At 43.0% G+C, this 72,089-nt stretch overlaps 2 protein-coding genes across 2 annotated transcripts in view; both read left to right on the top strand.

The window, feature by feature from the left end:
• The first annotated feature begins 8,128 nt into the window (after positions 1 to 8,128).
• On the top strand, positions 8,129 to 32,300 carry LOC306891722 (NLR family CARD domain-containing protein 3-like). The gene is made up of 7 exons (XM_079452211.1): positions 8,129 to 9,868; positions 10,184 to 10,357; positions 17,913 to 18,086; positions 18,474 to 18,647; positions 23,628 to 23,801; positions 24,226 to 24,399; positions 29,180 to 32,300. Exons 1-7 carry the CDS (start codon positions 8,160 to 8,162, stop codon positions 29,196 to 29,198), a joined length of 2,598 nt encoding a protein of 865 aa, XP_079308337.1. The 5' UTR covers positions 8,129 to 8,159; the 3' UTR covers positions 29,199 to 32,300.
• A 19,291-nt stretch (positions 32,301 to 51,591) lies between these two features.
• Positions 51,592 to 72,089, top strand: part of LOC306891702 (NLR family CARD domain-containing protein 3-like) — a 21,291-nt gene continuing 793 nt past the window's right edge. Inside the window, exons 1-12 of the mRNA XM_079452176.1 lie at positions 51,592 to 51,693; positions 51,968 to 52,035; positions 52,374 to 52,484; positions 52,663 to 52,714; positions 53,469 to 53,673; positions 53,925 to 55,692; positions 56,009 to 56,182; positions 66,361 to 66,534; positions 68,129 to 68,302; positions 69,045 to 69,218; positions 71,080 to 71,253; positions 71,861 to 72,034. Of these exons, the coding sequence (XP_079308302.1) occupies positions 52,010 to 52,035; positions 52,374 to 52,484; positions 52,663 to 52,714; positions 53,469 to 53,673; positions 53,925 to 55,692; positions 56,009 to 56,182; positions 66,361 to 66,534; positions 68,129 to 68,302; positions 69,045 to 69,218; positions 71,080 to 71,253; positions 71,861 to 72,034 (3,206 nt within the window). The 5' untranslated portion in view covers positions 51,592 to 51,693; positions 51,968 to 52,009. The remainder of the gene's footprint in view (positions 51,694 to 51,967; positions 52,036 to 52,373; positions 52,485 to 52,662; positions 52,715 to 53,468; positions 53,674 to 53,924; positions 55,693 to 56,008; positions 56,183 to 66,360; positions 66,535 to 68,128; positions 68,303 to 69,044; positions 69,219 to 71,079; positions 71,254 to 71,860; positions 72,035 to 72,089) is intronic.

The following is a 72,089-nucleotide window of genomic DNA, read 5'->3' on the forward strand; positions in this document are numbered from 1 at the left end:
GCCTGTTTGGGAACTTCTCAACCTCCAACAACACTGTATTCAGCTTATCACTGTCATCAATGTAATGTCAGGTTATTGCAAGATATGCATCCATATTGATAGAAGTCCACATATCCAATGTTAGAGACACAGCAGTTGCTTTTTCCATGCTAGCCTTGGCCTTCCTCTTTGCTTCTACATCTTTTGAAGCCACCATTTTCTTTAAAGCCTTTATGAGTATAGTAAATTTAGATGATTATAGACACAGATATATTATATAGACTGTACATCAAAATCGACCTCTGCCATACGCACCTGTCTGGTTGGGATTATATAGGAAGGATCAAGGGCATGGAGGAGGCCCTTGAAACCCTCATCCTCAACCACTGTAAATGGCTGCGAGTCTTTTATGATCATGTTGACCAATGCCTCATCAACCATTTGCTTGCGAGATGCTATAGTGAAAGAAGTTATATATACATATATTAATTTAAATCATGATAATGCATTCACAATTATGAATAAAAATCATCAAACGCAACAGTCCTACTTTGTGTGCTTGTAGGATTTTTCTGGGGCTGTGCAGTCTCATGTAAGGCTCTGAAATGCCTTAGTGTCGTGATCGAGATGGAAGAACCCAATTGCAGGCAGACACAGACGATGAAGGGGTTAACAAGACTTTAATAAATACAAAGAACAAAAACACCCTCGATGGGGGGAAACACTAACAAAACTAAGATACAAAACTGAAAACAAAGACTTTCCACAAGGGGGGCAAAAAGAAACAACTAGGACTAACAAACAAGGAACTCTGAAACCATACATGAACTTGGAACACTACATACATGGCAGGAAACGTGGAAACAAGGCAGGATACATGTACGGGAAACAGGTACAATCAACCAGCCCAAGACAATGGACAAGAGGGTATTATATAGGGAGACCAACAAAGGAGATAACGATGGGCAGGAGTGGGTAATACGACACAGGAGGAAAGCTATACTAGGAACGAGAGGGGCGGGGCCAAATGACGAGACAGGAGAGAACGCATGTTATGTCCTGATTGACAATAATATGTTTCTCTCCACATAAAACACGTGGGTCTGTCATGATTCTGCCCCTAGACCAGAAAATCAAGACAAGAGCAGGCAGAATCATGACAGACCCCCCCCTTAATGAACGCCCCCTGGCGTTCACCAAGGGAGCAGAATAACGAGACAAGACCGACTGGGAAACAGACAACATCCAACAAAACATAGTAAAAAATAACAAGGGCAGACAGGCAAGAATAATTAATGGGTTGGGGTGACATAATAAAAATAACAAACAAGGGAGGGGGGGAGGGGGAACAACAAAGTTCATGGGGGAAACAAATGAGTCCATGGGTGGAAGTCCAAAGGTGTTGGGACAAGGGGGAACTGTCTTTGTCCCTGGCGCTCGGAAGCGCGGAGTCCCATGGGACTTAGGGGACACCCTGGGGGGCGGCGCTCGAGAGCGCGGAGTCCCAGAGGCTCTGGGAGAGGCCGGCTGAGTAACAGGACTTGACGCCGGCTGGAAGGCCGGCTGAGGAACAGGACTTGACGCCGGCTGGAAGGCCGGCTGAGGAACAGGACTTGACGCCGGCTGGAAGGCCGGCTGAGGAACAGGACTTGACGCCGGCTGGAAGGCCGGCTGAGGAACAGGACTTGACGCCGGCTGGAAGGCCGGCTGAGGAACAGGACTTGACGCCGGCTGGAAGGCCGGCTGAGGAACAGGACTTGACGCCGGCTGGAAGGCCGGCTGAGGAACAGGACTTGACGCCGGCTGGAAGGCCGGCTGAGGAACAGGACTTGACACCAGCTGGAAGGCCGGCTGAGGAACGGGACTTGACGCCGGACTGGGGACAGGAGGGACCACCGGACTTGGGACCACCGGACTTGGGAACACCGGACTTGGGACCACCGGACTTGGGACCACCGGACTTGACGGGACCACCGGACTTGGGACCACCGGACTTGACGGGACCACCGGACTTGGGACCGCCCTCCGTTGCCTCTTCTTCTTCAGCCGAGCCACCCGTCTGGTGGTCGGCTGGAGGAAGGAGGTGAAGGGCGTGGCTGTCTCCGGGTTGGAGGCCTCTGACGAGGACCCCCAGGACTCTCGCCTACCCCTCTTGCCACCAAGGCTGACTGCGGGTGGAGAGACTGTAGGAGGTGGTGCGGTGGACGAGGTGGAGGTTGCAGAGGGTGAGGAGAGGCCCACAACCCCGATTTGCAGGGTACGGCCCTCGGGGATGGCGGCCAGCGGGGGAGAAAGACTGGGTTGAGCTGAGACACTGGGCTCCGGCCGATTCATGGCATACCTGATCAGGTCAATGAAGCCCAGCGGTCTCAGCATTTGGATCTCCCACCCCGCTAGAGGTTGGTTGGTTATATTGAACCGGACCATCTGTTCCTGCTCACTGTGGACCATCTCCCCTGCCACCTCAAAAAAGCGGTCCGCAAACTCCAACACATCTGAGTGGCCCTGGCGTAGACGGAGTAGGCGATGAGCCTGGGTCCCTCGCCTTGCCTCCATCTTGCCTGCTGGGTTCTGTAGTGGCTGGTTGATTCTGTCGTGATCGAGGTGGAAGAACCCAATTGCAGGCAGACACAGACGATGAAGGGGTTAACAAGACTTTAATAAATACAAAGAACAAAAACACCCTCGATGGGGGGAAACACTAACAAAACTAAGATACAAAAATTGAAAACAAAGACTTCCCACAAGGGGGGCAAAAAGAAACAACTAGGACTAACAAAAAAAGGAACTCTGAAACCATACATGAACTTGGAACACTACATACATGGCAGGAAACGTGGAAACAAGGCAGGATACATGTACGGAAAACAGGTACAATCAACCAGCCCAAGACAATGGACAAGAGGGTATTATATAGGGAGACTAACAAAGGAGATAACGATGGGCAGGAGTGGGTAATGCGACACAGGAGGAAAGCTATACTAGGAACGAGAGGGGCGGGGCCAAATGACGAGACAGGAGAGAACGCATATTATGTCCTGATTGACAATAATATGTTTCTCTCCACATAAAACACGTGGGTCTGTCATGATTCTGCCCCTAGAACAGAAAATCAAGACAAGAGCAGGCAGAATCATGACACCTTACCATGGATGATTTGGTATTTCCATACACAAGCTCCTTGTCACACACCAGACATCTCACTTCTGAGGTAATATGAAAGAAAGAAATTACATACAACAATTAAATAAGTAAAATATTAAATAATAAATTATTATATACATACATTTTATATAGTATATATATATATATATATATATATATATAAATATTTTCAAATTATAATCTTTTTTTAAAATGCATACATACATTGGAAGCTGTAAACTCAAAATATTCCCAGATTGAGGAAGTCTTTCTTTTTTTGGCTGCTGCCATTGCTGCCTTACAAACCCTTCACCAAATACCAACCCCATATTCCCCTCTCACCTAATCCCACCCTAACCCCAAATACCAACCCCCTATTCCCCTCTCACCTAATCCCACCCTTACCCCAAATACCAACACCCTATTCCCCTCTCCCCTAATCCCACCCTAACCCCAAATACCAACACCCTATTCCCCTCTCACCTAATCCTACCCTAACCCCAAATACCAACACCCTATTCGCCTCTCACCTATTCCCACTCTAACCCCAAATACCAACACCCTATTCCCCTATCCCCTAATCCCACCCTAACCCCAAATACCAACACCCTATTCGCCTCTCACCTATTCCCACCCTAACCCCAAATACCAACACCCTATTCCCCTCTCCCCTAATCCCACCCTAACCCCAAATACCAACACCCTATTCCCCTCTCCCCTAATCCCACTTTAACCCCAAATACCAACACCCTATTCCCCTCTCCCCTAATCCCACCCTAACCCCAAGTACCAACAGCCTATTCCCCTCTCACCTTATCCCACCCTAACCCCAAATACCAACACCCTATTCCCCTCTCACCTAATCCCACCCTAACCCCAAATACCAACACCCTATTCCCCTCTCCCCTAATCCCACCCTAACCCCAAATACCAACACCCTATTCCTCTCTCCCCTAATCCCACCCTAACCCCAAATACCAACACCCTATTCCCCTCTCACCCAATCCCACCCTAACCCCAAATACCAACACCCTATTCCTAACCCCAAATACCAACACCCTATTCCCCTCTCCCCTAATCCCACCCTAACCCCAAATACCAACACCCTATTCCCCTCTCCCCTAATCCCACCCTAACCCCAAATACCAACACCCTATTCCCCTCTCCCCTAATCCCACCCTAACCCCAAATACCAACACCCTATTCCCCTCTCCCCTAATCCCACTTTAACCCCAAATACCAACACCCTATTCCCCTCTCCCCTAATCCCACCCTAACCCCAAGTACCAACAGCCTATTCCCCTCTCACCTAATCCCACCCTAACCCCAAATACCAACACCCTATTCCCCTCTCCCCTAATCCCACCCTAACCCCAAATACCAACACCCTATTCCCCTCTCCCCTAATCCCACTTTAACCACAAATACCAACACCCTATTACCCTCTCCCCTAATCCCACCCTAACCCCAAATACCAACACCCTATTCCCCTCTCCCCTAATCCCACCCTAACCCCAAGTACCAACAGCCTATTCCCCTCTTCCCTAATCCCACCCTAACCCCAAATACCAACACCCTATTCCCCTCTCCCCTAATCCCACCCTAACCCCAAATACCAACACCCTATTCCCCTCTCCCCTAATCCCACCCTAACCCCAAATACCAACACCCTATTCCCCCCTCACCCAATCCCACCCTAACCCCAAATACCAACACCCTATTCCTAACCCCAAATACCAACACCCTATTCCCCTCTCCCCTAATCCCACCCTAACCCCAAATACCAACACCAAATTACCTAAACAACACCAAAAGTGCAACGATTTTACAAAAACAAAAAGACACAACAACAACAAAAAAAAAATAAGTAGAGAAAATACAATTTTGGTTATTTAAATGTAATGTATTGATTAACTTTCAAAGTATAGCACTCTCCTCACAAACCCTTCAACCAGACTGAGTCAACAAGTACTTGTTATGTTATTATAATTGCTTCCAATATTTCCTCATCTGTAAATCGCTTTTGATACAAAAAGTGTCTGCTAAATGACTAAATGTTAAAGTCAATGTCGTTAATCCGGGGTTCGAACCTTCTGACACGCAAAGCGAAACGCACACGTGATTGTACAGAAAGTGAGGCTTCATTTGTCATAATCACGTTACTCTGGGAAACCAATACACACCCCCAATACGGGGCTTCACTAGAAATTGTGACGCATTTGCGATACGCACCTCGAAGCTTCAGTGTCATACGTAACATCACTAGGAAGTGGTCCTTTTCTTCCACACTGATGCGTGTGTTTGTTTTTAGTATTGAGCTGAAGGACCCGTTCTAGTTGTTGCTTATTTTTGTGAAGGTGCCAGGTCGGGTGGTCTGCGGTGGAGCAGCAGATATGGCATTATTGTTGATGGACCCACGTGAAGTGCAGGGTAGCAGCGCATCAACAACACGTGATCTATTTGAAGTCCTGCTGACAGGGGAACTTTTATTAATTTTATGTCATTTTAAAATTAACTTATAGAAATAATAAAATACAATTTTTATATATTTCTTGTGTTGTTCTTGCTGTGTTGGTGTGGCCGGGAATCCAAATCTAGATTTATATTTAACAGACTTCAGGTCCGTAGCCAGCCAGTTGAAAGGGGAGGTTCTTTTTTTCAAATACTGGACCTTTTTGCAGTTTTTCTCCTCCTTTTGTATTTAATTATGAGGTTCAAATACTTATGCACTAATTTCTGATGGATTAGCTTGCTTCCTCATGTAACACTTTTTTCAGTTCATAGTTCATAAGTTTAAAGACCACACTAACAACAGAATAGATTTAATGAACTTTACTGAAATATTAATAATAATTCTTCTCATCATAATTTCTTGACTCTCTGTCAATGCCTCTTTGCTATGTTTTGTTATTATAATTACGCTACGTTTATATAGCTATTATATTGTAGACCAGGGGTCCCCAAACCGGGTCGGTTTGTAACAGAAAATTACATGGGCCGGAGGTACTAGAGATTTAATTTAGTGCTACTCAAATTCAAAACATTTTCTTATGCATATTAATTAACCTTTCTCTTTCCCAACCGCTTGGCCATTTTGTCGTCTGTTTGAAATTTTCAGATGGTTCACGTGTCAGTTCTATCGCAATGCTACATTATGAATTTAACAAATTATTAGGCTATGTGAGTAACTTAGAGAAATTTGGGTCTGAAAGCCAATATTCTGACGCTCTACTAGAGCACGCTCCTGATTGGTTAACGCTGCGCGACTTTTCACCAAAGTTCAGATTTTTCAATTCACGTCATTCGCGTGAATCGCGCCACAAGTAGGTCATCGCATCTTTGCATTGACTCAACATGTAAATCACTCGCGCTTAACGCTTCATTCGCGTTTGGTGTGAACACACTATAAGGCATTGTTCAGAGGGCCGGTCCAAATCTGTGGGCGGGCCACATTCATATATATATATATAACCCCTCCCCCCGCATAATTCAGAGGCGATGCTTCTTCACGTTGCTTTGAAAAGTGTATTTCGAGAACTCTCTCTGTCTGCACGTGCGCACACACACACGCGTCCTGCAATAACAATCATATTAATTTGAAACAGCAACCCAGAAATTTGTCACAAGCATTGATTAAAACAATGATGACAATAACAACATGAAAAAAAACGACTTAAATTCTGGACTTTTGGCAGTGAGGGGGGGGTTCGTTCGAACCAGCCGAACCCCCCTCTGCCTACAGGCTTGGACTTCTAATCTGTTACATTCACAATGTGTAATTGACCTACTTAAACGCCACATACCTCATCCTTTTGCTGCAGACTCCGCTTGACCACGCCTCCTTCTCCATACAAGCGTTAATATATAAATATTAATTAGGGATATTTTACAATATTTTGCTTTGATTAACAAGACTTTATTTTACATTCATTTTATTTACATAAAATTTGTTCATTCACAGTTTATTCAGAAATGTAGATGCTCTTCTTCAAATGAGGCTTTAAACTGATTTTACCCCAAAATATGTTTCTAAGTCCAAAATCAAAGCTGTATGTTTAAGGGGCATTTCATGAGATTCTTTTACTGTCAGTCGTACTGCAGCTTTACACAGATTACTGTTATTATTACTGATGATTCTGAAACATGTTTAGATGTTTAGTTTCGAACTGATTCATTGTAGTAAGAAGTCACTATCATATTGATTTGAAATAGATCTCAGTGTGTTATCAATGCCGATGTGTATTTGATGCTTTGTGAATCATTTGAAGGCAAAATATGAATTAAAGAAAATATGATTTTGTTTCTGTAGTTTTGATGTGTGTTTATAGTGTTTAAATGTGTTATAGGTTTCATGAAATGGGGTTCAGGCAAAATCATGTGTGTTTGAACAATGTTTTCAGGAGCTGGAGCACAAACTCATCTCTCTGATGAAGAAAGAGCTGAAGATCTTCAAGAGTCTACTGAGTCCAGATTACCCATCATGCTCTGAGAGAGAAGAGGAGGATGATGAAGATCAGATCAGAGTCAGAGAGATGTTTCTGAAGATCACACTGAACGTCCTGAGGAAGATGAAGCAGACAGACCTCGCTGACGAACTACAGACCAGTAAGAGCTCTCAGTCATGTGACTATGACATCACTTTACCTTCAGACGAACAGACACAGTGTTTGTATTTACTGATGATTATTAGTGAAAATACATTTACAGTTAATAAATCAACAGAATAGAACCATGAAGCTTTTTGTGTTCATCTAATGTCATGATCATCAAAATCTTAAAACACTCTTAAGGTCAAATATAAGAACAAATTAGGCAAAAACATTCATTTGGTTTAATAAGCATAGAGAGCTTTACTATATTAAAATGATATTAAATAAGAAAAAAAAATGTGTTTGTTTTTACATTGTACATACTGTAGAATTAAGGATTTTCCTAATTGTGTACATGTCTTTTATTAACATTGTCTTTGTTTATCAGAATTTGCCCGAGTTTACATGAAGAAACACAAATCCAGACTAAAAGAGAAATTCCAGAGAATGAATGAAGGAATCTCAAGTCAAGGAAACTCAACACTTGTGAATGAGATCTACACAGAGCTGTACATCACAGAGGGAGGGAGTGAAGACATCAATAATGAACATGAGGTGAGACAGATTGAGACGGCATCCAGAAGATCAGAGACACAAGAAACACAAATCAAATGTAATGACATCTTTAAAGTCTCACCTGAACTAAACAAACCCATCAGAAGTGTGCTGACTAAAGGAGTCGCTGGAATTGGAAAAACAGTCTCTGTGCAGAAGTTCATTCTGGATTGGGCTGAAGAAAAAACAAATCAAGATCTTCACTTCATATTTCCACTTCCTTTCAGAGAACTGAATCTGATCAAACAGACAAATATCAGTCTGATGGATCTTCTTCATCAGTTCTTCACAGATACAAAAGAACTGAGATCGCCAGACTTTGATGATTATAAAGTTGTGTTTATCTTTGATGGTCTGGATGAGTGTCGTCTTCCTCTAGATTTCTCAAAGAATCGGAGTTTGTTTGATGTCAGAGAATCAGCGTCAGTGGATGTGCTGCTGACAAACCTCATCAAGGGGAATCTGCTTCCTTCTGCTCTGATCTGGATCACCTCTCGACCAGCAGCAGCCAATCAGATTCCTCCTGAGTGTGTTGATCTGATCACAGATGTACGAGGATTCAATGACCCTCAGAAGGACGAGTATTTCAGGAAGAGAATCAATGATGAGAGTCTGGCCAACAGAATCATCACACACATGAAATCATCCAGAAGTCTGTACATCATGTGTCACATCCCAGTCTTCTGCTGGATTTCAGCCACTGTTCTCCAGAGAATGTTGAGTGAAGCAGAGAGTCCAGCACAGATCCCCAAGACTCTCACTCAAATGTTCACACACTTCCTGATGTTTCAGATCAAACTGAAGAGTCAGAAGTATGATGGGAAATGTGAGGTAGATCTTCAGCAGGCTAGAAAGAGTCTTGAGTCTCTGGGAAAACTGGCTTTTCAACAGCTGGAGAAAGGGAACCTGATCTTCTATGAGGAAGATCTGAGAGAGTGTGACATTGATGTCAGAGAAGCGTCAGTGTACTCAGGAGTTTGTACTCAGATCTTCAGAGAGGAGTTTGGACTGAACCTGGGGAAGGTGTTCAGCTTTGTGCATCTGAGCGTTCAGGAGTTTCTCGCTGCTTTATTCAAGTTTCTGTCATTTCTTCAGCAGACATCAAGACCCTTCAGCAGATTGAGATCAAACATGAGTGATTTACTGAAGAGTGAAGTGGACAAGGCCTTACAGGGTGAGAACGGACACCTGGATCTTTATCTCAGATTTCTTCTGGGTCTCTCGCTGGAGTCCAGTCAGACAATCTTACGAGATCTGATGACACAGACAGGAAGAAGCTCTGACAGTAAACAGGAAATAGTCGAGTACATTAAGATGAAGATCAGAGAGAATCTCTCTCCAGAGAAATCCATCAATCTGTTTCACTGTCTGAATGAACTCAATGATCATTCTCTAGTGCAGGAAGTACAAACATATGTGAACAGAGGAGATGAGTCTAGTCTTACTGGAGTCCGTCTCTCTCCTGCTCAGTGGTCGGCTCTGGTGTTTGTGTTACTGAACTCAGAAGAGAAGCTGGATGAGTTTAATCTGAGGAAATATGATCGATCAGATGAATGTCTTCTGAGGCTTCTGCCAGTGATCAAAGCATCCAGAACAGCTGAGTGAGTCATTTACCTGCAGTTTCACCTGAACATCTAACAGTCCACATTACTGTAGTTAATGTCCTACAGAGACACAATAAAACATGATGGAATTGTTCACTGCATCTATAGAGTGAGAGCTGCTCTCTTGTGGCTTTTTCTGATTTTGATTCATTTGTTTTTTATTTATAAATGTCTGTCAGGGTTCAGTTCTTGCAGTGATTCTCAATCAGGTGCAGATGTTGCTTCAGCTCTTGTGCAGATGATTCTAATTGTTCAAACATTATCTCTTGATGTGTTTAAATCTTCACTGTTATCCTGTTATTTCTCTTTCAGTCTGAGTCGCTGTAATCTGACAGAGAAAAGTTGTTCATCACTGGTGTCAGTTCTCAGATCAAACTCCTCAAGTCTGACAGAACTGAACCTGAATCACAATAAACTGAAGGATTCAGGATTGAAGCTGCTCTCTGATGGACTGAAGAATACAAACTGTAAACTGAAGACATTACAGTAAGAAAATCCTTAAAGCAATAAATGTAAACATGTGTATATATTATGTAAATGGAGGTCTTCATAAGTTAAACCTGGTTATTCTCGTCTGTCTCGTCCGGCGCGAGAGCCGTGACAGAATAACCGACCGCAAATATGGATTACATCAACATCTCTCCAGTGGACGAGCTCGTGGGTCTTCTTCAAGACGGACGGCCACTGGAGAGGTACGTGGAGAAATTCTTTGGGGTGTGTTACCGGGTGGGTTGGGACGATCCTACTTGCCTAATCGTGTGTTTTTGACCGGTCTGGACGACGACATGCTCGCCGCCGTTCTGTTCTCGTACGCGGACGACCTTCCCCTGGAGGAGTTGATTAATCAGGTTCTCCCGGGGGAGGAATCAGTGGACCGCGTTGGGGAGCTGGACGGTGGCTTGAGCGGTTCGCGTCCGGTTCCGGTCATCCGCGTGGGGGTCGGTCTGACTCACTCTGGGACCGCGCCCCACTCCTCCACGAAGTCCCGTCGGCGCCATCCACATCGGCGGGCATTACAGCGTAGACAGCGCGAGCACGCATCCGGGATTCCGCCGCAGCGCAATATGGAAGGCCAAGAGGGAAAAAATCTCCGGCCTTCCCGGGCACAGCTACCGGTTCTGTTCACACCAGAATCACTCCGGGAGTTTGATCCCCTCTGGTGTCCCGTGCCAGCGCCCCGAAGCACTCCCGTGCCTGTGCCCCGAAGCACTCCCGAGCCTGCACCACGAAGCACTCCCGTGCCTGCGCCCCGAAGCACTCCCGTGCCTGCGCCCCGATGCACTCCCGTGCCAGCGCCCCGATGCACTCCCGTGCCAGCGCCCCGATGCACTCCCGTGTCAGCGCCCCGAGGCACACCCGTGCCAGCGCCCTGATGCACTCCCGTGTCAGCGCCCCGAAGCACTCCCGTGCCTGCGCCCCGATGCACTCCCGTGCCTCCCCAGAACCCTTTACCTGATCCCGAGCCTCAACAGGCATCTGTACCGGATCCCGAGCCTCACCAGGCCTCCGTACCGGTCCCAGAGCTCTCTCCAGCGCCTCCAGAGCCCAAGGAACCCCAGGGGCCAACTCAAATGTTTTTTGGGGGGGTGCACATTGCCAGATCCAGAGCCCGAACCCAAGTCAAAGCCTCCGGACCCTCAGCCCGAACCCAAGCCTCCGGACCCACAGCCCGAGCCCAAGCCAGGGGAAGCCAGCTGAGAGACTCCCTGTCCCGTCCTAGCTTGTATGTCCCGCACGAGTCTCTCAGGTTGTCGGACAACCCTGTTCCTGTTGACCATTTCCCTGTCGTGTGTTTGGATTTATTATTTAGATCATCCTGGAACTAGTTTGTTTTGCCCCCTCGAGGGAAGTTCTATGTTTAAGTCTTTATTTTCAACTGCTGCCTGTGTTTGGGTTCTGCTTTCCGCAAATACTGACACTGTTGATTTAGATTCATACATATTAATTCATGCTATTATTGTAGCTATTTAAAATAATTTAATTTATTACTTGTATCTTGTAAAAAGGGACATCATTTGATACATTGCTGAATAATAATTGATTAATGTATGAAATAATTCTTCTCTCTTCAGTCTGTGTGACTGCAGTATTGGATCTGAAGGTTGTGTTGCTCTGACTTCAGCTCTGAGATCAAACCCCTCACATCTGACACAACTGGATCTGAGCAGAAATAAACCAGAAGATTCAGGAGTGAAGCTGCTATCTGATCTACTGAAGGATCCACACTGTCAACTACAGAAACTACTGTGAGTTATTGATCAAATGATCATTTAGTTTGTAAACTCACTTTTGTAAATAATCCCAAGTGACTGTCGAGAATTTTTTTGTTTATGTTTTGCTGTTTCACTCTTGTTCGTGTGTAAATTTGATGTAGTTGACAGTGGCGGCGTTTCAACAAAATCATGGTTATGGCAAAATTTCCTCCGGCCAAACAACAGCGATATTTTAAAGTAACGTCACCATAAATGATACCACATCATATCTAAACAAATCGTTCACAAGAAACCAAAACACTGAATGAATGCATGAACATGCACAGAGACTTACAGATAACAAACACAAACCCTCATATCCATTAAAATGTGTTTTTAAAGCTCTAACTCTGCAGCAAAAGGGCGACTCCAACAAATATCTACTAAACTATCTGTCATTTATACTGTGTGACAATCACTTCAAACCCACAGCCACATTTGGCAGACGCTTTTATCCAAAGAGACTTACATTTCATTATACTATAATTTTTTTTTTCCAAGTATGTTCAATCCCCTGGGATCAAACCCACAGCCTTGGCATTATTGCCATGCTCTAACCACTGAATTTTTTTAATAGTTTCTTCCTTTTTGTTGAAAATAAATGTCTGCATGATTTAATATGTGATGTGAAAATCTAGACAAGTCAAAGGTGGATTGGAACCTGCGTCAGTAAACTGTTAAAATGATCAATCACATGTCTTAGTCTCCACACCATTGAAGCTGACGGTCAATGAATGTTGTTTTACATTGTAATATACACACGCTTCTGACGGCCATACAAGAAATATACAGCAGTCTAAAATATGAAGATGATCTTTAATGAGCATCATTATACACACTTTGTTTCACTGTTTTGTCTGAATGCTGTAGGGCAAGGGTCTTGCATTCAAGTTGCTAGAGGTCCGGTCTTTATATTTTCTTCAAACAATAATCCAGACAATGTTTTCTGAAAATTATAAATATTTAATAAATTAAGCCCCCTTGTGTGTATATATATGATCTTTTATCAGGCCATTTATTTAATATTTTGATTTCCACAGTATGTATCTATGTATTGTAGGTTCTATGGCGAGGGGAATGTCCTCTTAATAGAAGTCTGATAGTTGATATCTGTCAATATAAAACTACTTACAACATTCAAACACAAATGTAATGTAACTATTAAAATGCTCTCATCATAAACAGAAAACTAATTGACTTACTAAATAAGCCTTTCAATGCCCTTCATACCAGAACTACTTCTGTCTTTAAATCATTCACAATTAGATTGTCATGATTCTGCCTTCTCTTGTCTTGATTTTCTAGTTTAGTGGCAGAATAATGACAGACCCAAGGGGTTTATGTGGAAAGAGACGTTTTATTGTCAATCAGAACTTAATATGCGTTCTCTCCAGTCTCGTCATTGGCCCCGCCCCTCTTGTTCCTAGTATAGCTTTCCTCCTTTTTCTCATTACCCACACCTGCCCATCGTTATTTCCTTTGTTAGTCTCCCTATTTAATGCCCTCTTGTCTATTGTCTTGTGCTCGTTTGTTGTACTTGTTTCCTGCTCCAAGTTCCCTTGTTCATATGTCCAGTTTTCCGGTTTGTAGTATCTGTTGCCTCGCTCGTGTTCTAGTACCTTGTTAGATGTTCATCCTTCCTTTGTTTAAGATGTTGTGTCATGTCAGTACTTAGTTTGTTTTTGCCCCCCTTGTGGGAAGTGTTTGTTTTCAGTTTTGTATCCTAGTTCATAGTCATACTTTAGATTTAATTTTGTCTTACGGTATAAACGTGGTCGATGTTAAAATCCTTCAGCAGAGCGAAGACATCTCAGATCATTATCTGGTATCATGCTTGCTTCAATACCCAATGGTGGCAAATCAAACTCCAAGTTACAAATATTGTAGAACAATAACTTCGACTACAAAAGGTGCGTTTCTTGATAATTTGCCTGAATTGTCTCAAATCTCTAGCATGAGTAATAACGTTGAAGATCTTGACTTTACTATTGAAAATATTAATGCCACCTTCTCGGAAACGCTAGACATAGTTGCTCCCTTGCGCTTAAAGAAGATTAAAAATGACAGACCGACACCGTGGAAAAATGAACACACTCAGGCTCTAAAGAAAGCGGCACGAAAAATGGAGCGCAACTTTAAAAAGACTAAATTAGAGGTATTTCGTACTGCCTGGAAGGATAGTACAAAAAAAATACAGGAAAGCCCTAAAAACGTCTCGATCCGCCTACATTTCATCATTAATAGAAGAAAACCAAAATAACCCTAGGTTTTTATTTGATACAGTGGCTAAATTAACCAAAAATAAATCGTCTGCGACTTCTGATGCTGTATACCAGCATAGCAGTGATGAATTTATGAACTATTTCACAAATAAAATCCAAGATATTCGAGAGAAAATTATAACTATGCAACCAGATGCGAAACCCGCTGAACAAACGACTTACTACAGCACCCCTAAGGAGAAACTATGTTTATTTTCTACTATAGATCACGATGAACTATCGAAAATCATTAGATCATCTAAATCGACTACATGCATGCTAGACCCTATACCTACAAATCTTCTGAAAGAGATGCTCCCAGAAATTATAGATCCTCTACTTAGCATTATTAACTCATCTCTGACATTAGGACATGTGCCTAAAGCATATAAAGTGGCTGTTATAAGGCCCCTTGTCAAAAAACCCCATCTGGACCCTGGAGAACTAGTTAACTATAGACCTATTTCGAATCTACCTTTCTTATCTAAGGTTCTGGAAAAAGTAGTCTCAACTCAAATATGTTCCTTCCTCCAAAGGAATGAGATTAATGAAGATTTCCAGTCTGGATTTAGAGCACATCACAGTACAGAGACTGCTCTGATTAGAGTTACAAATGATCTGTTTATGGCGTCCGACCGAGGTTGTATCTCCTTATTGGTGCTGCTAGATCTTAGTGCTGCATTCGACACCATTGACCACAGCATGCTCCTACATAGACTTGAAAATGATGTCGGTATTAAGGAAATAGCTTTGAAATGGCTTAGATCTTATTTATGCGACCGTTTCCAATATGTAAAAATAAACAATGAGGTATCACGCAAATCGCAAGTCCAGTACGGTGTACCACAGGGCTCAGTACTAGGGCCTATGCTCTTCGCATTATACATGTTACCCCTAGGAGATATAATAAAGCGACACGGAATAAGCTTTCACTGCTATGCTGATGATACGCAACTTTATATTTCCTCGAAGCCTCACGAAACACAGCAATTCCATCGAATAGTGGAATGCATTGTCGATATAAAAAAGTGGATGAGTAGCAATTTTTTATTACTGAACTCGGACAAAACTGAAGTGTTACTTATCGGACCGAAAACCGCCCTACGTAACAACCAAGAATACTGCTTAACTATTGATGGATGTTCCATAAAACCCTCATCTTCAGCTAAGAATCTTGGCTTTATATTCGATAGTACTCTGTCATTTGAGAACCAGGTCGCCAACACCTGTAAGATTGCGTTTTTCCATCTTAAAAATATATCAAAATTACGTCATATGCTGTCATCATCAGATGCGGAGAAGCTTATACATGCCTTTATGACATCAAGACTAGATTACTGTAATGCACTATTAGGTGGTTGCCCTGCAGGCCTATTACAAAAACTCCAACTGGTCCAAAATGCGGCAGCTCGAGTTCTTACACGTACAAAAAAGTATGAGCATATTAGCCCGATTCTGTCAACCTTGCACTGGTTACCTATAAAGCATCGCATAAATTTTAAAATCTTGCTTATTACCTATAAAGCCTTGCATGGTTTAGCTCCTCACTACTTGAGAGAACTTCTTACGTATTATAGTCCATCACGTGCACTACGCTCTCAGGCGTCAGGTCAGTTGGTAATACCTAGAATTTCAAAATCAAGTACAGGCGGCAGATCCTTTTCTTATCTAGCGCCTAAACTTTGGAACAGTCTTCCCTGCAATGTCCGGGAGGCGGACACACTCTGTCAGTTTAAATCTAGACTAAAGACGCATCTTTTTAATCTTGCATACACTAGATTATCATAATACATGTATTTCAAAGATCTAGGCTGCACTAGTTAGATCAACCGGAACCAGGGACACTTCCAATAACAACTGATGCATTTGTTGCATCAAAGAGTGCAGAACAGTACTCTACTCTCAGCCAGTCTTGTCTCATTGTTCCAAGGTTACAAGAGCGGAGCGGGCAGGGCGCAATCCATTCCTAGACCTGACAAATGCTGGACGAAGGAAGTGACGTCCCTACAAAACTTCAGCCACTATTAGATTATTAATGATAATTTTAAATCTAATTTTTTTTTATTTTCGCCTTGTTGTGCAAGCACTGTTGAGCTTGTGCAGAGGCTGCAGTTTTTGCCAGAGGGGAACTGGAATCCCCTGGTTAGGCCTGGTTTCCCTCCGAGGTTTTTTTTCTCCTCCAATGGAGTTTTGGGTTCCTCGCCACCGTTTGCATACTGTTTTGCACTGTTTTGCCTGGCCGGGGGGGCTGCTAGAATTTGGTTGTCTTATTTAATTAACACTGCATATAGGAATTTATTGTGTGTCTGATATTTGACCTGTGTTTTGAATTCCATAACCGTTTATGTTTTACTTATAGTCATTTTTTTCTTGTACAGCTGCTTTGTAACAATGAAAATTGTAAAAAGCGCTATATAAATAAAGCTGACTTGACTTGACTTGACTAGTTCTGTTAGTGTTTTCCCCCATCATGGGTGTTTGTTTTGTTGCTGTTTATATATTAAATATTTGTTAACCCCTTCACTGCTGCCTGCACTTGGGTTCTTACACCACGGTCACCCCTTGTTCACGACAGAACGAACGAGCCTGCTCCGAACCCAGCAGGCAAAATGGAGGCAAGGCGAGTGACCCCAGGCTCATCGCCTCTTCTGTTTACGACAGGGTCACTCTGACTTATCGGCGCAGATCACTTCTTTGAGACGGCAGGGGAGATGGTCCACAATGAGCAGGAACAGATGGTCCTGTTCAATGGCGGCCTCAACCAACCACTAGCACGGTGAAAGATGCAGATGCTGAGACAGCTGGGCTTCACGGACCTGATCAGGTATGCCATGAATCGGCCGGAGCCCAGGGTCTCAGTCCAGCCCAGTTTCCCCCCCCCGCTGGCCACCATCCCTGAGGGCCGTACTCTGCAAATCAGGGTTATGGGCATCGCCACGGCCTCCACTCCATCACCTTCAGCCTCCCCACCCTCAATTAGCCTTAATGGCAAGCGGGGAAGGTGAGAATCCTGGGGGTCCTCGTCAGAGGCCTTCAACCCGGGGACAGCCATGCCCTTCACCTCCTTCCTCCAGCCGACCACCGGATGGGTGACTCAGCTGAAGAAGAGGAGGCAACGGAGAGGGGTGCAGGGTCAAGCCCAGCCAGTGCTGCAGCCTATGTCCAGTCCAGTGCAGCAGCTGGCAATTGCCATGTCCATTGCCGTGTCCATTGCCGTGTCCATTGCCGTGACCAGTCCCATGTGCAGTCCGGTGCAGCAACCGGCGTCCAGTACTGCCCAGGTGCCGGCGTCCTGCCCAGGTGCCGGCGTCCTGCCCAGGTGCAGGTGTCCTGCCCAGGTGCCGGCGTCCTGCCCTGCCCAGCCGCAGGCGTCCAGTCAAGTGTCCAGCCCTGCCCAGCAACAAAACAAACACACACGATGGGCGAAAACACTTACAGAACTAGGATAGAAAACTGAAAACAAACACTTCCCACAAGGGGGTCTTACTAACATTGTGACTCACTGTTATCTTGTAATTTCTCTTTCAGTCTGAGTCGCTGTAATCTGACAGAGAAAAGTTGTTCATCACTGGCGTCAGTTCTCAGATCAAACTCCTCTAGTCTGACAGAACTGAACCTGAGTGACAATAATCTGAAGGATTCAGGAGTGAAGCTGCTCTCTGATGGACTGAAGAATACAAACTGTAAACTGAAGACATTACAGTAAGAAAATCCTTAAAGCAATAAAGTAAAACATGTGTATGTATTATGTAAATGGAGGTCTTTATAAGTTTATCAGAATCATTTTTATATGTAAGAGACTCAACAGTGACTGTCAGTCATTGACTCTCTGTTGATTCAGATTCATATTATCACCAAACTGAGATCATTTTAATAACTAACTTCAATATATTAAACTATTCATGATATTATTGCATAATGACAGTGATTTACAATCATTTAATTTATTACTTGTATCATGCAAAAAGGGACATAATTTGATACATGGATGAATAATAATTAATATTTTTTTATTATTTTTATTTAACTTTATTAAATAATTGTCTAAATGTTATTGTCATTATTTCATTTATTTTCTTATCTCTTCAGTCTGTCGTTCTGCAGTATTGGATCTGAAGGTTGTGTTGCTCTGACTTCAGCTCTGAGATCAAACCCCTCACATCTGACACAACTGGATCTGAGCTTTAATAAACCAGGAGATTCAGGAGTGAAGCTGCTCTCTGATCTACTGAAGGATCCACACTGTCAACTACAGACACTACTGTGAGTTACTGATCAAATTATCATTTAGTAATAAACGATTTAGTTTAATAATCTCAAGTGACTGTCGAGTATTTTTGCTGTTTATGTTTTGCTGTTTCACTCTTGTTCTTGTCTACATTTGATGTAGTCGACAGTGGAGGCGTTTCACCAAAGCCTCGTCTCACCTCGACACAGTGCAGTTTATTGTTATTAAGCAGCGGCGAGGTTGAAGCTAAATCTCTGACATCCAGATAATCCAAAAAGATGCGCAGATATTTAGTGCAATGAACTGCGACTGCGCAACACTGGCACATTGAGTACAGTTTTAATTATTCACAGTTAACGTGACAAATATTATTTATCTTTCAATATTTATACATCTGACTTGTGCAGATGAGATTGTTATGTGACTGTTAAAATAAAAAAGAATTGCCAATTTATTGCCATTTGTCGACATTAAAGACCTCACTACTACCCCTTACACAGTAGGCTATGTATCTATGTATTGTAGGTTCTGTGGCGAGGGGAATGTCCTCTTAATAGAAGTCTGATAGTTGATATCTGTCAATATAAAACTACTGACAACATTCAAACAACAAATGTAATGTAATTTTAAAATGCTCTCATCATAAACAGAAAACTAATTTACTTACTAGATAAGCCTTTCAATTCCCTTCATACCAGAACTGTTTTCTACATAAAATCATCCTACAGAATATTCTGTGAAAATATAACAATATCTTCAATATTGACTGAATAATGTCATTTTAAAGATTGAAATCTCAGTGAAATTAATATTTGATGCTTGTTATAATAAGTTAGATTTTGAGACTTTAGTTTGGGTTTTCACAGGGTCACGAATGTTTACATGCTGATCAATAATGCTAATGCTCAATATAGATAAAAAGGTTGTGGTTCATAAAATATCACAAATCTGGTGGAAAGGTTGGAGACTTTTAGCAAACAGTAAACAGACTGACAGATACAAATCCTTTAAAGTTGCTGTATTTAGTTTATTGTTGTGAGTCTATTGACCTGCTCTGCGTGTCTGCACTACTGTTGTTAACATGAACACGTGTCTGCTGCTCTTCATGCGGCGTTAGGGTGGCCATACGTCCGGATTTTAAGCCCCCTGTCCTGCGTCCGGCACAGCCTCAATCCGGACACTCATTTGTCCTCCTTTTCGAAGTTAAAAAACGCGCTCTAAATGTCAGTATTCTGGATTCCTCACTCAGTGTTCCCTTACATTTGAGCTACAGCCATCATCCTTCCCTTCAGACAGAGCCAGGATTGCATATGTCATCACTCTTCTTTCGGGTAAGGCCCTCGCCTGGGGAACGGCTGTCTGGAAAGCCAAGAGCCCCTTCTGCTCAACTTATTCTGCATTTGAAGAGGAATTCAAACGGGTCTTTGATCATCCCATCAGTGGCCGTGAGGCGTCTAAACGATTGCTGTCCCTCCAGCAAGGTAGTCGTACTGCTGCAGAATATGCCATCCATTTTCGCACTATTGCATCCGGGAGTGGTTGGAATGATGAGTCTCTCATGGTGTGCTTCCAGAATGGTCTTTCTGAGACGGTCAAGGATGACCTTGCAACACGAGAGCGTACCCGTGTTCTCAAGATCCTCATTGACATGGCAATCTGACTGGATAATCGTCTGAGGGAGAGGAATTTGAGTCACCAGTTTGTTTTCACACCCCATATCAGTTTAGACCCCACCAAGAATTCACCTCCGTCCCAAGGATTTCCTGAACCGATGCTATTGGGTGGTACTCGGGTCTCCCCATTCAGAACGTGACCGCCGCATGAGGGAGCGCTGTTGCCTATACTGTGGACTGCCTGGACATTTCCGTTCTTCCTGCCCAGAGCTCTCAGGAAACGCTCGTTCCCGTACAGACAAGGAAGGACTGTGACGGGAAGTACTCTCACCGCCCCACCTTCCAATTCAGGATTAATCAGAAACATCAACTTAAAGCCTTGGTGGATTCAGGTGCAGCCGGGAACTTTATGGATTTGTCTCTTGCAAGGAATCTCCAGATCCCAACTGACTCACTCGAATCTCTAACAATTACCGCACTGGATGGGAGACCTCTGGGCCCCGGGAAGGTAACCCTTCAAACCGTTCCTCTTCACCTCTCTATTTGTCAACACCAGGAAGAGCTGTATTTTCATCTGATACAATCCCCAGTGTTTCCTGTGATTCTCGGCCACCCCTGGCTTCTTCACCAAAACCCCCATCTTGACTGGTCCACTGGCGCTATCCTCAGTTGGGGTCCCACTTGTCCTGTCACCTGTTTGAACCCAAGTTCCCCTGACCCTACTCTCGAGACTCAAGAATCCCTAGACCTATCTCAGATCCCCACACAGTACCACAACCTCAAGGCAGTTTTCAGTAAAAAGAAAGCCACCTCTTTACCACCACACTGTCTTTATGACTGTGCCATTGAGCTGCTTCCATGTACCTGTCCCCCCAGAGGCCGCATCTTCTCCTTATCGTCTCCCGAGCGTGCATTGAGTGCAAATACATTGAGGAAGCCCTCCCTGCATGTGACCCAAGTACAATTTCTGGGATTCATCATAAACCCCGGCCATATTCAAATGGATCCCCAGAAGGTTCAAGCAGTCACAGATTGGCCCACTCCTGTGTCTGTGAAGGAGGTGCAGCGATTTCTTGGCTTTGCCAACTTTTACCGCAAATTTATTTTGAAATTCAGCTCTGTGGTGGCTCCCCTTTCTGCTCTCACTAAAGGGAATAATGCTGGGTTTTGCTGGAGTCCTGAAGCAGAGCTGGCTTTTAATCAACTCAAACACCGCTTTACTTTAGCTCCCATACTCACTCTCCCAGACCCAGATAAACTCTTTGTTGTGGAGGTGGACGCTTCGGATGTGGGTGTTGGAGCAGTGCTTTCCCAGAGGGGGGAGGATAATAGACTTCGTCCGTGTGCATTCCTTTCACACCGTCTTAAACCAACAGAAAGGAATTACCAGTGGGAGACCGTGAGTTACTGGCTGTTAAACTAGCGCTCGAAGAATGGAGACATTGGCTTGAGGGGGCCAAACACCCATTCCAAGTACTCACTGACCACAAAAATCTAGAGTACATTCAGCAGGCCAAACGACTCAACCCTCGTCAGGCACGCTGGTCTCTATTCTTCAACCAGTTTCAATTCATTTTATCCTACCACCCTTCTAAAACCTGTGTTGTCTTCTCCTTTTGCTCCAGTAGGTAAACCTCCCCCTCCTCCTCGCATCATTGGAGGCCAACCAGCTTACACAGTCCACAGAGTACCAGATTCCTGCCGGGTGCGAGGATCACTTCAGTATCTTGTGGACTGGGAAGGCTATGGCCCAGAGGAGCGCTCCAGGGTTCCTGCCAGAGATATCTTGGACCCCAAGTTAGTTTGGGACTTCCATGCTCATAAACCCGATCGTCCTGGAAGGAACGTCAGGAGCTGTTCCTAGAGGAGGGGGTCCTGTTAGTGTTTTGCATGATTTGGCCTCTAGTGGTCCTCATGGTGCAATTACGTCATGCTTATTCGAATTGTAATTGGTGTTATCGGTTTCACATGTGTCTTGTTCTAATGTGTGTATTTAGGTCTCTCTGTCTCTTGGCCTCTTTGCTTGGTGTTTGGTAGTTCTCAGCCGGTTACTCAAGCAAGTCATCTCTAACTCAGAGATATTTAATTTCCTGTAGCCTTTGGATTATTCCTGTTTTATTTTTGTGGACTATTCCTGTTTTATTTTTGTGGACTTTCCTCCTCTGGAGTTTGTGCTTAATGTTTTTGGAAACCTTTTGAAATTTTCGTGAAAAGCTCTGTTGGACTGGTTGTGTTCCTGAGGATTACTTTTTGATAATTTTTTGCTCCAGCTGTGAATTGAGTTGCTTGTACTTTTATTAAACCTAGTCCTGCATCTCATCTGCCTCTGAGTGCGTCTTACTGTTGGGTTCACCATCTTCAGTGGCTCAAGTATTGAGAGTCTGACTTTCATGCCAGAGACCCGAGTTCTAGTCCTGGCCTTGATCTCCGGTCAAACAAATGATTGGCTGAAAAGGTGTCAAATAAATAACTGATATATAATTGGTTAAAAACGTAAACAAGCCTCCACGACTTGGAGTTGGAGTCCACGTGCTGGCTACGTCACATCATAACATTAACATCCCGAAACGTCAGACATCATTTAATCCGGAATGGACAAAAGACCACGAATTCATATAAAAAAGCAGTAGAGATGCTTTCCATGGATTTAGTACACTATGTCGATGTGAAGTAGACGTTAGTATTAAAGGGAAAGCCGCCATTGACTGACATGCCAGCACTGAAAAACATAAAGGTGACCGACAAGCTGCTGGTACGTCTCCCCTTAGGTCTTATTTTCGAGAGGCAACATCACCTCAGGATGACTAAAGTAAAGTTTATCATGCAGTCAAGCATCACCAGTCATACAGGAGTGTCTTGAAAAAATACAACTACTGTGAACAAACACACATAGGTCTACATCAAGATATGTCGTAGGCAATGAATAGAGTAGGCTATTTCAGAATCACTGTATCTTGATACCATCGATATGATTGACAAAATTGTATTGTATTTGCGTGTACACCAGATGCAGTTATTCTTGCCTCACTAAATGCCGGAAAGTGTCCTCCTTTTTGGTGTTATGGAAATGGCCACCCTATGCGGCATGTCTTTGGCGGAGAGAAGCTGCACACACGGATCAGAAAGGGTTCACCTCTGACCCCGCTGTCTGCACTTGGGATCTCTGTCCTTGTTCCCTCAACACGCTCCTGACATCTTGATGCTTCATACGATATCCTGAAAAATAGAAATGAGATTAGAAGTGATCATTAAAGATCCATCTGTTAATGCTTTGCCTGTTATTCATCTCTGTGGCAAGTGCAGCGTTATTCAAATCAGAAAGATCCATCATGCAGTCAGAAAACAGTCATAAGTGTCTTACTAACATTGTGACTCACTGTTATCTTGTTATTTCTCTTTCAGTCTGAGTGACTGTAATCTGACAGAGAAAAGTTGTTCATCACTGGCGTCAGTTCTCAGATCAAACTCCTCAAGTCTGACAGAACTGAACCTGAGTCTCAATAATCTGCAGGATTCAGGAGTGAAGCTGCTCTCTGATGGACTGAAGAATACAAACTGTAAACTGAAGACATTAAAGTAAGAAAATCCTTAAAGCAATAAAGTTAAACATGTGTATGTATTATGTAAATGGAGGTCTTCATAAGTTTATCAGAATCATCTTTATATGTAAGAGACTCAACAGTGACTGTCAGTCAATGACTCTCTGTTGATTCAGATTCATACAGAATTATCACCAAACTGAGATCATTTTATTAACTAACTTGAATATATTAAACTATTCATGATATTATTGTAAACTGACAGTGATTTACAATCATTTAATGTATTACTTTTATCTTTTAAAAAGGGACATAATTTGAAACATTGATGAATAATAATTGAATAATATATGAATAATAAAAATATATTAAAGTATAATTAACTATATAAAATAATTGTGATATTAATGATTGTCTAAATGTTATTGTCATTATTTCATTTATTTTTCTTCTCTCTTCAGTCTGTCTGACTGCAGTATTGGATCTGAAGGTTGTGTTGCTCTGACTTCAGCTCTGAGATCAAACCCCTCACATCTGACACAACTGGATCTGAGCAGAAATAATCCAGACGATTCAGGAGTGAAGCTGCTCTCTGATTTACTGAAGGATCCACACTGTCAACTAGAGACACTACTGTGAGTTATTTATTAATTTTAAACCATTATATTTCTATAAACTATTAACACGCTATATAATATTAAACGCAATAAACTGTAGGACAACCTTTTCAGTTTGCTCAACTTTGGGGTTTGCATATCTCAGTTGTGAAGTCACATGTATTTCAACACACAAACATAAACACAGTGTTTAATGAATCCAACTTTCAAATGAATCTGAGTAGCCTACATGTCTGAGTTACTCAACTAAGAAGATAAAGTCCACCCAACCTTACTTTCTTCTGCAAAACGTCTCCGATTACTTTCAAAACCTCTGTTCCCTGAGAAGCTTTTTCACTTTTCCTGAAGTCTTATAGGATAACGCCAGTAAAAAAACTGGCCAACTGTCGCAAGACATGCAACAGTATGCAAATACTGACGAATCTAGACAGTATAAATACAGTGCATGTGACGACAATTCCTCAGAATCTACGAGAGAACGGCCGCACGTTGATGAGTGGCGAACACGGCGATCTACGCAATGTCTCGTTCCCGCTTCTCAGGGAACCGAGGTTTCGAGAGCAGTCACTTCGACATTCCGGAGAACCGCATATGGAACAGTAGTACAATCCCGCCGTGAGAGCTAGCAAAAACAGCCAGACAACTGGGTTAAACACACAGAGTATGGGGAGCATACAATTCAACCATTCGCGAGGTCGCCCCAAGCGTTAACAGCTGATTGGCTGAAACCGGCCTATTAACTGCTAGATCACTGAACACTGCAATGAAATGCTAGATCAGGCTCCTGGCAAATTTGCATATCCAAACCCAACGAATGCAGCGGGCTGCGCTGAATAGGGCGGAACCATGGTTGATTTGGCCAAAACGGAGCGACAAGAATCGCCGACGCCGTCTCCTCTCTGATTTTTCACAGCACTAGGGGTAAAATCCACTAGGAAACGCGTAAAGCCGAACGTGCGGCCACCGCACTCCCCATGGGGGAGTGGATCAGTGATAAATACAACGGGCAGTGCGCGTTCTCGCTTGTCGCGAATATATCCACTTCTGCCTTCCCGAAGCGTTCCCAAATTAACAGCACTGAGTCGGGATGAAGCCTCCATTCCCCGTGCGGAAGACCCTCCCTCGAGAGCATGTCCGCTCCGCGGTTCAGATGACTGGGGATATGCGCTGATCTGAGTATATGCCGATCTGCCCACAGTAGGAGACCTGCAGCCTGTTTGAAAAGAGCTCCGGAATGGAACCCTCCCTGGCGATTTATGTACGAAACCACGGACATGTTGTCGGTGCGAATCAAAACATGTTTCTGCTCCAGCCTCGACTGGAAAGTATGAAGACACCGCCTCTAGCTCCAAGCGATTTATGTGCCATTTTCTTACAGACTGTGACCAAAGGCCGGATGCCGGCATTCCCTCGCACACTTCGCCCCATCTCGAGGACGACGCATCCGTCGTAATGACTGTGCGTCTCGTCACCAGCCCCAGGGGAACTCCCCGACTGAACATGTTCGGGTCGCGCCACGGACTCTGGGCACCGAGGCAGCTGAGTGTAACCGGGTCTCGCAACCGACCCGAGGGCCATGCTTTCCATGGAACCCGAGCCTTCAGCCAAAACTGTAGTGGTCGCATGTGCAGAAGACCTAGGTGGCAGACCGCCGAAGCCATTAGACCCAAAAGCCTCTGGAACTCCCTCAGGGGAACAGACCGGCCCGGCCAGAGCAAATGTAGAGCTGAAGAGATGGACTCCGTCCGCTCTGGAGAGAAGCGAGCGCGCATCTCCACTGAGTCGAAACATACCCCTAGATACGTTATAGACTGACTCGGTGTGAGCTTGCTCTTCTGCATGTTCACGCGCAGCCCCAGGAATGTCAAGTGACAAAGCAGCATCTGCGTGTAACCGATTAGCGTCTTCCGAGAGTGAGCTAAAATCAGCCAATCGTCCAGATAATTCAGATAATTCAGCCAATCGTCCAGATAATTCCCCTCTGAGAGGGGAAAGCGCCGCGTCCATGCACATCGAGAATGTGTGTGGAGCTAATGCCAGTCCGAACGGGAGGACAGCAAATTGGTACGCTGAACCCTCAAATCCGAATTGCAGGAACCTTCGGTGGCGCTTGGCTATCTGAACATGAAAGTACACATCCTTCAGATCTACGGATACAGACAAGTCCCCAGGACGCACTTGTGCCAGGATCTGTTTTAGAGTTGTCATTCTGAACGCTCGTTTGTGAAGCACTCGGTTGACGGGTCTCAAGTCCAGGATCGGACGTAAGCGACGGAAGCACACCACTGAAATGCAGGGAGTACCCGTGTTCTATCACGTTAAGTAGCCAAAGAGAGATGCCTGGAATGGCCTTCCACGCGTCCAGAAACAGACATAACGGTCGAATCTGCTCGGGGGTTACAGTCAGCGGACTGTTTAGGGGAGCACGCTGGCCCAGCGAGGCTAAATGCACTGGCGGGAATATGGCTCGCACGTGAGAATCCAGCGGTCTCTCGTCCACGGGAGCGTCCGTGTACGAGGGAAGGCTGGTTATAGCTGGAACTAACTGCGGCTTCGCGCTGCACCGTGGCAGAGCAAGGGACCCAGCATTGGGTGGGTGAGGGGGAAAGTATGTGTTTTTATTGCATTCACACAAACAACACTTACAACGTAGCAATAATCGCCCGCAACCGCGGGGGAAAACTGATGCAAACAGCAGCGTATGGGGGCCACCGGCACGCTCACAGACTCACTCCTATTCCTAGGTCCTTGGCAGCTGATGACGCTCCGCCATCGTGGCGCGGACCTCTCTTCGGCCCGTACCTCTTCTTAGCTGGGCCCGACCATTGTTTAGGCCGGACGTCCGGCTCGCGACCTCGACTAGCCAAAGCGGGAGTCGCATTCTGCTTGGCAGGTCTCTGCGAAGAGTGAGTCGCGGATGAAGAGCGGCCTCCAGGAGACGGTTGATAAGAGCGTCGAGGAAGCACGTGACTCATGGCCTTGGCGCGCTTTTGCGCCTCACCAAAACGCTCTACTACCGACTCCACGACGTCACCAAAAAGGCCGGAAGGAGTGATCGGTGCGTTGAGAAAGGATCTTACGATCAGCGTCTTTTGGATCCGCCAACGTAAGCCACAGATGTAACCCCATAGACCTGCCGATAGCTTGTGCGGTGATCTTCGTAGCCATCAGAGCGAAGTCGGTCGCCACCATCAGATTCCTCGTGGCGTCCGCCTCGAGGCTGCCGCTATCCAACGACTGAAGGATCTTAGCCTGGAACACCTGCAGCACTGCCATTGCGTGCAAAGCAGAGGCGGCTTCGCCTGTGGATGCGTAGGCCTTAACGGCGAGATGGGCGGTAAATCTGCACGGTTTCGAGGGCAGACCTGGGTCGGAGCCCAACGAGGTGGTGGAAGGGCACAAATGAGCGGCGAGGGTCTCCTGGATGGGTGGCATGCGCACGTAACTGTGGGCCTCAGCCACGACCACGTGGGCGAACATGGCCGGCGTAGCAGCTTGAAAGCGCGCCAACTGAGGTGCAGACCATGATTTCACCACGTGCTCATGGACATCTGGGAAAAACGGCGCACTCCTCTTCGACGTGGTCTGGCGGCGGCTCGCCTGAAAGTACCCGGAGTCGAGCCTACTATCTGCCGGCTCCTCAGGTGAATCCCAGGTGATGTCGAGCTCGCTTACGGCCTTCTCGAGAACCCTTACAAACTCCTCGTGGAGGTACGAGGGCTCTCATCGACGTAGAGGACTGGGGAATAGAGGACCTCGTGGCGGCGGTGAGCCTCGACCCTATGACTCCACGAGTGATGTTCCTGCGAGTCCTCAAGACACGTACCGGCAGGTCCGTACAGTGCGCGCAATTAGACTCGCAGAATGCATCCTCCGCATGAGTAAGGCAGGCAATGCAGTGCTCGTGAGTATCCTGCAAAGATGACAATATGAAGCCATAGGATGCGGTGAAAGATATATTTAGTTGCGTCTTTAACAATGGCAGCGTGAAAAAGAAGATTCTGAGGAATTGTCGTCACAGGCACTGTATTTATACTGTCTAGATTTGTCAGTATTTGCATACTGTTGCATGTCTTGCAACAATTGGCCAGTTTTTTTACTGGCGTTATCCTATAAGACTTCAGGGAAAGTGAAAAAGAGGAGGAGTTTCATATGCGGTTCTCCGCAATGCCGAAGTGACCGCTCTCGAAAGGGAACACCGTTGGTAGCCATAAACTTCTATTGTATGGATACAAAACCAATGACAAGACAATGAGGACAAATGTTTTATCAAAATATCTTTTGTGAGAAGAAAGTCAGACAGGTTTGGAATGACACAAGGTGTAAATGATTAAATAATTTTCTTTTTTGGAGACCAGTTGTTATAAACCTGAATACATTTCTTTGTTGTGCTGAACACAAATAAACACGAGAGTTTGTAACTCCGCTGTCGTGGGTCACCATTGACTCCCATAGTAGTCTTTTCATTTTTGGGTGAACTGTTCCTTTAAGTATCCAGTGAACAAAATAATCTTTATTAGACACATTTTAGGACTAGTCTTATTCAGTATAAACAAAAATACATATTTATTGCGAGACATTTTTAAGTAGATTTATTTACAGTGGACAAGTGACAGAAATGTTTTGTACTCACACTTGTGTTAATGTCGGTGTGGCTGCACTTCCCATATTGTGTTCTCTCTCTCAGATTAATTTAATATGATTTGTAAGTATAAAGTCATTGTGACATGATGTTGATAATGACTGAGATGAGTGAATATTAATATCATATCTGATGTTTCTCCTCAATGTTTTACAGTATTGAGCCTCGACTTTAACAATCACATGAAGAGTGAAAGGATTCCCTTCATTCAGTAAAGATCATCTGAACCTTTTTCTTTCAGAAGACTGTGACATCACCGGTGACAGCTGTGAATCGCTAAAAAGTGTCTTATTTATAATTATTTCCAAAACAATATAATGACTTTCTCCACATGCGAGGGAGTGTTAGTGATGATGAATATCATCACTTACAGGAGAAGCAATTTAGCAGCAGAAGCGTACAGAACTGTGTAAGTGTATTTACATTGTGTCTTGTTTAGTTTTAGTACTGTATTAAACTGAGAAATCGCTTTGTATTTACTTCCGCTCTGTCACGTGGTGAAACCGCGTGTAGTATCGTTCCTTCGTTCGTTCTTGGGCTAGTTTAATTGGTTTGCTTTGTGTGCGCGTGTCATCTGAGGGCGGGGCCTGTTGAAGTAAAGTAATTAGACAGGTATTTAAAAGGCCCTCATCGCGTGAAGACCGAAGAGAGTAAAGACATCGACTCTACCTGCGCGCGACTCCACCGAGCGGGGACACCGACAGAGCACTGGAGTATTGCACTTCTTTTGTACCTATTTTGTTTTGTGTTAACACTTGCACTTTTTGTCTTACTTGTTTGCACTAATACTTAATCCTTTATTGTTATCTTTAATAATTCTCCCTATTTTCTTTCTGCTTATCTTAAATATGTGTTTTAAAATCCTTTCTGTTATCACAACACGTAATCATCTGCCGCATGCCGAAGGCGACGCAATGCTAATAATCTTCACAATGTATCACTGCTAGCAACTGCCCCTTCTACTTTCCCAATAGGATTGTGGAACTGCCAATCTGCTGTGAACAAAGCTGATTTCATTACAGCTTTTGTTAAACATTCTGGTCTTTCCATCGTAGGTTACAGAAACATGGATCAAACCAGAGGACTCTGCCACTCCCGCTGCCCTCTCCCATAACCACACTTTCTCCCACAGCCCTCACATCACAGGAAGGGGTGGAGGCACCGGTCTACTCATCCCCAAAGACTGGAAATTCAATCAGTTATCACCCATGTGTGACAACAGCTCCTTCGAGTTTCATGCTGTTACTATCACCCACCCTGTTAAAAGTCATTTTGTAGTTATATATCGTCCCCCAGGTCAGCTTGGACATTTCTTGGAGGAGCTGGATGTGCTTCTTTCATCCTTCCCTGAGGATGGTACTCCCCTGGTGGTACTAGGTGACTTCAACATCCACATTGGAAAACCACAGGCTGCTGACTTCGTCAACCTGACCGCATCATTTCTCCTCGAGCAGGTTTTCACATCAGCAACCCACAAGTCTGGAAACCATCTAGATCTGATCTTCACAAGGTACTGCTCCACTCATCACCCTCAGGTCACCCCGCTGCACACGTCTGATCACTTCTTCGTCACCCTCGACCTCACTGCTCCGGATATCGCAGATGTCTTACCGATGGTCACCTTCCGGCGCAACCTGCGGTCTCTCCCTCCCTCCTGTTTTTCCTCTGCTGTCTTCTCTGCACTCCCCCCCTCTGCAAAAACAGATTACTACCACTCGAGGATCTGCAACTCTCCGGACTCTCGAACGCTCTTCAAAACCTTCTCTGCTCTTCTCTGTCCGCCTGCTCCCGCACCTTCATCGGAGTTAACAGCTGCTGATTTTGCATCGTTCTTCGTAAAGAAAACTACTGCCATCAGCAGCCAGTTCTCTACGCTACCACCTGTCGAACCCGCCCACATCCCTGACACGTGTGTGCTCCCCGCCTTTTCTCCTCTTTCTGAAGCTGATGTCTCCAAGGTCATTGGTTCCAACCACCCTACCTCCTGCCCACTGGATCCCATCCCCACCCATCTCCTCCAGGCCGTCTCTGCAACGGTTGTGCCTGCTCTGACCCACATCATCAACTCTTCGCTCACCACTGGGACATTTCCCACAGCGTTCAAAGAGGCCCGCATAACACCGCTTCTAAAGAAACCCACCCTGGACCCTACACTGCTAGAAAACTACAGGTCTGTCTCCCTTCTTCCCTTCATCGCCAAAGCCCTGGAGCGAGTTGTGTTCAATCAGCTCTCCTCCTTTCTCATGCAAAACAACCTCCTGGACAGCAATCAGTCTGGTTTCAAGACCGGTCATTCCACAGAGACTGCACTGCTCTCAGTCATCGAAGCCCTGAGACTGGCAAAAGCATCATCCATGTCATCTGTGCTCATGTCATCTGTCTGCTGCTTTTGACACTGTGAATCATCACATCCTCCTGGCTTCTCTCAGTGCTATGGGTGTCTCTGGAATGACGTTGCAATGGTTTGAGTCCTACCTCTCGGGTAGGTCATTCAGAGTATCCTGGAGAGATGAGGTCTCCGCGTCCGAACAGCTCAACACGGGGGTGCCACAGGGCTCAGTGCTTGGACCCCTACTCTTCTCCATTAACAAGACATCCCTCGGCTCGGTAATTCAGAAGCATGGCTTCTCATATCACTGCTATGCCGATGACACACAACTCTACTTGCCATTTCAACCGGACGATCCGACGGTCGCTGCTCACATCGCGGCATGCCTGAGTGACATCTCGCTTTGGATGAAGGATCATCACCTGCAGCTAAACCTTGCAAAAACGGAACTGCTTGTGATCCCAGCCAACCCAAAGATTCACCACAACCTTGCCATTCAACTAGGCTCATCAACGATTACACCGTCCAGCACAGCCAGAAACCTGGGAGTGGTAATCGATGATCAGCTTAACCTCACAAGTCATGTTGCCAGCACCACCCGGTCCTGTAGATTCATCCTCTACAACATTAGGAAAATTAGACCTTTCCTATCGGAGCACTCTACGCAAGTCCTAGTCCAGGCTCTTGTCCTGTCCAAACTGGATTGTTGCAATGCGCTTCTGGCTGGACTTCCTGCTTGCACAATCAAACCTCTCCAGATGATCCAGAATGCGGCGGCAAGAGTGGTCTTCAATGAACCGAATAGAGCGCATGTAACTCTGCTCTTCATCAGGTTACACTGGCTCCCTGTTGCCGCCCGCATAAAGTTCAAAGCTATGCTCCTGGCCTAAAATAATAATAATAAATTGAACTTATATAGCGCTTTTCAAGAACTCAAAGTCGCTTTACAAAAAAAAAAAAAAAAAAAAAAAAGAGACAAGGGGCTATGGGTAGGCAGAAAAGACCAACAGATTAGATTAGATTAGATTCAACTTTATTGTCATTACACATATACAAGTACAGTGTAACGAAATGTAGTTTAGGTCTAACCAGAAGTGCAGTTAGCAAGTGCAGGATATACAGTTAAAATAAATACAGAATACAATATGAGAGAATATTATACAGTGGGCATGGACTATAAAAATATTTTGCAGTAGGTATGTTCTATGAAAATATGACAGTAGGTATATACTATGAACAATATATACACATGGCTATATACTATGAACATTAATGTACAGGTGGATATGAACAGATAATAATTTAGACTAAAATAGTGCAAGTGACTTAGGTATGCATAAGTTATTGACATTCGCTATTAAAGTTGCAGTGCAATAGGTGAGTTAATGCAGTTGTTGAAGTTAATGCAGTTATTAAAGTTACGGTGCAGTAGATTAGTTAATGCAGTTATTGAAGTTACAGTGCAATAGATGAGTAGATGCAGTTAATAGAATTATAGTGCAGTATATAGGTTAGTGCAGTTATGAAAGTGGCCCATTAGTGCAAATGAGCATTCAGTATAGTATTTCTGGTGTGCAAGTGAGCAGTATAGAGTGCAAATGATGCTGTGTGTGTGTAAACAGTCCGGTAGAGCAGATACATGAAGTACTACACCGGGTCCACACCATCGTATCTCCACTCGCTAATGCAGATCTATGTTCCTGCCAGATCACTGCAGTCTGCAAAGGAACAACGACTAGTGGTACCATCCCAAAAAGCAAAAAAGTCACTCTTGCGTACCTTCTCTGGATCTGTTCCACATTGGTGGAATGATCTACCAGCTGTTACAAGATCAGCAGACTCAGTTGCCATCTTTAAAAAACACCTGAAACGCATCTCTTCCGTCAACACGCCGCTGATTGATTTTTCCTAATTCTCTTCCCTTTCCTTCTTTAAAAAAAAAAACACTTACTAACCTCACTATTCTTAGCTTTGTATACTGTGCTAGGCTTTAATGGACTAGTTTGATGCACTTATGTATTTTGTTGCCTATGTTTTTATAATTGCTTCCAATGTTTCCTCATCTGTAAGTCGCTTTGGATAGAAACGTCTGCTAAATGACTAAATGTAAATGTACATGTAAATGTAAATGAATATTGATGTGTTTCACACCTGGAGAGATAAACACCAAACACCTATAATGGGCATCAAGGTGAAATATTCTGAAGCAACTAGAACAAAGAATGTGATCAAACTTCATATGTTTTATTGGTCATTTCTTTATCAAATGGTTCAGACTATGATCAACATGAGCACAGTTACACATCATATGTCTGTCATGTCTATTACATGAACTGATTTAATAAGATCAGAGATTCAGTGATGCAGCAACTTTCCTGAAAGAAAACTGTAAATAATTGTTAACATATAATGTGCAAAGTATTGATCAATAATATAAATATGAATACTAACAAAGCCCACGAATAACAAAAAACACTTTATTGGTTGTGTGGAATGATCTTTATATCTATATAGTCTTTATATTGTGATTTGTTTTCAGAAATATATTACAAACAGTGACGGCTGAGAGTATATTTTCTTTTTTTTTACAAATACACGTTTGGTTGTCACTGTTACCAAATAAAAGTATAAACACTTTACACTTTTATATGATGTCTTACACATATATGTTTGATCACTAATGTCGAGTTGATTTTGATGCTATGAGAACAAGATCCAGCGGGGGGAGCGTCAAGATGGCGCTGTGACAGGTTTTGTAAGCTGAGAAACAAATCGGGTAAGTCTCACAAATGTAAACACAAATACCATTATGTTGTTTACTACTATCGTTATGTTGCTTATTGTGGTCGATTTAGATTAAATATTTACGTTCGAGTAGCGCAACAATTGATCCATCATCAGTTTCGCTGCACAATTCAGAAAATGTCGTTGACACCTCGAAGTGAACTTTCTTTGAGTGATGTGCAGGAGAATATCATCCGAATTCTCTCTGAGAAAATCAACGAGTGATCCGATCAGATTGAAATCATGGTTAGGCTAAAGAAAACTCTTCCAACATTGAAGCTTTGGGCAAATCTCTTACCTCAGTGCACGATGATGTAATGGTTCTGCAGAAAGAAAACAAAATGCTAGAAAATGCAAATTATAAAAAAAGGTCAACGAAATGATCATCAAAATTCAGGATCAGGAGTTACGGCTGCAGATGGTGCCTGCGTTTGTATGTCGGAGCAAACTAAGGAAACGTGAAAATGAGAGCCATGGAAGTATGCAAAGCGGTGGTTTCGAACACAGACAGACGGGTGGTAGCAGATAGTCTGGATGTGGCACATCGTCTGGGCCGCTTTAAAACTTCGGATGATGGAAGATGAGTGAAACCAAGACCGGTGACCATGAGGTTCATTCGGGGACTCCTATGGATGTCGCTCCGTCAGCTACATGCTCGCGGACCATCCATACCCCTGCACGCTCACCTGGTTTGTCCCCTACGAGCGGCAGACAGCCGTCTCATAGTGGAAAGACTGCGTATAGGGATGATGACTCCGGAGGTGCATGAAGAGCTCTCCAAGTCCTGGAATGTGCCCTTTTCGATGCGTATCAGGCAGGAGGCTTCGCCGGCTATGGCTTCCCTGGATGGAGGAGCGGCTAGAGGCTACGTCGACGTTCCCCGGGTGGAGTGAGCGGTCGCGGGCCACTTGTGCCCGCAGACAGCTGCCACTTGGAGGGGTCGACCTAGACTCCCGTCCAGAGCATGTAAGCTCTCTTCGACACTCTGCTGGACAAGCCGCTTCTGCTCTCCATGCTATGGCGGTCCTCCAGGTCTTTCAGGCGAAAGTCCTGAAGGATTTGGACGGCGGGAAGCCCGACCCAACTCGCATGAGTGAGTTGCGCACTGCCACAGACCTTGCGCTACGGGCGACGAAGGCCACGGCGGGTGCCCTGGGTCGGTCGATGTCCACAATGGTGGTCCAGGAAAGGCATCTGTGGCTTAACCTTGCGCAGATGAGCGACGCCCAGAAGGCTCGCCTTCTAGACGCGCCCATCTCGCAAGCCGGGCTGTTTGGTGATACCGTGGAGGACAGTTCTCCGCGGAGCAGTTCTCCGCGGTTCAGAAGCAGACCGAGGCAATCAAACAGATCCTGCCGCGCCGCGACGTGGCCACCGACGTTGGCAGCGCACCAGCCCGTCACACTGGCTAGAGTGGACAGTCCGTCTCGGTTACTCGATCCAATTCGCCAGGCGCCCCCCCAAGTTTCGGGGCATTCTGTACACCTCGGTGCGAGGAGAGAATGCTTCCGTGCTTCGGAAGGAGGTCGCCGCCCTTCTGGCGAAGGGTGCTGTCGAACCCGTCCCTATAACCGAGATGTCGTCCGGGTTTTACAGCCCGTACTTCATCGTGCCCAAAAAGGGCGCGTTCGAGGGAAGGGCGTATCAGTACAGGGTCCTGCCATTCGGTCTGGCCCTGTCTTCACGGGTGTTTTCCAAACTAGTGGAGGCTGCCTTAGCTCCTGTCAGGGAGCAAGGCGTGCGAGTACTAAACTATCTCGACGACTGGCTTATCTTGGCACATCCGCGAGATGTGTTGTGCACGCACAGGGACCTTGTGCTTCGGCACCTAGACCGTCTAGGCCTCCGGGTCAACCAGGAGAAGAGCAAGCTCTCCCCCGCGCAGAGCACCTGTTACCTGGGGATGGAACTAGACTCTGTCCGTATGACAGCACGTCTCACCAACGAGCATGCACAGTCAGTGCTGCGCTGTCTGAGGTTGATCAGTCAGAATCCCTTGACGCCGCTGAAGATCTTTCAGAGGCTCCTGGGGCACATGGCGTCCTCGACGGGGATAATCCCTCTCGGGTTGATGCACATGCGGCCGCTTCAGCACTGGCTACAGAGTCGGGTTCCCTGGACAGCGTGGCACGCCGGCACCAGGCGGATTACAGTAACGCCTCAGTGCCTTCGCACTCTCTTACCCTGGTCAGACTTGACCTTTCTCCGGACAGGTTTCGAGGCGTGTCGTGGTAATGACAGACGCCTCCCTGGAAGGGTGGGGTGCGGTGTGCAACGGGCACGCAGTATCAGGTCACTGGACGGGTCCCCGACTGCGGTGGCATATCAACTGCCTAGAGTTGCTAGCAGTCCATCTGGCACTGAGGAGGCTCCAGCCCCTCGTGCGGGACAAACACGTGCTAGTCCGGTCGGACAGCACGACTGCTGTGGCGTACATCAATCACCAGGGCGGCATAGGCTCACGGCAGTTGTCGCAACTCGCCCGACGCCTCCTCCTCTGGAGTCAGCAGGTGACAAAGTCCCTACGGGCCACGTTTCTCCCGGGCTACCTGAACCAGACAGCCGATGCGCTCTATCGTCAAGGCACTCCCCGCGGAGAGTGGCGGCTCCATCCCCGCGCAGTCCAGCTCATATGGGAGCGGTTCGGTCAAGCACAGGTGGACCTGTTTGCCTGCCCGTACTCCACCCATTGCCCGCTCTGGTACTCCCTGACCGAGGGTCCCCTCGGCACGGATGCCCTAGCACACAGCTGGCCGCGGGACAAGCGGAAGTACGCCTTCCCCCCATTGAGCCTCCTTGCACAGATCCTGTGCAAGGTCAGGGAAGAGGGGCATCAGGTTCTGGTAGTGGGGCCATACTGGCCCAACCAGACCTGGCTCTCGGATCTGGTAGATCTGACGACGGCCCCCCCTGGCCCATTACCCTGTCGAAGGACCTGTTGTCGCAGGGGAAGGGCACAGTTTGGCACCCCAACCCAGGCCTCTGGAAACTCCATGCCTGGCCCCTGGACGGGACGAGGAGACCCTAAGGGGCTTGTCGGTAGCGGTCCGGGAGACTGTTCTGCAGGCTAGAGCCCCTGCCACTAAGCGGTTGTACGCCTATAAGTGGCGCCTCTTTTCGTCCTGGTGTTCTCCCCGGGAGGAGAACCCACGGAATTGCCCGATCGGGTCGGTGCTGGCCTTTTTACAGCAGAGACTTGAGAGTAATCTCTCCCCTTCCACTCTGAGAGTGTATGTTGCGGCCATTGCCGCACATCACGATCTCGTGGAGGGTAAGTCTCTCGGTCAGCACGACTTGGTCACCAGGTTCCTCAAGGGCGCAAGAAGGGTGAATCCACCTCGACCGCGCTCTGTAACGTGGTCCTACAGGGCCTTGATACGGCCCCGTTTGAGCCCCTCGGAGTTGCCAGTCTCCCTCATCTGTCGATGAAAGCTGCACTCCTGACGGCGCTCGCCTCTATCAAGAGGGTGGGGGACCTACAGGCATTTTACGTGTCCCAAGGGTGCCTAGAGTTCGGGCCCGGCGATTCTCACGTTGTCTTGAGACCCTGGCCCGGTTACGTGCCCAAGGTTCCCACCACTCCCTTCCGGGACCAGGTGGTGAACCTGCAGGCGCTCCCCTCAGGGGAGGAAGACCCAACCTCTAATGTGTTGTGTCCAGTATGCGCGCTGCGCCTCTATCTGGACCGCACACGGAGCCTAAGAAGCTCCGAGCAGCTCTTTGTCTGTTACGGAGGACAGCACCCCGGCGTGTAGGACGGACTCCTGTTCTGGGCGTACGCCTGCAAAAGCGCCTTCTCCCCTTACCAGGTGAGACTAGTGCGTTATTGTAGCCTCCCTACTTTCCCCTCTCGGGCGAGGTATAGGCATTCTATCCATCACTAAGCATTGCACTTGGTAACAGACTGAGCGGAGCCGTCTGTTAGAACCAGGTCCGTTATAGGTAGAGTCATCCCTGCTCAGGCAGACCCCTGTAGTAGGACTAGTGCCCCATACGTAGTGACTCCCCTCTGGGTCGTCCTGTGTGTTGAATTCCTCAGACAGGATTTCCCGATTGGTGAATCTGTGACCTCCCTGCCGGTGGTATCCCACCTGGATTGTCCCCCTATTCGGGCTAACACCTTTCCGCATGATGTTCTCCCCGCCGGGGAGACCATGTTAGTGTCTCCACATGTAACCTCCCCTCCGGGTAGGATGTGGCCTCCGTAACACAAACTTCTAAGAGGAGAGCAGTGTTTCCCCAGTGTTCGGCTCCGGACAGCTCCTCGCTACTAGAGGCATACGCCACTGTCCGTGAGGCCGTCAGTAGAGGCTTCTCAGTATGACCAATACTATGTGGCTGGAAGATTACGTCTCGCGGTAGCACTCTTTTGACTCGCTAGCCCAGTCAGGGTCACTCCGCTAGAGGTCGTGATATCGGTGCAAGCGCTGTGGCGTTTAAGATTGATCCCCAGTCAGTCTCTCACAACGTCGAGAGACCGACTGAAGGGGAACGTCTCGGTTACGTCTGTAACGTCTGACTTCATCCCACAACGCTGCACCGAATCACTGCAGTGAACGGGAGGGCCCTCTCAGGTTCCTCAGTACAAAGGGTGAGTGAATGACCGCCGCCATCTTCCTTTATACCCGTATGTACGGGGCGGAGACTGGCTTGCGCGTGCCATTCGCCAAGCCCATTGGCGTTTTATAATTAATTATCTCGGAGAAGGTAGGTTCTCAAGATCAAACCCCAGTCAGTCTCTCACAACGTCTCGTTCCCTCCATCAGGGAACGGAGGTTACAGACGTAACCGAGACGTTTTCTTCACATCTTGTGGTCCGTTTTTGGTCTGTTATTCACCCAAACCTGTGAAGCATCTTTTTGAATATGACTGAATGTTTGTCACTGTCCTGCTATGTCTGTCTTTTATGGATTCACTGTGAAGTGTCGTAAATATTAAAGATATAAAGAAATAGACATTGAAGAGTTGCGAGAGTGTATTAACTTATTAGAGTAAGAAATCTCCAGGCAATGACGGGCTAACCGGTGATTTTTATAAGACTTTTTCCAAAGAACTTTCACCCTTTTTACTATTAGTATTTGAATAAGATATACAAAATTGTGAATTGCCTGTTTCATTAAAACAAGGAGTTATAACATTGATTCCCAAACATAATAAAGACAAGTTATTCATTGAAAATTCGAGGCCTATATGGTTTGCTAAATAATGACAGTAAAGTGTTTGCAACGATTTTAGCTAGAAGACTAAAGCAATGTGTAGACAAAAGAGAACAGTCTTATGCATATCAGGAATAACAGTAGACTAGTCTTAGATATGATTGATTATACTCACTTTAATGAGGATGAAAGTTTTATTTTATTTATTGATTTCAATAAAGCTTTTGATGCGGTGATTCATAGTTTTATTTTCAAAGTCATTCAATTGTTTGTTTTTGGAGATATGTTTTTGAAAGCAGTTAAAACACGATATAGTGGGTGTAATATTATATTGCTCATGGTACCTCACAGAGATTCAATATTCATCGTGGCACTAGGCAAGGAAGCCCCCCCCCCCCTCTCTCCTTTTTATTTTGTTAGTCACTCAAGTTTAAGCATCACATATAAAAATAAATCACTTGAATGGTATCACATCTTTAGGTGTACAATTTAAACTTAGTCAGTTTGCAGATGATACTGCAGTCCAGTGGCGTTGCTTGGCCCTTTTTAGGTCTAGTTTAGCCCCCCTAAAATATTGTAAGTAAAAGTCTGTATGAGATCATTTTATAGTCCCCTTTAAAAGTCTTATTATGAAAACGGCGGCAGGCTGCGCATTCTTCAGTTCATAGCAGCACAGAGTGGATTTAACGTCATAAGCGAGTACAAGGTGACATCTGCATCTTTGCTATTATTTGTTATGAATACAGTTTACATAATATAATGCAGGAGCAATACAAGACCCTTTCTCATCCACTGTAAAACGTCTTGTCTGCGTTCACCCCTCACTGTTAACTAGTTTACGTTACATACAGCAAACTAAAATCATTTCACACCGATGACGGCATACTTTGCAAAACAAGCATGACAGATATGTGTCATTCATGATGATGTTTTATTTTTCTGCACCTAGTTATTGAGAGCTGATGGTAGTTTCGAGAGCCCCGGAAAGACCACGGGCAGATAGAGTAACTGTAGTTCAGCCTGGTGATTTGCGAAGACGAATATTTATGAATTATTATATTATTAATTTAATATGTATTGTGGCTGTAATACATGAACACTCAGTCATGCACAGGAGTGACAGCGCTCATCAGAATGAACGGGAGGGAAACATCAATATAATATCAAGTTATTTCTTTCAGCAGTTGATTGTGACATTTATTATGTGGATTTGTGACAGTTGTTGTCACTTTGAATTATAAATGTTGCAGATCGATCGATTAATGTGATATTCATTGGATAACTTGTCTTTAATCTGCATATTTATTCTCAATTATTTATTTTAGTAATGTAAATGTGGTGCTAAGAGAGGGGTTATGTACAGTATTATTTATTTATATTTATCCTCATAGGAGACTGAGCCCCCTAACATTGAAAACCTAGAATCGCCCCTGCAGCAGTCTATTTACAAAACAAATGTGAAATATCAAAAATAATTATATATATTGAGGAATTTAGTGCTGCTTCAGGATGTCACGCCACAGGAGTACAGGATGAGAAAACTGGGATTTCATTAGAGGAATAACCAAGGAACAAAAAATCCACGGAAAGTATACCAAAAAAACAAGAATGTTTCTCCAAAACAGGTAAGTAACCAAAATCCATAACAGGTAAGTTTTCTCAAAAATAGGAAAAGTATGAACTCCACAATCAAGTATATGCCTTCAAAAAACAAGTAAATTCCACAACAGGTATCAAACATAACACGTAACGACATCAACACCGAACAAAAACTGAACCAAAATGCACAAACTAAATAGTAGGGCTGGGTTTTGCGACCAAATTGGCAATTCGATTCTTGTTTTTATGGTTTAGATTCGATTCGATTCGATTCAATATCGATTAGTTATCATTACGTAGATGAAAATTCTAGTTCTGTAAGCATGGAATCCACATTTAAGTATATATGCTGGTAACTGAAACTCTTGCTCTCTTACATTAGTTAAATACACGTACACATTGATAGTAGAGCCCATACAATTATGTTAGGAATTACTTTTTATTTTTACTTTGGGTAACCAAACAAGTAACCAACAATCAGATTTTAACTTTTTATTTTAAAAAGTTAAATTCATAACAAAATAAAACAGATTCATTGTAGCATTCAAAACAGGCCCATAAAACCTTTTCTGGACATTGTGCATATTAAACACAGTAACTGTCCAAATAACAAACAGTTCTTTACTAGCACTAACTCATTTTTTGAAGTAAAAAAAGTAGCTGATCAACATGGTCTGACCTAAGGCAGCTTCTTTGTGCTGTGATAATATCACCAGCAGTTGAAAAAACTCGCTCAGCAGGAACACTTGTTCCCGGCACACAGAGATACCTCTTTGCTTGTTGTGTTAAAAGAGGATACTCTTTGCTGCGACATTGATCTTAACCTCAGCATACTTTTTCGGTATTGCCTATTCACAGAGGTACGTGAAACCATTGCGTATCTCGGCTCTAAAACATTGATAAGATTGTGAAATCCCTCGTTCTCAACTAGTGCGTATGGGCGTAAATCCTTGCAAATCATCATTACTATAGCATCAGTAATTTTCTTAGCGCGAGGTGAATCTGACTGTAAATTGCAGGCAAAAGCAACGTGCAGTCGTTGCTGTCCAGAATCGCATGAACCAGATATCGCGTCAGGTTGACGTCTCGACAGGTGGTCTCGTAGGTTATATTGTTCCAAAATCGTGCGGACACAACTTGCAAACAACAGTAGTTTTGTCGACCTCACCTTTGCCGTCATTGCCTTTAAACATAAAGTGCTTCCACACATCAGACTTTAATTTAGCCGGCGCTGGGGTCCATTGGCTACCGTGAGCTTCCGCCATGATCCTTTCTCCCTCTCCCACTTTTTATTTGAATAATTTTGTTTTATTTGTATTCGGGATTTCCCGAATCGATATTGTTTCGTTAAATTGAAAATCGATTAAAATCGAAGAATCGATATTTTTACACAGCCCTACTAAATAGTGTCCAAGCAAATGAGCTGACGAGGTGCAGGTGTTCTCAGAAGTCCGGTGAGCTTGATCGGTGCGGAGAGTGAGAGAGCGCTGCTGCAGGGGGCGTGGTCACCGACAGGACTTAACATGAATTTGGATAAATGTGTATTATTTCCCCTTAAAGATTGCTCCTTTACAGAAATTCAGAATATTCCAATTAAACATGAACTAACATATTTAGGTGTAATAATCTGTTAAAATGAAAAAGTCAGTTTAATTTTGGGTCAATTATTGAGAAAACTAAAAATAAGTTTCATTGTTGGTTAATGTGGGACCTCTCAATATTTAGGAGGGTATTATTGTCAAAGGCGGAAGGTATATCTAGATCGATGTATACGTCATTATCATTAGATGTACCTCCCAAGATCATCAAAGACCAAGATCAGATTCTTTATAACTTTATTTGGAGGAAAAAACACATTATTTAAAAAAGGAAGTCATTTGTAATCCTAAAGAGCAAAGGGGACTGGAGGTCTCAGATTATAATACTCTGAATGACACCTTTAAAATTAAATGTTTAATAGAGTTTATGAAGAATAGAGAAAGCCCTTGGAAAGTATTTTCTTATTATATATTTAATACTCTGGGAGGCAAAGATTTTTTGTTAAAATGTAATTTTTCTGTCGGTTTTCACAGACAAGCCCTGCTAGCATGGAAATTGATATATAAGCACAATTTTTCACCCCACATATATATCATATGGATAAATAAATATTGCATATTGATACATTTAAATGAGATGTCTTTATTCTATCATACTTGGTTCAATAAAGGTATTTTTTAAGTAAGACAGTTATTTAATTCTCATGGGTACTTGTTGTCCTGAATGTCTTCAAAAATTACAATTACCAATTAAACCAAGAAGATTGGCTGTTGTGATTGATGAAATTAATACTGTAACTTTAATAAAACTGTATTTCAGAAGGAGTCAGTTTGGTTTATACTTGTGGAAACATTTTCATTGAAAATGTTGATGTTTTAAAACAATAATGTAGTCATAAGATTATAAGGAATGCTCTTTGTTCTGTGTCTTTGCCTGCAGAAAGATTATTTTGGTCTTCTTTATTTGGTAATATCTCTTGGGTTAAAGCTTGGAAACTGCCAAATAAGTTTGTATCAATAACAAAATACTTCATAGAATTGATCCTGCTAAGCATGTTTTGGAAAGATTTAAGCTTAATATTGTTAATTTTATGGTCAAGAAAGAGAAACCATTTTGCATCTTTTTCTTCATTGTATTAACTCAAGATTTCTTTGGAAACATATTGATTCTTTATTAACAGAAAACTGGAATGTATGATAGAAATGTGTATATTTGAACTGTAAACAACAACATATTATACATTTGTTTATTCTTTTAGGAAAATTACATATAGGCCTACATAAGAAAAAGTGGACTCAATGTAAACCACATTTTAATAATGACTTCAAATTGTATATAGATCTCGTGAACAAACAAAAAAGCACCGAAAACATGTGATGCTCTGAAAACATGTGATGCTCTGAAAACATTAAAATGTATGTAATTCTATTTCTTTCATTTTTCATTTCTATCTGTCAACGAATGTTAATGTGACTTGAATATATAATAACTCTTGCTTGTTCTTATGCCATTGATTTAATAAATCATAAAGAAATATAAAAATCCAGTGTTCCGTGCGTTTGTCGACCCCTGAAGGTTAATAAAAGTAAGAAAGAAGAATGCAGAGAGAGAGTTAAGACATTAAAATATAAAGCTATAACATTTATTTCCAGAATAATTTCGTAAAATAAAATTAATTTCATTTAAATTTTTTCTGGATTTTGCCTTGGAATCCTTTTTTCAGACTCATATTTCTGTCAGTATAACATTTTCCACAGTTTCTTCTTGCCCACAAAATTCATCATGATGACCCATTTTATAAAGTGTGCTGTTTAGTCTTGTATGTCTGTTTCTCATCCTTGATATTATTATCTCATCTCTTCTCATCTCTCCCACTTTCCTTTGTCCAACCACCTTCCTTTCTTCTCCATCTCCCATTGTTTTTTCCACCTGACCTTCAACCTTTCCTCAATAATCCTCTAGATTTCATTCTTACTAATACAAACACTTATATTAATATCATTGTTTTTAATGGCTTCTTTTGCTGCCTCGTCTGCCATTTCATTTCCTTTGATACCAACATTTGCAGGTACCCATAAAACATCACTGTAGGTCCCATCATTTGAATTCTGTATAATGTTTGCTGTAGGGAGAGAGAGAGACCAGCGGTGAGGAATAAGGTCAAGTGCACATGACAAACACCCTTGTGAAGGATCAGCCGCCTCATCTGTGTGTGTTTGTACCGGTGTTGTAAAGAGAATAAAACTGTGTGTGTGACATCTATCTGAAGTAATAATCCTCCAGACGCCAGAATTCCTTTTAGCGAGTTTACTGCTTTACATGAGGTTCTGAAATACAATTTACAATAAGTGACAGATGCATACATATAGCCAACAGTAATGACAAAAGAAGATGAACTGCTATATACAGCGATCTAGTCTCATTAATGCACAGTGAAGTGTGCTGCATATTTATATCTGTCCAAAAGGTGGCGCCATCAGCGCATTTATCTCGGCCATACAAACACGGGCTTCATTCTTAACGTTCTGAAATGACAGACTACATTGTTTACCCGATGTTGTTTGATATGTTTGTCTGATACTAAATGTAAATGTAAATATGTTTATACCAGCTCTGTAATTCAGCACTATAAGTCACGTCACGTTTATTGTTTTTAAACAATATAGCATATTGCTTTTAAGCCACAATAAAACTGTCAAATAGTCTTTCATAACTTTCTATAAGTCTACTGTATAATTGAGACAGAAGACAGAAAGACATAGGCCCGGAAACAAGGTCCTATAGTGGGTTCCGCACTTCAATCCACACCCGACGTTCTTGGTTTGCTTCTTATTTATTCAATCGAGGAAATTGTTTGATTAAACATTGATTAAAATTAAGATACAATTTAAACAAAACGAAATTCACTTTAAAGAAAGTCTTTCTAAACAAACCTATGAAGTGGTCATAATCATGTCATATTGCGCCTCTTATAATGCTGTTCAGTGTTCACTTTTCATAACCACAATAGATTAAATAAATAAATAAACAATATTATAATATTGAACAAACATTTGAACCTAAATACGTTTTCTTTAATGGCTACAGCACCCAGTGCAATACAAAAGGTGTTGTTCAGGGAACACGCAATAGGGGTGGGGTTAGGATTAGGTGTGGGGAGGGGAGGGGTTAGAACCAGCCAATCGGACAGCCGAGTTATTGTAGGGGGTGCATAAACTGGCAGGGGAGCATTTCTTGGCACAACAGGTGTTGGTTATCGTTGTCTCTTAACGCGCTACAAAGACTCCTAACATATAATTTAACTAAAGGTTTACCATTAGAGGCGTGTTCCCCGAACAAAAGCTTAGGAAGCTGTGTAAGATACAGTAAACCTTCTTATGTGTGACGCTATCAGATGATGCGCGGTGATGATGCTGAATCTGTTGATATCAATGATTCTCTCATGCACGAGCTGCTTCACTGCGTTATGTGAGAAAGCGGTGTTCTTTATAAAAGAATCACTTCACAAACACTTGAAATTGCATGAATGAGGATGATGGTGGAACAGATAAGGATTTTTCTTTTTTGTCCAATTGTTTTTAGTCTTAGGAAAATTCCATATTCATAAGTAGAAATGGGCACAGTCCAAACCAAATTAACACCTTTTAGCAGAGCTTAAACAATATCACACCACTGTAAGAGGTCTTAACAATAGAAAGGCTATTAAGACCGATCTTGTACTCTCTAAATATGTTTAATTTGCACCCTTTTATGTAATTTGGTCTCGTTTTATTCTTTTTATTTTATTTTATTTTTGTTTGTCTTGTATGCCTGTTTAAGTAGTCTATTTTATGTATCAACCCTGGCATGAACTGATGTTGTTGTATTATATTGTTAATACTGATTAAAAAAAAAAAGAAGAGGACAAGGAAGGAGATCGGACATGGCGAAAAGAGTTCAGCATGTCCTCGTTTTAATGAAGGTTCTTCGCTACTTAGTACAGGCCCAAAGTGACAGATAGAACTTTCATCCACTCGATTTTTTTTGTTTGTTTAAAGTGTTGTTTCATTTGTTTAGTAGGCTATAATTTCAACCCATTCTGCCGTTGGCTTGCGTCATCTGTGTCACAAGAAGCACTTCCAAACCACTAGTAACAGTGGTTGGGGGGACGAGATTCATCGCAAGCTGCCTTGTTGAGCATTTGGAATGGACTTTTCTTTTAGCGGCTCGTGCTGTAAGTGATCACTTTTCATTGCTTCGTCTTTCCTTGGATGGAACGTAAGTGAATTCGTCTCGACAAACGCTCTCGATGTACTGAGTTTACTTGAATATATTCCCTTGAAAGTGCACCAACGATTGGGCCCCAACGGCTAGCCAAAAGAGTGTGTTTTTTTCATAAGAGACTGTGATCGAACTCATCTATTGTGTTGGTACTGAGTGCATTCTGAAAATTGAGTAATTGTGAGTTTTCAATAATCATCCGGTGTACGTTCTTTTCACTTGAAAGAAGAAGGGAGAGTGTATATATATATTTTTTTTGAGGGTGATAAATATTGAATGCTTAGAGATTGTTTAGGCTATTGCATACTTGATTGTTAAAGTGGACAGTTGTTATTTTTGTTAATTTTATTTTTTCCAAAAGGGTTTATATTAGTGTCAAATTAATAAATCTTTATAAAAAATCCCTTATGTGGAATTTGTTGTATTGATTTGATATTTTAAAAAAATGTAATTGATAAAAGAGAAAAAAAAGGTCAATTCAACATTCAATTTCCGGGAATCCAGGGTTTTCTTGTTTGGGAAACATTTAAATTAATCACTAGGGTTGAGAAAAGGGTTACATATAAATATTATAATTAATTATAATATATACACTATATTATGTATATTTGACACAGAAGACTGTTGTAATGGTGCTGAAAAGAAAACATAAACTGAAAATAAATTGTTAAAATGTGAACTAATTTTGTTACTTTTGTTTGCTGAGAAATTATCCAAAGTGTAATTTTATCGAAATGCTAGTTAATAAAACGAATACATTGTGAATAAGTATTAAACAAGTCAAACAAACAGTAAAAATAAAAAATCTTGATTGTTTGTTTTATTTAAGGAATCAACAAAAGAGTTTATGGCTCACAGGCAATATGTTTCTGATCCGGTCTGACAGTATTACATTGAAAAGAAGAAATAATATATGAGCTCATCGTCATCATCAGCTGCACATGAGTCTTAAAAAGAAACACATAAGTCATTATTGTACAAAAGTTGATTTCTTGATTTCTAATACTGAGACTTTATAATGTATTGAATCAGATCATTTCATCTGAGAAATCTTACATGTACAAATCACATACTAAACCAATTAATATTTGATTCAGTGAAAGTCTGACAATCTTTTTTCATTGTTCATTATTAAATATCCTGTTGAACTTTGTTATAATCATCTGATTCACTTTCAAAGCGGCTTGGTCTCTTGTGAGGTCTTCTCTTGTAAATCCGAGTCTCCGTCAGTTCAGACATTTGACAACTCAGCACGCTTCAGGTATTTCATGATCATTTACTAAAAATATATTTATATATAAACTAAACATTTTAATATGTACATATAATGTTAATACACACATATATTGGGACTTTAGTTATTTTAGGTTTTACATGTGTTCAGGTTAGAGAGATATCATTAATAATGGCTTAAAGTGCCACTCTTGGCTTTATTTAGTATTCATATCCACATTGACTGAAAGTTTTAGGGATTACAGTTCTTTAAAACTCTATATAGCTCTCCCTGTTTCAAGTGACCAAAACTAATGGGAATGTTGAAGTTGTTACATAATTTCCTGTTAAATGTCCCAAAATGTAAGTCAAGTTTTTTGTAGCCTTTTTGCTATTGACGAAGTGAAGAATAAGTGTTGATGAATAATTTATGCTAAAAATGCTTTTAAGTCATTTGTTTCTATTTTTTGCTATGGTGTGTGTGTAGCGGGTAACACGTGACGTTATGGCCACACCACATCCACACAATTGAGAAAAGGCCAATAGGATGAGAAGCAAGAACTCTACTGGAGGAAGAGAACAACCAGCAAGTGGGTGAATGACTGACACGTTTTGTCAATATAAACTTCCATGTTAAATCAAACCAAGCTGTTCTCTCTTCACTTAAATCCTATTAAAGGAATATCAGGTATAAACAATGAACCAGCTGTTATTGATCTGGATGACTGTCACCAACTCCTTTGTTTCCCTTTTTATTTTAGGGTACAGGAATCACTGCATACACTCTTCAGAGAGATTATGAATAAGCAATAAAAGAAACTGAACAACACTGTGATCGTCTCCCTTTGAATTTAACCAAATAAGTTTGACCAAAGAAAATCTAAAGTTTCACACCTTGGCTGCACAACATGACAGCAATCAGGTGTTAAAACACAATGAGACTCAAATTCTTCTCAAACGTCATTGAAATGCTGGAAAACAGAAACATTGGTTTCTTCAAACTTAGTTACTTGGTATGACATTTAACATTAAAGAAACACATTGAGATGATTTCTTCACTTTCTTTTGACTTTGACAAATGGACACAAAATAATAAAACACAAGAAATGGACATGAAATGGACTTTAGAAGTTGTGATAGTTGTAACAGAAGAGGAGGTGGAAGGAGCAGAAGTGGAGCAGCTTTGATTCTGAGGCCTCCAGTCTGTAAGCTCCAGATCCAGAGCCTCCCAGAATCTTTCTGTGTCATCTGCCTTCGGTTCTGGTGTTCAGTCAGCTGCTGGTGCAGTATGAAGGCATTGACCACTGTGATATCCACAAAAGGGTCAAATAGAGATCGATAGCACTTTCTGGATCCATCGCAGGTCCAGAAGCCTTTTTGAAGGAGATCCTGGAACAGTGATGGTCTGGTGTAAAAATGATCCACATTCAGCCTAAAGCCTGTTCCTAGAACCCTGATGTCAATCCCCCTCATCACCGATTCATAGCGGACTGTCTTGCCTTTTCATTACTGGATATAATGTGAGGAGGCTTTTCAAGACCAGAACACTCTAAACACTTTTATATGCACAATCTTGTCATTTATGAATTTCATAAAGTACAGATCATATATGCAGACTAGTGTCATAGACCTTTCTGACAATATATAGTTTGTTATGATAAGTTAATAATTTAAACTAAATATTGAAGTAAATGTACCGCCAGACATTGAGCAGCACATAAATGTTTCTTATTCACACTCTTGTCATTTATGAATCCATTACTCTTCTTACATAAATGATTTTATAAAACAGTGATGGAATATTTATTTAAGAGTCTTAGACCTTTCCAACAATATAAGATTTGTCACAATAAGAAAATAATTCACACGCATAATATTGAGCCTCGTGTTAAAACACCGACAACCTTTAGTTTCATGTGTTCAGATTGTCATGTGTATGTGCGCCACCTTGTGGCCATTTTCAGTATTGAAGTTTGCGCAGTGTTGAGATTTAGATCGCGAACAAACTTTGCTTTGAGAAATATAAACCTGTAAGTTTATTTACTATCTGTAAGCGTTCATAGGTGAAGTGTGCAAGGGCAGGATTGTAAAGGGAAATGTCCCTCACATAAACTTTCTGTAACTGGTAAAAGTGTTTCTTGTTTGAAGCTCGACATCAATATGGATATTTCTCTTAAACAAACAATGACAGAAAAGACCTTTATAGAGCATGAAACATCACAAACACACGTCACTCACAGATCCAGACACACACATAAATGATATTAAATATTTGTTTTCCTTTATATGTGTAACACGGGAGAATATTAGTTGTAAGAACCACACGAGACAATGTTAGTGAAGTTTTGCTTTATTCATTTGTTAAACTAGTTCACATGGACACTGATTTGTAGGCCCGCAAATAGTTGACAATATATTTGTCTTCTACTGTTTCTGAAAACATATTTCTTGTTGAGTTTACCGGTATGATGCGTTGGAGTCCTTGAAGGAGGCTGCTGGAGAAAGTTCCGGGGTGACAAAGATCTGAGTCCGGACAGGAGCAAGGAACTTATGCGATCTTGGTTCCGCCGGGACGAGCCAACTACCGATGAGCTGGGGGGAGAATTCAACAACAGTTTCTCAAGCGATTGGTTTTTAAGACGATAAATCCAGTATCAATTATTGCTTGAGTTTATCGATAATTGTGGATATTCTTATATTACAAAACCCATGTTAAAGTTGTTAATGTTGAGAATTGTGTAATTATCCCCTGTTGTGTTAAATGGTCTCGTCTAATACCTTTATAAGGAAAGGGGCAGATGGTCTGGTTGAATCTGTTTCTCTTATAAGTCCTGTCAAGTCATTTCTGTTAGTTTGATGTTGTTTCTCTTTGTTTTATGTCTTGTCGTCTGGAGGAAGAAATAAATGATCAAGCGTCTATGAGTTGAGCTTGTGGATCACTTACCTTGACGTTGGTTCTCTCACATGCACATAAGAGTCCACACTGGAGAAAAGATGTTCACCTGCACTCAGTGTGGAAAACAGTCTCATACAAAGACCGACTGGCAAAGCTCATAAGAACTCACATTGAAGAGCGTCTGTACTCATGTGTTCAGTGTGGAAAGAGTTTCAGACACAATAGTGCGCTTACTGTCCACAAGATAATTCACTGGAGAGCCCAAACACATCTTCAGTGGAGGAAGATTACCCAGTTAGCCTCAGACGTCTCACCCACGGCCGTTCATTCAAAGCCATCATGGTTCCCAGACCTTCAATATGTGCTCACATTCTGGAGAAACACCATTTATCTGTTATGAGTGATAAAACATTTTAAATAAACAGAGAAAACCATGTAAAGCCTTTTTGTGGAATATGTTTTTTATTGAATGACTATGGTGAGAATTGCTAGTAAATCCATAATGAAGAGAAGTGAAGTGTTTGAGTGTGGTGTGAGTATTAGAGCCAGTTAAGCAGCATCACATAATCCATACTGGAGAAAGAGCGTCACTGGAGAATAAACTTCATAAGTGTTCATATTGTGAAGAGTTTCACTCAGCAGGTTCCTGGAGAGACGTCACACTACTGCCTACATGAGGAAGAACCTTTAGCGCAGGGGTCACTAACTAGTGGACTTCGGTCTGAATGCGCTCTCAGTACTTTGATGTCATCTGCCTGTGGAACAAGTCTGTCATGTTTGGTGGCTCCTCCTCCTTCACAGGAAGCTGCAGGTGAAAGTAAAACTATTACAGCAGGAGCCATTTTACAGCAAAGCCTCGTTCAAGAAAATAAATCATAAACAAGCTAAAAACACAGTAAGTATAAACAGCCTCATGTTTATTCAGTAGATTTAATATCGTCTTGATCTGAACATCACATTAAGTTTATTGGTTGAAGAACTGTCTTGAATATTGTGTTGTTTCTGGAATCAGGAAGTGTGTTTATAAACTCAAAACATTAAAAGTGACGTTTTGAAAACTTAGTTTCTCTGTTAAGAGCAAACGTGAAGCTCAATGTTGTGGACGGACTGATGGGAAAGAAGTGTGTATTTCTGAGATGACACATAACACATCAGTATTTTATTTACAGGTTTGAGATTAACTCTTTATATTCTGACACTGTGTGTTCAACATGAATCTCTCCAGAATTATCAAAAGGTGAGAAATTAGAGATTTTAATCAACTTAAATGTGTTATTGTTTATAGTTAGATGTGTTTTGATCTGACAGATGAAAGAGTTTGTGTTTAATAACTTACTTTAGTTTAAATAGTTTCAGTTTATTTTCATTTATTATTTGTGGTTTAAAATGTAGAGACTACATTTGTAAATTTACATTTTATACACATTTACTAATTATATTTTTATGAATTATATTAAAATATGTTTTTATCATTTATATAAAGTATTATTATTGGGTGAAATATCTCATTAATACAAGTTTTTTATTGAAAAATGCATAAAACTGAACATGAAGTAAAGTGTTGTAATGTTTTAGTTTGACTGGTGGAGAATCTCCTAAACCCAGCTGTGTGTCCATGAAGAGTGAAGCATCAATGGATCCTCTAGTTGACTTCAGTTCAGGAGACTGTGATGATCCAGATGTGAGGTGAGAACAGTCTGATGGTTTAGACGAGTAAATCACTTCATCAGTCTTTATTCTCTGATCTGAGTCTGTGCTGTTGATGTTACTGCAGATATTCACTGAACACTTTACTGACAGATACACACATTAATCCATGTGTTCACTGTATGAAACACATATTTACTTTATTGTTACATTACAGAAACACAACAAATGTCTCAATCAAAGGGAAGCACATGGAGTCTGTTTTCCAGGTGAGTGTGTGTGTTTGTGTGTGTGTCTGTGTGTGTTTGTGTGTGTGTCTGTGTGTGTGTGTGTGTGTGTGTGTGTGTGTGTGTGTGTGTGTGTGTGTCTGTGTGTATAAGTTGAGAAATAGATGTGAAGCAACTACTGTGTAACAATCGTTTACATGTAAATATTTATTAGGGATTTTTTTACAGTATTTTGCTTTGATTAACAATAATTTATTTTACATTAATTTGATTTATTTTCAATATCATGTTTCATTCACAGTTTATTCAGAAATGTAGATGCTCTTCTTCAAATGAAGCTTTAAAATGATTTTACCACAAAATATGTTTCTAAGGCCAAAATCAAAGCTGTATGTTTAAGGGGCGTTTCATGAGATTCTTTTACTGTCAGTCGTACTGCAGCTTTACAAAGATTACTGTTATTATTACTGATGATTCTGAAACATGTTTAGATGTTTAGTTTCAAACTGATTCATTGTAGTAAGAAGTCACGATCATATTGATTTGAAATAGATCTCAGTGTGTTATCAATGCTGATGTGTATTTGATGCTTTATGAATCATTTGAAGGCAAAATATGAATTAAAGAAAATATGATTTTGTTTCTGTAGTTTTGATGTGTGTTTATAGTGTTTAAATGTGTTATAGGTTTCTAAAAGCTATTTAGAAAAAAAACTGTGTTCACTAAAATGAGCATTAAAACCTTTTTCTGCCTTCAATAGAAAACAAAATCATGTGTGTTTGAACAATGTTTTCAGGAGCTTGAGCACAAACTCATCTCTCTGATGAAGAAAGAGCTGAAGATCTTCAAGAGTCTACTGAGTCCAGATTACCCATCATGCTCTGAGAGAGAAGAGGAGGATGATGAAGATCAGATCAGAGTCAGAGAGATGTTTCTGAAGATCACACTGAACGTCCTGAGGAAGATGAAGCAGACAGACCTCGCTTACAAACTACAGACCAGTAAGAGCTCTCAGTCATGTGACTATGACATCACTTTACCTTCAGACGAACAGACACAGTGTCTGTATTTACTGATGATTATTAGTGAAAATACATTTACAGTTAAAACATCAACAGAATAGAACCATGAAGCTTTTTGTGTTCATCTAATGTCATGATCAGCAAAATCTTAAAACACTCTTAAGGTCAAATATATATATTTTTTCTAATCGTATACATGTATTTTTATTTATATTCCCTTTGTTTATCAGAGTTTGCTCCTTTATACATGAAGAAACACAAATCCAGACTAAAAGAGAAATTCCAGAGAATGAATGAAGGAATCTCAAGTCAAGGAAGCTCAACACTTGTGAATGAGATCTACACAGAGCTGTACATCACAGAGGGAGGGAGTAAAGACATCAATAATGAACATGAGGTGAGACAGATTGAGACGACATCCAGAAGATCAGAGACACAAGAAACACAAATCAAATGTAATGACATCTTTAAAGTCTCACCTGAACTAAACAAACCCATCAGAAGTGTGCTGACTAAAGGAGTCGCTGGAATTGGAAAAACAGTCTCTGTGCAGAAGTTCATTCTGGATTGGGCTGAAGAAAAAACAAATCAAGATCTTCACTTCATATTTCCACTTCCTTTCAGAGAACTGAATCTGATCAAACAGACAAATATCAGTCTGATGGATCTTCTTCATCAGTTCTTCACAGATACAACAGAACTGAGATCGACAGACTTTGATGATTATAAAGTTGTGTTTATCTTTGATGGTCTGGATGAGTGTCGTCTTCCTCTAGATTTCTCAAAGAATCCGAGTTTGTTTGATGTCAGAGAATCAGCGTCAGTGGATGTGCTGCTGACAAACCTCATCAAGGGGAATCTGCTTCCTTCTGCTCTGATCTGGATCACCTCTCGACCAGCAGCAGCCAATCAGATTCCTCCTGAGTGTGTTGATCTGATCACAGATGTACGAGGATTCAATGACCCTCAGAAGGACGAGTATTTCAGGAAGAGAATCAATGATGAGAGTCTGGCCAACAGAATCATCACACACATGAAATCATCCAGAAGTCTGTACATCATGTGTCACATCCCAGTCTTCTGCTGGATTTCAGCCACTGTTCTCCAGAGAATGTTGAGTGAAGCAGAGAGTCCAGCACAGATCCCCAAGACTCTCACTCACATGTTCACACACTTCCTGATGTTTCAGATCAAACTGAAGAGTCAGAAGTATGATGGGAAATGTGAGGTAGATCTTCAGCAGGCTAGAAAGAGTCTTGAGTCTCTGGGAAAACTGGCTTTTCAACAGCTGGAGAAAGGGAACCTGATCTTCTATGAGGAGGATCTGAGAGAGTGTGACATTGATGTCAGAGAAGCGTCAGTGTACTCAGGAGTTTGTACTCAGATCTTCAGAGAGGAGTTTGGACTGAACCTGGGGAAGGTGTTCAGCTTTGTGCATCTGAGCGTTCAGGAGTTTCTCGCTGCTTTGTTCAAGTTTCTGTCATTTCTTCAGAAAACATCAAAAAACTTCAGCGGATTGAGATCAAACATGAGTGATTTACTGAAGAGTGAAGTGGACAAGGCCTTACAGAGTGAGAACGGACACCTGGATCTTTACCTCAGATTTCTTCTGGGTCTCTCACTGAAGTCCAGTCAGACAATCTTACGAGATCTGATGACACAGACAGGAAGAAGCTCTAACAGTAAACAGGAAATAGTCGAGTACATTAAGATGAAGATCAGAGAGAATCTCTCTCCAGAGAAATCCATCAATCTGTTTCACTGTCTGAATGAACTCAATGATCATTCTCTAGTGCAGGAAGTACAAACATATGTGAACAGAGGAGATGAGTTTAGTCTTACTGGAGTCCGTCTCTCTCCTGCTCAGTGGTCGGCTCTGGTGTTTGTGTTACTGAACTCAGAAGAGAAGCTGGATGAGTTTAATCTGAGGAAATATGATCGATCAGATGAATGTCTTCTGAGGCTTCTGCCAGTGATCAAAGCATCCAGAACAGCTCAGTGAGTCATTTACCTGCAGTTTCACCTGAACATCTAACAGTCCACATTACTGTAGTTAATGTCCTACAGAGACACAATAAAACATGATGGAATTGTTCACTGCATCTATAGAGTGAGAGCTGCTCTCTTGTGGCTTTTTTCTGATTTTCATTCATTTGTTTTTTATTTATAATCGTCTGTCAGGGTTCAGTTCTTGCAGTGATTCTCAATCAGGTGCTGATGTTGCTTCAGCTCTTGTGCAGATGATTCTCATTGTTCAAACATTATCTCTTGATGTGTTTATATCTTCACTGTTGTTTTGTTATTTCTCTTTCAGTCTGAGTGTCTGTAATCTGACAGAGGAAAGTTGTTCATCACTGGCGTCAGTTCTCAGATCAAACTCCTCAAGTCTGACAGAACTGAACCTGAGTCACAATAATCTGAAGGATTCAGGAGTGAAGCTGCTCTCTGATGGACTGAAGAATACAAACTGTAAACTGAAGACATTACAGTAAGAAAATCCTTAAAGCAATAAAGTTAAACATGTGTATGTATTATGTAAATGAAGGTCTTCATAAGTTTATCAGAATCATCTTTATATGTAAGAGACTCAACAGTGACTGTCAGTCAATGACTCTCTGTTGATTCAGATTCATACAGAATTATCACCAAACTGAGATCATTTTAATAACTAACTTCAATATATTAAACTATTCATGATATTATTGTGATTTACAATCATTTAATTTATTACTTGTATCTTGTAAAAAGGGACATCATTTGATTAATTGATGAATAATAATTGAATAATATATTACAGTTTTTTTCAATCGCTAACAAGCACTTACCCATACTTCAGATACTTTTTCTAAACTCTTAACACAGACTCACACCTATGAAACACAATTGGCCAAATGGATAATTTTTTTCTCAAAAACACATCTGGTTAAATATATACTAACTCTTCATTTCAAAATGGAACACATATTTCTCTGCACACACGAACTTTACCAAAACACTGGAAATCTGACTCAAAATTAAATTATTCTGTCAAAGAATAACACTTGTTTTCACTTCACAAGGTACATGGAGTCAATCAAAGTAAACCAGGTTTCAAAATACTGGCTATTGTTGACATTACATAAACTGCATAGACTTTAACGTTTCAGTTTTACAGGTATTTGCATGCAAACCATGTAATCCACCAATTTCTTGGTTGGGAACTGTATGTCCACATGTACAGTAATGTTCACATTCAAAAGCATTCCAGTAAAAAGAAAGTCATGTTTTTTTTCATTTACTGTTTACTACAGGAGGTACAGTAGAAACATGGTATGATAGAACAGAAAAAGTTTTACAGTATTGCTTACAGAATAAAATATCCATGAAACACACAAGAGCATTCTGAACAAAAAAACAACAGCAACAAGCCCAGATAAATGGGCGGGAACTAAAAACAACAAAAAATTACTGTATCTAATCTCTGCGATATTCAGGGTTAGGCCACATGTTTTCATCAACATCACATCTTATATTATCCAAGGCGATGCATCTGGGATAAAACCGCTTGGTATGTCGGATCCACCCTTGGCAATCATGAACTGTGATGTCCCTTCAGCCAGCATCCATGGCTTCAAGGAGGGACATCTGGTCATGTGGCTGATGGTCATAAACCTTCCACCTCCATGCAGAAAAGAACTCCTCTATGGGGTTGAGGAACGGTGAATAGGGTGGAAGGAAGACACTTACCAGTCTTGGGTGGACTTCAAACCATGTTGTTATCGCTTGCGAATGATGGAAAGCCACATTGTCCCAGGTAATTACACATGTTCTCATGTTTTCACCCTCCTGATCCTGCTCTGGAACCAGGCGCTGGTGGAGATCAGTGAGAAAGGCAAGGAGGCGCTCGGTATTATAGGGTCCAACCTGACATCTGTGAAGGAGTAATCCTGCATTTGCAATTGCTGCACACATGGTAATGTTTGCCCCTCTCTGTCCTGGCACAACAACTGTGGCCCTTTTTCCAATTAAATTTCGTCCACTTTGACGCCTTTCGGCTAGATTGAATCCTACCTCATCTATGTATACGAATTCATGAGGGGCCTGGTTGGCCTTAAATTCCATAACTCTCTGAAACAAAGTTTATGTAAATCAAGTCATTATTGTATACCATACTGTACTGTAACCTATTACTGTGTAGGTTACCTACTTGCAAAGTGCAAAGCTTATAGAAATGGATGTTGAATTGATTATACACTATACCTGGACATATTTGTTATGATCTAGTCTTTCTCCCTTTCCTGTGCTTCCCTCTCCTGATCACACTCGGTATTTTACACACACACCTACTTAACGCACGCAATCATCACACACTCTCCTCCAGCTGTCTCTTGTTTCCCCCTGCCTTCCGCCTGATTCCGCGCACCTGTACTCTCTTCCCGGTAATTACACTGGCTACTTCTTTCCTCTCTTTTCTCTATCTCTTTGTCAGATCGTTTGTTGTTCTCCAATGAAAGGAGTTACTCTGCCCTAGCTCTCCTGTCATCCCGGGTATTGTAGTGTTGCCGTTATTGCTATTTATGCTCTAACCTGTTTTCTCCGTGTCTGCTCAGTGCTACGGCTGTTTTTGCCATTGCCGCTTCGGGGTTCCCCGGAGTTGTATCACGATCTGCGGGCGGTTTTCAGTCGTTCCCGGGCCACTTCGCTTCCTCCTCACCGTCCATATGGCTGCAGTATCGACCTTTTACCTGGTGCTGCGCCACCCCGCGGGAGGCTTTTCTCCTTGTCTATTCCGGAGCGAGAGGCTCTCGAGAATTACCTCTCCGAAGCCCTCGAGGCTGGCACGATTGTTCCCTCCTCCTCTCCTGCTGGGGCAGGCTTCTTTGTGAAAAAGAAGGATGGATCACTGCGTCCCTGTATCGATTATAGGGGGCTTAATGACATAACTGTCAAGAATCGATATCCTTTGCCACTTATGTCATCGGCCTTTGAGATCTTACAGGGAGCAAGGTTTTTCACAAAGCTAGACCTGCGTAACGCCTACCATTTGGTACGCATAAAGGAGGGGGACGAGTGGAAGACCGCCTTCAATACGCCTCTCGGGCATTTCGAATACCGGGTCCTTCCTTTTGGGCTTGTGAACGCTCCCGCTGTTTTTCAGGCTCTCGTAAACGACGTTCTGCGCGATATGCTCAACATATTTGTTTTTGTTTACTTGGACGACATTCTGATTTTTTCACCCTCTCTCCAGGTGCACATTCAGCATGTGCGACGCGTCCTCCAGCGTCTTTTGGAGAATCGTCTCTTCGTTAAAGCGGAGAAATGTTCGTTTCATGCGCATTCGGTAACCTTTCTCGGGTCCGTTATCTCGGCGGAGGGGATTAGTATGGACCCCGCTAAGGTCCAAACGGTCACTAACTGGCCCGTGCCTGACTCTCGCACGGCTCTCCAGCGTTTTCTTGGCTTTGCAAATTTTTATCGCCGGTTTATTCGAGGGTTTGGTCAGGTAGCCGCTCCGTTAACCGCTCTTACCTCGCCCAAGTCTTGTTTCGTTTGGTCCGACTCCGCTCAGAGGGCTTTTGACATCCTTAAGTCGCGTTTTACTATGGCGCCCATCTTAGCCACTCCCGACAGTTCAAGGCAATTCATTGTCGAGGTCGATGCCTCAGAGGTGGGCGTTGGGGCTATTCTTTCCCAGCGCTCAGCCTCTGATGGCAAGGTTCACCCATGCGCTTACTTCTCGCACCGTCTCTCACCCCCTGAGCGCAATTACGATGTCGGCGACTGTGAATTGCTCGCCGTCCGTCTGGCTTTAGGAGAGTGGCGGCACTGGTTGGAAGGTGCGTCAGTTCCGTTTATTGTTTGGACCGACCACCGTAACCTTGAATACATTCGTTCCGCCAAGCGTCTGAACGCGCGACAGGCTCGGTGGGCGCTATTCTTTGCTCGGTTCGAATTTACCATTTCCTTTCGACCGGGGTCTAAGAATGTTAAGCCCGACGCGCTTTCCCGTCTCTTTGATTCTTCGGCGATCCCCTCGACCCAGGAGGCTATAATACCCCCTGCACGTGTGGTTGGGGCGACTGTTTGGGGAATAGAGAGGCTGGTAAGACGCGCGCTCGCTCATTCCATCATTCCACGAGGCTGCCCTAAGAATTTGCTTTTTGTTCCAGTATCCACTCGTCGAGCCGTCCTCCAGTGGGGACACTCCTCCAAGTTGGCAGCCCATCCCGGCGTTAGGGGCACCCTCGCCTCGGTTCGCCAGTGCTTCTGGTGGCCCTCTCGCGAGAGGGACATTCGTCGCTTTATTGCCGCCTGCGCCGTTTGCGCCCAAACTAAGTACATTTACATTTACATTTAGTCATTTAGCAGACGCTTTTATCCAAAGCGACTTACAGATGAGGAAACATTGGAAGCAATTATAACAACATAGGCAACGAAAATACATAAGTGCATCAAACTAGTCCATTAAAGCCTAGCACAGTATAAAAGCTAAGAATAGTGAGGTTATTAATTATTTTGGGTTTTTTTTTTTTTTTTTATAAAGAAGGAAAGGGAAGAGAATTAGGAAAACTCAATCAGCGACGTGTTGACGGAAGAGATGCGTTTTTAGGCGTTTTTTAAAGATGGCAACCGAGTCTGCTGATCTTGTAGCAGCAGGTAGATCATTCCACCAATGTGGAACACATCCAGTGAAGGTACGGGAGAGTGACTTTTTTCCTTTTTGGGATGGTACCACTAGTCGTTGTTCCTTTGCAGACCGCAGTGATCTGGCAGGAACATAGATCTGCATTAGCGAGTGGAGATACGATGGTGCAGATCCGGTGTTGGTCTTGTAGGCCAGGAGCAAAGCCTTGAACTTCATTGAAGACCACTCTTGCCGCCGCATTCTGGATCATCTGGAGAGGTTTGATTGTGCAAGCAGGAAGTCCAGCCAGAAGCGCATTGCAATAATCCAGTTTGGACAGGACAAGAGCCTGGACTAGGACTTGCGTAGAGTGCTCCGATAGGAAAGGTCTAATTTTCCTAATGTTGTAGAGGATGAATCTACAGGACCGGGTGGTGCTGGCAACATGACTTGTGAGGTTAAGCCGATCATCGATTACCACTCCCAGGTTTCTGGGTGTGCTGGACGGTGTAATCGTTGATGAGCCTAGTTGAATGGCAAGGTTGTGGTGAATCTTTGGGTTGCCCGGGATCACAAGCAGTTCCGTTTTTGCAAGGTTTAGCTGCAGGTGATGATCCTTCATCCAAAGCGAGATGTCACTAAGGCATGCCGCGATGCGAGCAGCGACCGTCGGATCGTCCGGTTGAAATGACAAGTAGAGTTGTGTGTCGTCCGCATAGCAGTGATAGGAGAAGCCATGCTTTTGAATGACCGAGCCGAGGGATGTCATGTAAATGGAGAAGAGTAGCGGTCCAAGCACTGAGCCCTGTGGCACCCCCGTGTTGAGCTGTTGGGACGCGGAGACCTCATCTCTCCAGGATACTCTGAATGACCTACCCGAGAGGTAGGACTCAAACCATTGCAATGCCGTTCCAGAGACACCCATAGCACTGAGAGAAGCCAGGAGGATGTGATGATTGACAGTGTCAAAGGCAGCAGACAGATCCAGTAGGATGAGCACAGAAGACATGGATGATGCTTTTGCCAGTCTCAGGGCTTCGATGACTGAGAGCAGTGCAGTCTCTGTGGAATGACCGGTCTTGAACCCAGACTGATTGCTGTCCAGGAGGTTGTTTTGCATGAGAAAGGAGGAGAGCTGATTGAACACAACTCGCTCCAGGGCTTTGGCGATGAAGGGAAGAAGGGAGACAGGCCTGTAGTTTTCTAGCAGTGTAGGGTCCAGGGTGGGTTTCTTTAGAAGCGGTGTGATGCGAGCCTCTTTGAACGCTGTGGGAAATGTCCCAGTGGTGAGCGAAGAGTTGATGATGTGGGTCAGAGCAGGCACAACCGTTGGAGAGATGGCCTGGAGGAGATGGGTGGGGATGGGATCCAGTGGGCAGGTGGTAGGGTGGTTGGAGCCAATGACCTTTGAGACATCAGCTTCAGACAGAGGAGAAAAGGCAGGGAGCACACACGTGTCAGGGATGTGGGCGGGTTCGACCGATGGTGGCGTAGAGAACTGGTTGCTGATGGCAGTAGTTTTCTTTACGAAGAACGATGCAAAATCAGCAGCTGTTAACTCCGATGAAGGTGCGGGAGCAGGCGGACAGAGGAGAGCAGAGAAGGTTTTGAAGAGCGTTCGAGAGTCCGGAGAGTTGCAGATCCTCGAGTGGTAGTAATCTGTTTTTGCAGAGGTGACATCTACAGAGAAAGAAGAGAGAAGAGATTGGTAGAGAGAGAGGTCTGCAGGGTCTTTTGACTTGCGCCATTTTCTCTCAGCTGACCGGAGGCTGGCGCGATGCTCACGCAGTACATCCGATAACCAGGGAGCCGACGGGGATGGACGGGCTGGTCCAGATGCAAGAGGGCATAGGTTGTCCAAGCAGGATGAAAGCGTGGAACACAGAGTGGCTGTGGCATTGTCTGTATTCAAAAGAGAGAGCTCATCAGAGGGGGGGAGTGCAGAGAGGACAGCAGAGGAAAAACAAGAGGGAGGGAGAGACCGCAGGTTGCGCCGGAAGGTGACCATCGGTGAGACATCTGCGATATCCGGAGCAGTGAGGTCGAGGTCAAGGGTGACGAAGAAGTGATCAGACGTGTGCAGCGGGGTGACCTGAGGGTGATGAGTGGAGCAGTACCTTGTGAAGATCAGATCTAGATGGTTTCCAGACTTGTGGGTTGCTGATGTGGAAACCTGCTCGAGGAGAAATGATGCGGTCAGGTTGACGAAGTCAGCAGCCTGTGGCTTTCCAATGTGGATGTTGAAGTCGCCTAGTACCACCAGGGGAGTACCATCCTCAGGGAAGGATGAAAGAAGCACATCCAGCTCCTCTAAGAAATGTCCAAGCTGACCTGGGGGACGATATATAACTACAAAATTACTTTTAACAGGGTGGGTGATAGTAACAGCATGAAACTCGAAGGAGCTGTTGTCACACATGGGTGTTAGCTGATTGAATTTCCAGTCTTTGGGGATGAGTAGACCGGTGCCTCCACCCCTTCCTGTGATGCGAGGGCTGTGGGAGAAAGTGTGGTTATGGGAGAGGGCAGCGGGAGTGGCTGAGTCCTCTGGTTTGATCCATGTTTCTGTAAGTGCTACAATGGAAAGACCAGAATGTTTAACAAAAGCTGTAATGAAATCAGCTTTGTTCACAGCAGATTGGCAGTTCCACAATCCTATTGGGAAAGTAGAAGGGGCAGTTGCTAGCAGTGATACATTGTGCAGGTTATTAGCATTGCGTCGCCTTCGGCATGTGGCAGATGATTTTCGTGTTGTGATAACAGAAAGGATTTTAAAACACATATTTAAGAGAATCAGAAAGAAAATAGGGAGAAACATTTAAGATAACAATAAAGGAATAAGTGTTAGTGCAAACAAGTAAGACAAAAAGTGCAGGTGTTGATACAAAACAGAAAAATAATAATACAAAAGAAGTGCAATACTCAAGTGCCCTGTAGGTGTCCTGGGCTCGGTGGAGTCGCGCGCAGGTAGAGTCGATGTCTTTACTCTCTTCGGTCTTCACGCGATGAGGGCTGCACGCGACCGCTGCCACTGTGGGTAGACGCTTTTTTAAATACGCGTCTAATTACGTAAATTCAACAGGCCCCGCCCTCAGATGACACGCGCACACAAAGCAAACAAATGAAACTAGCCCAAGAACGAACGAAGGACCGATACTACCCGCGGTTTCACCACGTGACAGAGCGGAACTAAATACTAAGCGATTTCTCAGTTTAACACAGTACTAAAACTCAACAAGACACAATTTAAATACACTTACACAGTTCTGTACGCTTCTGCTGCTAAATTGCTTCTCCTACAGATTGAACACTAATCTCCGTTTAAATAACTGTGCTGCCGTTTGGCCCCGCCCTCAGATGACACGCGCACACAAAGCAAACAAATGAAACTAGCCCAAGAACGAACGAAGGACCGATTCTACCCGCGGTTTCACCACGTGACAGAGCGGAAGTAAATACTAAGCGATTTCTCAGTTTAACACAGTACTACAACTCAACAAGACACAATTTAAATACACTTACGCAGTTCTGTACGCTTCTGCTGCTAAATTGCTTCTCCTACAGATTGAACACTAATCTCCATTTAAATAACTGTGCTGCCGTTTGGCCCCGCCCTCAGATGACACGCGCACACAAAGCAAACAAATGAAACTAGCCCAAGAACGAACGAAGGACCGATACTACCCGTGGTTTCACCACGTGACAGAGCGGAAGTAAATACTAAGCGATTTCTCAGTTACCTCCCCGGCTGGCCTTCTTAGACCTCTGCCCGTTCCGTCACGTCCCTGGTCACACATAGCTCTCGATTTTATAACGGGTCTGCCATCGTCGGCCGGCAATACAGTTATATTGACGGTCGTCGATCGCTTCTCTAAGGCGGCACATTTCATTCCGCTTTCGAAACTCCCTTCCGCCAAGGAGACGGCTCAGATAATGGTGGATCACGTCTTCAGACTACATGGTCTCCCCTCGGATGCAGTTTCTGACAGGGGTCCCCAATTCGCCTCCCAGTTTTGGAGGGAGTTTTGCCGTCTCATCGGTGCCTCTGCCAGTCTCTTGTCCGGGTTTCACCCTCAGACCAATGGTCAGGCCGAACGCGCTAATCAGAGTGTCGGTCGCATACTGCGCAGCCTCGCTTTTCGGAATCCCGCGTCTTGGTCCGAGCAGCTTCCCTGGGCGGAATACGCCCACAATTCCCTTCCCTCCTCGGCCACTGGCCTCTCTCCCTTCCAATGCTGCCTTGGGTACCAACCACCCCTTTTTACCGCTCAAGATTCGGACTCGACCGTTCCGTCTGTTCAGGCGTTTATCCGACGTTGCAAGCGTACCTGGAGTAGGGTGAGGTCAGCGCTTAGCCGCTCAAGGACGCAGATGTGTGTCACCGCTAATAGGCGTCGCGTTAAGAGCCCCCGCTACCGTTGTGGCCAAAAGGTGTGGCTTTCCACCCAGAATCTCCCCCTTCAGTCCGTTTCACGAAAGTTAGCCCCTCGTTTTATCGGTCCCTTTTGGGTCACCAAGGTCGTCAGTCCTGTCTCAGTCAAACTAAGATTGCCCCTTACTCTCCGTCGCGTCCATCCCGTCTTTCACGTCTCCTGCGTCAAGCCCGTAGTATTCGCCCCTCCGCGTCCGTCTCACCCCCCTGTCTTAGTCGAGGGCGCCCCTGTCTACAGGGTTCGCAAGCTACTGGACGTTCGCCGTCGAGGTCGCGGTTGCCAGTATTTGGTGGACTGGGAGGGGTATGGTCCTGAGGAGAGAAGTTGGGTTCCTTCTCGGGACGTCCTGGACCGCTCGCTTGTCGATGATTTCCTCCGCTCTCGCCAGTCCTCCTCCTCGGGAGCGCCGGGTGGCGCTCGTTGAGGGGGGAGTCTGTTATGATCTAGTCTTTCTCCCTTTCCTGTGCTTCCCTCTCCTGATCACACTCGGTATTTTACACACACACCTACTTAACGCACGCACTCATCACACACTCTCCTCCAGCTGTCTCTTGTTTCCCCCTGCCTTCCGCCTGATTCCGCGCACCTGTACTCTCTTCCCGGTAATTACACTGGCTACTTCTTTCCTCTCTTTTCTCTATCTCTTTGTCAGATCGTTTGTTGTTCTCCAATGAAAGGAGTTACTCTGCCCTAGCTCTCCTGTCATCCCGGGTATTGTAGTGTTGCCGTTATTGCTATTTATGCTCTAACCTGTTTTCTCCGTGTCTGCTCAGTGCTACGGCTGTTTTTGCCATTGCCGCTTCGGGGTTCCGCTGACCACCCGCTGCGTCATCTCCCGAGGGACTAAGTTATCAGTGGTTTTTTCTTCCCCCATCTACGGACGCTGTTCTGGTTGCTTTCAGTTGATTATCTGCGGGAGGATTTCTGTTTTGTATGCCACTGCGGAGATTCCCTTGTTTTCCCATTAAAGACTTTATTGACTGTGGTTCGCTTTTGGGTTTTCTCTATCCATATAACAATATTGTCATCGTAGCTCCTTGACTCTCTCACTGTTCCTCTCAAAGGGAACAGTGTAGAGTTGCTTCATCCACACTCTGTGTTTGGACAATGTCCACGTAATGGTTGTGAGGCTGATGCTATCGACCCAACAAAAATCAACTGTGTGTCAATTATTCGATTGTTTGTTTATTATCAGCTGAGATATATTGTTTTTGAACTGATATCATTGCAAAAGCAGAGGTTTTTATCTTGTTTCTAAGGTTTGGAATATTGTTTTTGCTATTGTTGGATGTTGTGTGTTAGCATTCATAAATACTACAAAAACAATCCATAATTTTGTTGGGAGGTATAACTTGTCTGTTAAGAAAATGTAAGCATTGTGAAAGTTTGTTCACTGACTGCATATTGTGTGAAAACGACATGAAATGTGTGAGTGGCATGGCCACAAAAGACCGATGCTGTGCTAATTGTGTTTAGAGTTTTGAAAATGTGACAACTGGTTAGACAAACGCTTGTTAGTGACTCAAAAAAACTGTAAATGAAGTATAATTAACTATATTAAATAATTATGCTATTAATTATTGTCTAAATGTTATTGTCATTATTTCATTTATTTTCTTCTCTCTTCAGTCTGTCTAACTGCAGTATTGGATCTGAAGGTTTTGTTGCTCTGACTTCAGCTCTGAGATCAAACCCCTCACATCTGACACAACTGGATCTGAGATATAATAATCCAGAAGATTCAGGAGTGAAGCTGCTCTCTGATCTACTGAAGGATCCACAATGTCAACTACAGACACTACTGTGAGTTACTGATCAAATTATTATTTAGTTATAAACTCACTTTTTTAATAATCACAAGTGACTGTCGAGTATTTTTGCTGTTTATGTTTTGCTGTTTCACTCTTGTTCGTGTGTAAATTTGATGTAGTTGACAGTTGCGGTGTTTCACCAAAACCTCGGTTATGGCAAAATTTCCTCCGGCCAAACAACAGCGATATTCCAAAGTAACGTCACCATAAATGATATCACATCATATCTAAACAAATCCTTCACAAGAATCCAAAACACTGAATGAATGCATGAACATGCACAGAGACTTACAGATAACAAACACAAACCCTCATATCCATTAAAATGTGTTTTTTAAAGCTCTAACTCTGCAGCAAAAGTGCGACTCCAGCAAATATCTACTAAAGCATCTTTCATTTATACTGTGTGTGACAATCGCTTCAAACCCACAGACAGATGTTTCATAACAAACACAAACGACCACGTTCATCAGGTACGAGTCTAAAATAAACACCAAACATTAAATGAAATGAACAGCAAACATTATTAAATATAAAACATGTCTCATCTTGTCACAGTGCAGTTTATTGTTATTAAGCAGCGGCGAGGTTGAAGCTAAATCTGTGACATCCAGATAATCCAAAAAGATTCACCTGAACATCTAACATACAAGAAATATACAGCAGTCTAATATATGAAGATGATCTTTAATCTTTAAGTGTATAAGCATAATTTGCTGTCTGCACTTGGGTTCTCTGTCCTTGTTCCCTCAACACGTTCCTGACACCTTGATGCTTCATACGATATCCTGAAACATAGAAATGAGATCAGAAGTGATCATTAAAGATCCATCTGTTAATGCTTTGACTGTTATTCATCTCTGTGGCAAGTGCAGCGTTATTCACATCAGAAAGATCCATCATGCAGTCAGAAAACAGTCATAAGTGTCTTACTAACATTGCAACAAAGCAAAATTTCTACATAAAATCATGAAATTAATATTTGATGCTTGTTATAATAAGTTAGATTTTGAGACTTTAGTTTGGGTTTTCACAGGGTAACAAATGTTTACATGCTGATCAATAATGCTAATGCTCAATATAGATAAAAAGGTTGTGGTTCATAAAATATCACAAATCTGGTGGAAAGGTTGAAGACTTTTATCAAACAGTAAACAGACTGGCAGATACAAATCCTTTAAAGTTGCTGTATTTAGTTTATTGTTGTGAGTCTATTGACCTGCACTACTGTTGTTAACATGAACACGTGTCTGCTGCTCTTCATGCGGCGTGTCTTTGGTGGAGAGAAGCAGCGCACGCGGATCAGAAAGGGTTGACCTCTGACCCCGCTGTCTGCACTTGGGTTCTCTGTCCTTGTTCCCTCAACACGTTCCAGACACCTTGATGCTTCATACGATATCCTGAAACATAGAAATGAGATCAGAAGTGATCATTAAAGATCCATCTGTTAATGCTTTGACTGTTATTCATCTCTGTGGCAAGTGCAGCGTTATTCACATCAGAAAGATCCATCATGCAGTCAGAAAACAGTCATAAGTGTCTTACTAACATTGTGACTCACTGTTATCTTGTTATTTCTCTTTCAGTCTGAGTGACTGTAATCTGACAGAGAAAAGTTGTTCATCACTGGCGTCAGTTCTCAGATCAAACTCCTCAAGTCTGACAGAACTGAACCTGAGTCACAATAAACTGAAGGATTCAGGAGTGAAGCTGCTCTCTGATGGACTGAAGAATACAAACTGTAAACTGAAGACATTACAGTAAGAAAATCCTTAAAGCAATAAAGTTAAACATGTGTATGTATTATGTAAATGAAGGTCTTCATAAGTTTATCAGAATCATCTTTATATGTAAGAGACTCAACAGTGACTGTCAGTCAATGACTCTCTGTTGATTCAGATTCATACAGAATTATCACCAAACTGAGATCATTTTAATTACTAACTTCAATATATTAAACTATTCATGATATTATTGTATAATGACAGTGATTTACAATCATATTTTATTGCTTGTATCTTGTAAAAAGGGACATAATATGATACATTTGATGAATAATAATTGAATATATGAATGTAACAAGATTCAATAGAGGGAAGGAAGGAGGCGGCAACCGGCGAACATTTAACAACTTTAATTAAATCAAATAAACAATAAACACGGAAGTAGAGACCGGCAGCCACCTCACGATAGACTGCCGGCCATAAAACATAGACACAAACTTTACATGTCCTGGCCCGGTCCTCTCTCGTCAACAGTCCTGCCGCTCGTCCTTTTAAACTCCCGATCTCCTCCGTAAGATATGCGGGACCGGTGCGCGCACAGCTGATTGCAACTATCATTCACGCCACCGGCCCCGCCTCACGGCTCTCGTCCCGCCTTCCTCACCACAATGAAATAATAAAATATATTAAAGTATAATTAACTATATTAAAGAATTATACTATTAATTATTGTCTAAATGTTATTGTCATTATTTCATTTATTTTCTTCTCTCTTCAGTCTGTCTGACTGCAGTATTGGATCTGAAGGTTGTGTTGCTCTGACTTCAGCTCTGAGATCAAACCCCTCACATCTGACACAACTGGATCTGAACTATAATAATCCAGAAGATTCAGGAGTGAAGCTGCTCTCTGATCTACTGAAGGATCCACACTGTCAACTACAGAGACTAATGTGAGTTACTGATCAAATTATCATTTGCTGTTTCACTCTTGTTCTTGTGTAAATTTGATGTAGTTGACAGTGGCGGCGTTTCAACAAAACCTCGGTTATGGCAAAATTTCCTCCTGCCAAACAACAGCGATATTCCAAAGTAACGTCACCATAAATGATATCACATCATATCTAAACAAATCCTTCACAAGAATCCAAAACACTGAATGAATGCATGAACATGCACAGAGACTTACAGATAACAAACACAAACCCTCATATCCATTAAAATGTGTTTTTAAAGCTCTAACTCTGCAGCAAAAGTGCGACTCCAACAAATATCTACTAAAGCATCTGTCATTTATACTGTGTGTGACAATCGCTTCAAACCCACAGACAGATGTTTCATAACAACCACGTTCATCAGGTCCGAGTCTAAAATAAACACCAAACATTAAATGAAATGAACAGCAAACATTATTAAATATAAAACATGTCTCACCTTGTCACAGTGCAGTTTATTGTTATTAAGCAGCGGCGAGGTTGAAGCTAAATCTGTGACATCCAGATAATCCAAAAAGATTCACCTGAACATCTAACATACAAGAAATATACAGCAGTGTAATATATGAAGATGATCTTTAATGAGCATCATTATACACACTTTGTTTCACTGTTTTGTCTGAATGCTGTAGGGCAGGGGTCTTACAATTGTAAGACCCCCGTCCGTTTCCCTGCCTGTTTTTCCCTATGGACTTAATTTCTCACGATCCCGCACCTGTTCGTCATCCGAATACACCTCTGTAACTTAAATAAAATAAAAAGAATGGGGAAAATGCATAATTTTGGTTGTTCATGGCACGTTACTAGGCTTCGTCATGGTGAATGCTTATTGGTCGCCGAGTAAATCCATTTTAAGTTGAAGAACAGTTTGTCTGTCTATATTATAGACAGTTGTTAGCAGCATTTAAAGAAAATGGATTTACGAAAATGGTTTAGACCTCCGCAGCCTCGTCAATCAGCAGACTTAGATACTCCGGCCACGACCACCAGTACCAAGGTCTATGAGAGCCGAGCTGGCCCTTCTTCTGCGAATGCTAGCTCCGGACAACCGCCAAAAGATTTAACTAGCGCAGCCATAGAGCAACAATCTTCAAGCCCTTCAAGTCAGCGGACAGCGGTTGATGATATCAGGACTGACAGGCCTGTCCAAATTGTGTTAAAACAGTATCCTGCAACTGTTTACAGTGGTAAGTTACAGTGGTTACTGCTGTGCGTGTGTTCACTACTCTCTGGATGGGTTAAATGCAGAGGGCAAATTTCAGGTATGGTTCTCCATAACTGACAAATAGGTCACTTTCACTTTCACTTTTCACTTTAAGGGGCGATCATTCGTTGATAAATGGTTTCACAACAGAGAGTGGTTGAAGTACAGTGTCAAGGCAGACGCAGCATTTTGTTTTTGCTGTCGGATGTTTAGCTTTACTAGAAAATGTGGAACATTGGATGCCTTCGCGAGTGTGGGCTATCGTAACTGGAAACACGCTATGGCCAAAGGCCGTGGATTTCATAAACATGAAGCAATGCGTCAAAAAGTTATCAAACGACAGTGCCCCCCCGCCGATGATCCAATGCCCCTCCAGTAGATCTGCTCTGACGCCGACTCTGTTGACACCTTGATGCTTCATACGATATCCTGAAACATAGAAATGAGATCAGAAGTGATCATTAAAGATCCATCTGTTAATGCTTTGCCTGTTATTCATCTCTGTGGCAAGTGCAGCGTTATTCACATCAGAAAGATCCATCATGCAGTCAGAAAACAGTCATAAGTGTCTTACTGACATTGTGACTCACTGTTATCTTGTTATTTCTCTTTCAGTCTGAGTTTCTGTAATCTGACGGAGAAAAGTTGTTCATCACTGGCGTCAGTTCTCAGATCAAACTCCTCAAGTCTGACAGAACTGAACCTGAGTCACAATAAACTGAAGGATTCAGGAGTGAAGCTGCTCTCTGATGGACTAAAGAATACAAACTGTAAACTGAAGACATTACAGTAAGAAAATCCTTAAAGCAATAAAGTTAAATGTATGTTTGTATCATATAAATTCAATGGAGGTCTTTATAAAAGTTCATGTGAATCATCTTCATATAATGTTGTTGATCAATGTGTAAGAGACACAACAGTAGTTGCGTTGCCATTACCCTTCAAATTGCACATGAGGTGTTTTTTAGGCAATACGATAAAGAATCATTTAGCTAAACTGCAATGGGAACACTTGTCACGTGGCGTAAGAAAGTCACATGATCATTCACACGTCATTACAGTGGTAAGACCATAGAGAGCATTAAAACAAACCTGTTTCTTCTTATCAACGGCCTGATACAGAACATCTGAGAAACAACTTCAAAGACCATTTTCTCAGATTCCAGAGTTTCAAGTAGTTTATCTCTGACAAATATTGTCGAATCCTACAAACTATTAATCGATAGAAAGTTTTATTCAGCTTTCTGATGATGTATAAATCTCAATTTAGAAAAATTACAGAAAACATACTGTTATAAATCTTCAAACAAATAACCTGAATATTATACTAAACTATTCTTGGTATTATTCTAAAAATGACATTAATTTATCTCATATAATTTTCTTCTCTCTTCAGTCTAGCGATGTGCAGTATTGGATCTGAAGGTTGTGTTGCTCTGACTTCAGCTCTGAGATCAAACCCCTCACATCTGACACAACTGGATCTGAACTATAATAATCCAGAAGATTCAGGAGTGAAGCTGCTCTCTGATCTACTGAAGGATCCACACTGTCAACTACAGACACTACAGTGAGTTGTAGTTGTGTAAATTTGGTTTTGTAGCAATACTTGTGGATAAAATATA

This window comes from Barbatula barbatula (assembly GCF_947034865.1).
Source record: "Barbatula barbatula genome assembly, chromosome: 3".
Lineage (NCBI taxonomy): Eukaryota > Metazoa > Chordata > Actinopteri > Cypriniformes > Nemacheilidae > Barbatula > Barbatula barbatula.

Bases quoted from the DNA above. Each gene is read 5' to 3' on its own strand.
- LOC306891722 (XM_079452211.1), top strand. From the start codon at position 8,160: ATGAATGAAGGAATCTCAAGTCAAGGAAACTCAACACTTGTGAATGAG. The intron at 18,648-23,627 runs GTGAGTTACTGA...TTTCTCTTTCAG, and splicing joins TGTCAACTACAGACACTACT to TCTGAGTGACTGTAATCTGA. The intron at 23,802-24,225 runs GTAAGAAAATCC...TTCTCTCTTCAG, and splicing joins TGTAAACTGAAGACATTAAA to TCTGTCTGACTGCAGTATTG.